Source organism: Enhydra lutris, unplaced genomic scaffold (assembly GCF_002288905.1).
Source record: "Enhydra lutris kenyoni isolate GAN:26980312 unplaced genomic scaffold, ASM228890v2 scaffoldscaffold88, whole genome shotgun sequence".
NCBI lineage: Eukaryota > Metazoa > Chordata > Mammalia > Carnivora > Mustelidae > Enhydra > Enhydra lutris.
Genome location: NW_019154172.1, coordinates 2040830 through 2111935, shown reverse-complemented (window position 1 = coordinate 2111935; position 71106 = coordinate 2040830). Strand labels below are relative to the sequence as shown.

The window sequence follows — 71106 nt, the reverse complement described above, 5'->3', positions numbered from 1 at the left end:
AAGCAGAATTCATTCTGGTGACACGTAGGTGGACTGTCCCTTTTTTTTTCCTTTTTAAAAAATCATTTATGCTGTGGATTTGGAACCGACGGGTATTCAGCCCCTGGTATCTCCTGTGTTTTTCCCATTTCCCACTTCCCTAGCCTCTGCTGCGAGAAGTTCTGGAAAAGCAGCCAGTCCTGAGCCAGAGTGAGGCCCGAGAGCTAGTGGAACGCTGCATGCGAGTGCTGTATTATCGAGATGCCCGTTCTTATAACCGGGTGAGGAGGGATATGAGTAATAAAGATAAGGGGACTCTAACTGGTGGGCCCTTGATAGTTGCAGTACCTGGATCTTTGCTTTTGAAGAACTGATTGCCAAATTTCAGATTAGGGGAAGATCCCCTACTTGATCTTTGAGCAGCCCTCAGGGACTTCTTCATGGGGGTGGGGGTGGGCATTTTCATTGGGAGCTCTTTCTTTCAGTTTCAAATTGCCACTGTCACCGAAAAAGGTGTTGAAATCGAGGGACCACTGTCTGCAGAGACTAACTGGGAAATTGCTCACATGATCAGGTGATTGAAATTAAAATTACAGAATTAAAAATAAGTGGTAGAACAGTTGGGAGGCCCCTTGGCTGGCACTAAGCTGGGTTTTTCTGGAGCTCTCAACCAAAAGAATTCTTTGGGTGGAGAGGATTTTGGTAGGAGGGTAGAATTGCTTATAGGAATTAATTCCTCCCCGATGGCTTCACAATTTTATTATGCTCTCTTCCTTTTTAGTGGTTTTGAATGAAATACAGATGCATTATCCAGAATTGCAGTTGTACTCTTCTTCTAACTTTGAACTTGGCTGGTTCAAAGATACACTTTTCTATTGTAAAATAAATAAATCCTTTGAAACGCTTGCTGAGTGGTTTTACTGTCTGACTAGGTCACACCTGGAGTGAAGGTGTGAAGTACTGCCACATGCCATCTTCCTCCCTGCTCAGAGAACCTTTGGCTCTTGCAGGATTTTCTGCATGGCAGTATAGGAGAACCACCACTCTAGAAAAGTTTTGTATAGAGCCCAGGCTTAATCTTTGTGGGATAACAAAGTGCTTAACATTTTTCTTATTAAACATTTCCATCCAAGTGCTAGATTCTTAAAGATTTTCTGGTTTAATGTTGGCTGCAAATGTGATTTTAGTTAAAACACCATTTCAGAGATAGAAATGTAGCATCTAATAAAGCTGCTGTGGGTAAGGTGATTCCTAAGCAGGACCTGACAGCTTCAATCTCTCACCCATGCCACCCTCTTCACCCTTAATAGATGGAATACTAAGTATCTTGAACATTTAACTTAAATGTTTACTGTTCAAATCTAGTACCATAAAGTCTTAAAATTATGTGTTCATTTAAAGTCCTAAGTTTAGCTGTGAGTCAAATCCTTTGGGGTGTTAGCCAAATTCTCCCCAGATGGTGTTAAACCTGAATTTTAAAAATGAACACTCTAGGTGAATCTGATACGTATCCTCTCTAAACTGCTTTGAGAAACTAGTATAGGCAGCAAACTGAAACTACTGCAGAAGTTCAGTGAGGTGAGCGAACAGATCAAAATATCCCTCCATTTTATCATCCATGTTACAACAAACTAGTAAGTGGAAAAGTAAAAAGAAATCATGAGTTTTCTATTTCAGTCTTCACATACTCAGTCTCAACACAGAAAGTAGTCAATAAATACTTGTTTATTGATTAAACTGAATTATAAAAAAAACAAAAAAAACTTCCTTCTACTACTAAGCCATGCGGGCGGAATCCACAAAGATAACTTCCTGGCCAAAACCCAGCTGATCCACCGTTGGTGTTATGGTCTTAAAAAAATTACCCATCAAGAAAGTCATACAGTATGCAGAGGACAGGAACCCAGCTCGGCTGAGGCTGGGGCTGCTGTGGAGACTACCAAAGAGGAGGATTAGGTCATTGTAGACAGTTGACCATAGTTCTTGAACTTTCAAAGGCAAAGGGTTGACTTCAAAGTCCATACTGTCAAAATGGCATCGGCAAAAAGCTGGGGAAGAGAAGCCCAAGAGAAGATGGATCCTCAGTTCACTTTTCAGATGCCATGGGTTCATGAAGTTGGCCAAGCTGTTTATGGGCAGGATCACTCCAGTTCACTATATTATAGTGTTCTGGGGGTTAAAAAACCAAAAAAATGGGAGGTGAGGAGAAACAGGTGGTAACAAATGTCACACCTGTACCACCAGGCCCATCACATCTTGAGCATGTCCCAGTCTGTGAAAAGCCTACTAAAATAGGGTTACCTAGAAAAAAAACACATTGTTTATAAATCCATTTCCCCTCATTTTATTAAATGTTCCATTTATGTACATTTTAAAGATGAACCATTTACAAGCCTATGCAGGCTGCCTCCTTGGCTCCCAGGAGGGACATGTTGCTGAAAGCCTTGGGATGGACAGGTGTAGCTGTGGGAAAGCTGGACTTGGGTTTTTGTTCCTTTTCTATGTATGATACAGTACATTTCAGTTTATAACCATGAGTACATACAGTTAAAAAAAATCCCTCATGCAAACTGTAGAAAAACTTTCTTTCCTTGAAGCTGGCAGTGAAAAATAAAGATTCATGTCTTTTTCTTTGTGCACACCCCTGTGTGTTTCTTCTTCAGGTCACAATCTTCTCTAAGCATTAAAAGAAATAAGGAAAGCCACAGGGTAAGCAGGATTTCAACAAGTGGTCTGTCTTGTTTTTAAAGTTCAACACTTAACTTCTTGCACAATTATCTCCTGGCTGTAGGACATGTGATCTCTTGAACAGGCATACTGTCCACTTAACATGATGAAGACCCATACACTGGGAATGGCTTCCACCCTAATGCTGTAATCACCTCAGTACCTCTTGCTTGCTAATGACACATGTATGATCCTTTGTCCAGAGTGATGGTGTGAGCATGGGAAAAGGGGCTAAGATTCCAAGTGCAAAGAATATTGGTTTTGTCATGTTTTTGTTGGAGGGAGGGTGGTGAGGAAAAACAAATCTAATTCATCATCTGGATGAGAGGTGGTTTCATGCATTTTTAAAGCCAAAATTTAATATCTCAGAGTTGCTGTAGAAACCAACATCTCTGGAGAGGGAAGGAAACAAAGGAAAAGGAAGAGAGAGTTCGGTGGGATTTTTTTTTTTTCCATTTTCATTTTTATATAAAAGTGTTAAGACCACAATGAAAAAAGTTTTTTTTTTATCCATATATATAATAAACCAGTTTGTGAGCTACATATTTTCGTCTTTCCCATCTTCAGAAATGTTCTCACATTGACAATGGTTGGATAGCATCATGCCCAAAGACATTGCCACACAGTAAAACGAACAAAAAAACCAAATGTACTATGATACAGTTGAGGTAAAAGGGGAAACAAAAAATTTAACATTCGTCCACGAAGAATTTTTTTTCTTTTTCTTGATTTTGTCAGAAAAATACCAAACACAGTGATTTAAATTTAAAAAAAAAAAAAAAGAAAAAGAAAAAGGTCACGAAAACCTGTTTTTAGCAGAAGTGAATGACCAGTGGGCCAGCTCCTTGGCTCAGACGGGATCACTACTGGTATTCCTAATAATCCACAAATCCACAGGGAAACAGAGTCAACATTGGGGGGAGTGGTGGCATAAAATTAAAAAATATAAACCAAATACCCAACCTGGCATATCCCCCTTTCCCTAAGTCCCTCTACCCCCGCTTCACACTTTCCCACCCCCACTCCACACCCGCTCATGATGCCAACACTCAAATCTCCATCAGATCTAGGTCAGCTTCTTCAAAGCCATAAAAGGACTCGGTCTCACTTTCACCCTCAAAGAGCTGGTGAAGGCTTTCAGGCTCAATTGTCTCTTCAGGAGATGACCTGGGTCGGGGAGTGGAAGCTGAGGGCTCCTCAGACTGTTCCCCACTCAGCTTCAGCTGCTCCTCGAGGGAGGCAATGAGCTCCTCCTGCATGTCAGCATTTCTCGTGGGTGAGTTAATGTTGCCATCAGGGCCAGGCAGAACACTAGCCACAAGGAAGGACCGTTGCACCAGCTCTGGACAGTCCCCAATGACACCCAGCACTTCAGCCAGCCAGACCAGCACCAGCTGAAGCAGGACGTCAGAATCACACGCAGTATCTGCCATTTCCCGAGCCTGCTCCTTCCACTTTTTGTGTAGGAAGTTCTTGACAGTTCGTTTGATGCATACATCTAACGGCTGGATTTTGGAGCTACAGCCCGCGGGGACCACTGCAGGCAAGGTGCTAGAGGCACTAAGCATAGCCAGCACCTCTTCTGACAAGTGAGTGCGATGACAGTCCATCACAAGCATGCCTTTGCTGCGCTGGCACGCGGTGTGCTTCTGCCACACTCGGGCGGACCACAGCTCCATGATCTCATCATCACTGTAGCCACTCTCCTTCGCCTCTAGCAAGATAGAGTCTGGCACGTTAGCAGGCTGATCCATTTGTCCTCGGTAGAAAACCAGGGTGGGGAGGACAGTGCCATCTGCCAGAATGGCCAGCACCACATCACACCACGGTTCCCCTGTGCCCACTGTCTGCAGGGCATTCTCCTTACGGTCATCACTGCTCAGCACCTCTGTATCTAGAAACAAGGAGATCTCATCAATCGCCACAATCATGGACAAGGGTAAGTCCTGGTTGTGAATCTGTCGCTGTACGAATTCAATGAAGAGTCCTGCATTCTCCGCCACATCCTTAGGTAGGGTGTGGGCCACGGCGCGCCGGGCATGGGGAGTCAGGTGGTGCCGGAGCATGAAACGCACAGCCCACTCGTAAGAGATCTTAAACCCCCCCTCCAAAGAACGTCCTATTTTGGTGGCCTTCTGGAACAAGGTCTCCTCATTCACAGGTAGCTGTTGCTCTCTCTGGGTTAGCACCCACTCAGCCAGCTTCTCTTCTGCCTCTAAGCTCAGATATTTGCCCTCCAGATTCTCCCCCTGGGAGGCCTGGAAGCGCCGAAGCCAACGCCGGATCCGTCGCTGGGGATTTCGGAAGTGTTCAGCAGCCTGTTCCGTATTGCAGCACAGGGCAAACAGTACCACTCGAAGCTTCTTCACAGACAGCTGCTCCTTCTTACCAACCCCACTGCCACTACTGCCCCCTATTGCCTGCTCAGGCTCCTGCATAACTGGGCTCCCTTCATCCTGGTCATCGACATTCAGACATTCGGCCCCCTCTGCGGCCAAGGGCAGAAGGGCTAAAGGCTGGGGGTGAGTTGGGGTTGGTGGTGGGGTTGCGGTTGAGGCTGGTGATGGGAGTGCTTGGGCCATAGGAGTTGCAAGCTCTTCAGGCTCAGCTAGGGTGGCCCCCGCAGATTTCACAGTGGCAGTTTTATTAGAGGGGAAGGTAGGAGGAGTATATATATTCTTCAAGCTCCGGTCATGCACTCGGTCACGAATGTGGCCATGTCTAAAGGGTTGAAAAGAAAGCTCAGTTAAACCAGGAAAATGAAATACTAATAATAGCAGTGATAATAATAAAAAAAAGATCAAACACACTGAAAATAGAAATTAAACCATGAAGTGAGTTTCTGTTACCTTGAGTGAGACATCCAAGTGAGTCCTATAGAAAATGAGACAATAAAATGTTAACTCAGAGAAGAAATAAACCCTCCAGTCTTATATAAATGTCAGGCTGGAATGCTTCCAATTTGGTGATGTCTATCTGAACACCAGATAAGCTAGCCTAGGTAGAGAGGCTCCTGACTCATATGGTAGAACTTATATCCTTATTTTCTTTTTCTGTTGTCCCACTAACTCCCATCTCTACTACTTACCCCGTGGCAGGATGCTGCTGGATCTGTGAGAGGGGTTGAATACCAAATGCTTGGCCATGGCATCTCCCACAGAGGTAACAAAGGTACATGAAGTGCAAGCCAGCTTGATACCACTAAGAAAAAGAATCAAGAGTATATAAAACAAATATATCAATGACACTAGGGATAAAATCTGAGGCCTAATAAAGAAAAGAGAATATCCTTTCTCCTCTTTCTCAAATTAATTCACGTACCTCCCCCAAGTTAATTAAAAGGATTTAATGTAAGAATGTGAAAAATTAAGAGACCATCACTAAGCTTTTCCTTACCTCACAGAATTTTTAAACAAAGCCAAATACTTGGGGCTCTTGCGTGGAACATGATTGCTGAGAAAGACAAAGAAAAAACAGCATGAGTTAGGGGGTTCTGATCATTAAACAAGAGATCACCAGTTTCTGACAATGCCCCAACAAAAGAGATGCCACTTTAATCCATCCTCACCTCAACCTAAGCCAGTTTTCCTACCATATTAGTATTCCCTATTAATATGCATATGAATCACCAGAAGAGCTATTAAAACACACATTCTGACTCAATAGCCTGGGGTTGGGGAGGAGGGGCTGAATTTCCAACAAGCTCCCATCCATTGCTGCTGGTGTTTGGGCCACACTCTGAGTAACAAAATCCTACAGAATCAGAGCACAGACCATCAAAGTCAAATGAACATGGGTTTGACTCATCCTGCTAGGAGAGATGGACAGACAGCTCTAAGAGCTGAAGGAGGGAATGAAATGAGTTCTGGAGACTTTGGAGATAAGATCACTGGTTTAACCCAGACTTACTTGATCATATGGTTGGCATAGGCTCGAGAGCAGCAGGTGCTATAGCGACACAGAGAGCAGTGAACGTAAGTAGGGAAATGATTAGGGAAATCCGGAATCTCAAAGCTGCACTCCAGGCATGTCTGCCGACCCATAACACTCCTGTCGAGAAACAAAGAAAATTCCTGTTATCGCCCCAGGAGTCCTCAAATTGTGGGGGCTTCAGACAACAGATCCTGCTAAAAAGGCTAGTAGATTACACTGGCTATAGGAATAGTCGTGCCCACCCGGCCCCCAGCCTCCAGAAGGTACTGACATTTTCCTAACAGCTCTCTTCTGGATATTGCGCCGGACAGGGGGATAAAGGAAGACAGGCAGAGGGTCCGTTGAGGAGGTCAGGGGTGTTGCCTCCTGCAAGGTGCTGGGAGGTGCATCATTGGAGGAAACAGGAACAGTGCGTGGCTGCCCTCGGGAAGCCCGGATTGTCACCTGCGAGCCAAGGGAGGGAAAAATTAGACACCAGCCATGCTAAATCTCGAATACTGATAATCTCTATTCCCCTCCTCTTGGATCTATAAAAGATACAGTGACAAGCCTTTTACCTTTGTGCCTGGTTTCAAACCTTCAAGCTGCTTGGGTTTACGGAAAGTTTTATGGTGCTGAAGCTTGTGTTCAATTTTGTCCTTGGCAAAGAGAAACTGCAGCCGGCATTTGTTGCAGTGATAAACATTCCTCTTCTGAAGGGGGAGAAAGAAAGAAAATCCCTTAAAGATTCCCAATAAATTTTATTCCCTGATGAGAAGGCAGATTCATGCTAACAATCATTCCTTCCCCCTTTCTGTGGATAATTGAAAGAGGAAGAAATACACAACACCAAACCTACCATTGAGAATCATCACGTCCCATGGTCCCAAAGAAAGGCAGACTCACAGCCAGGATAACTAGGTCCTCCAACCATCTCTTCCTGACTTGGTTTAACAATGTGGATTAGTGGCTTAAGCTTTAACTTGCCCCTACTTTGTCTTTATAATGCAGACAGTGCTACCTACTTCTGGACATTCTTCTTTCTTTTTTTAAACACAGTAAAATGTACATGATGGAAAAAAAAATCCTCACTTTTCATTCCATATGCCTTCACATTTTAAGTTGGCCTTCAATTCCAACCCTCCACCTCTTTGCACAGAAACAATTTGCTACTAGTTTTCTGGGTATTCTTTCAGACAGTCTATGCACATAGCCACATAACACACACACATCTCCAATCATGACCTCCCTGTTTGTCCTTTTTCTTTCTTAACATGAATAACAGTATTCTTCTATACCTTTTCTATACCTTTCTATTCCTTGCTATCTTTCCTCTTAACACTTCAATATATATACATGCACCTGTTCCTGTGAGACCAGTTTAAGGATTCAGACTGCCTAGTATTGAAGTCCTTCAGAAACAGGACTCAGGTCTATGGTTTTCTTCCCAGGATAACAAGGCTCCATTACCTGAGTACAAGGGACAATTTCCAAACTGCTCTTTGCAATACACATGTTGGGGATTATAGGCAGTCACCCCTATGCAAATTAAGTGTGTGAGCCCAAGACGGAGCTCACACACGAGAGTTCAGGCACGTGTGTGCAGACCTAGGCAAGTGTTCAGCACAGGTGCAACCATGTCCTTCTCCATTTTGTGCCTTCTCTATGTACCTTCACTCTCCTCTTCTAAGTGGCTCCTTTGTTGCAGCATTTAAAACAAGGCCCTATTTATTCCATCTTTAAAACAAAACACAAAAGCAACAAATTCTCTTCTGCTACCTCTTTCCCTGGATGTGCCAGCCCTCAATCTTCCCCTTCTGAAACTTTTAAAAAATAAGTTGTCTCCATTTCCTCACCTCTTTTTCATTCATCCTGCTGAAATCTGACTTCCACTCTCCTAACCAACCACATGGCTCCTATCAACGTTGCTGAATTAAAGGCTGGCCTCTAAATTTCTATGGTGCTTGTCATCTTGGTGTCTATGGCTTGACATCTATGGTGCTGCAACATTCAGATCATACCTCTGACTTCAAAACACTTTCCTCCCTTCAGCTTCCTTGACATCAAGTCTCTTCTGGATTTCCTCCTAGGACTATGGTACTGTATTTGTAGACAGAGTCTTCAGAGGTGCTAAGCCTTCATCTTATTTTTTTTATTTATTTTTTTTTTTATTTAGCCTTCATCTTATTCTTAATTGGGGGTGAAGGAACATGGCAACTTCTATGTTTAAAATCACTTGATTTATATAATTATAATTCCTAAGTATGTTTTCCACAACCCAGGCTTTTCTCCCAGGTTTCAGACCTAGATAATCTGTTTAACAGACAACTATAGCTACTGTCCACAGACACTGCTAACTCAGAATACCCAAACATGTAATCCCCACTTCTGCCGCAAACCTTTCTTTCTACCGTGTTTCTATCTCAACACATAGTTTCACCATTCATCCATTTTTCCCGAGCCAGAATTTTAGGCACTATTCCTAACTCCTTCCTCACTACCTTTACCAAATCCATCTCTAAATCATAAATACCACTTACCTTCTCAGTTATCTCTCAACACTATCCTTTCTTCATTTCAAAGCCAAAAGCCACTACTGTCTCTCATCTAAACCAAAAGAGCCTTTGGTGTGTCCCCCTAACTCTGGTCTTGATCTCTTTCAATTCATTCTCCTATTGCAGCCAGTATAATCATAACTTAAAACAAATTTGAACTTACCACTCAAGGACTTAAAAAATCCCTTTAATGCCTCCCCAGTGACTTATAAAGTTGAAACTCCTTTTCATGGCTTACAGGATTCTCCATCACCTGTTTCCTAATTTCCAACCTTCCCCTTGTAGCCCACATTCAAACCATACTGAACTTCCTTTAATTCTTTGAACCTCCATACTGTCACTCTGTGCTTTGGAGAACACTCTTCTTTCATCCCACTTCACTTGGCTCACCCTTCCTCATACTTCAGGTCTTGAATACTTTTCTTCCAAGGAAGCTTTAGCAGGCTCCCAAAATAGGTATATGCTTTTCTTTATCTTATACTTCCCCAACACAATATTCTCCATGCTCTACTACTGGTCTTGTATATCACTAAATCCCCGGCACCTAGCTCAGTGCATGGCATATAACTGCAATTTGGCAAATTTTTGCAAACATATATACAGTATCTTCTCTACCAAAATTATCTGCCTAGCTCAGCCCTGGCCCCAGCATCCATAAGACTTTAAAAATGAGAATATGGGAACTGCTTGGTGCCTGGTACCTGGTGCCTCATGTAATGCTGTTGGAATGCATTGCCATTTTTGAAGACCTTCAGGCAATAAGGGCAGAGCAGATGCCGAGTATCCTCATGGATCATCCGAAAATGGACATCTACCTCAGAGTAGAGGGAGGAGCGATATTGACACACCTGAGTCACATAAGAGGGAAAATAAGCTAAGAGTGAACAACTGAGGCCTTAAAAAAGAGGTAGCAACAAAAAGGTCAAAATAAGTTTTCCTGAATGTACAGAAATCAAATTATTATTCTGACTCTGTAATGCAGGGCTGTTTGTGATAGATTCAGCTGTGGATTAAGATAAAAATAGGGGATGGACAAGAAAGTCTAAGAATACGTTTTGTGACTAAGAGGAATAAAGTCTTCTTTGTCCATCTCTACGGAGCCACTTCTGGAGACACATTCCTGCAGTACATGTGTTTGTTCTCTGACTGGGTTCCCTGGCTGGGTACATGCACATGTTCCTTTAATGTTTTTCTCTAGTATGGAAAATCCTGAAAACAGACCCTAGATTTATCATTTCTTCTGGATCTCCCCAGAGTTCCTAAATCTGAGTGTATGCAGTAGGTATGCAGCAATGTTCATTTATGGATTCTTGGTATTCAGCCTGAGAGCAAAATGGCAAAATGGCTAAAGCTCCCTAGAGAAAAAGGCAATACCTGGCAGACATAAGGCATCTCTCCAGGCTTATGAGTATCCTTCATATGCTGGAGAAATAGTGGCTCACTCTCAAACGCCCACTCACAGATCTTGCACTTGGCTGTAAGAAGAAAAATAATCAATAAATCCACCTGAAAGTAAGACCAAAGTCCTGCTAACTCATAATCTTTATTCTCTCTGACTTCTCTATCTTCACTTTCAATAGTCAGTAAATCATTAACTCTCTTCCTTCTTTAAAATGGTTCTGTCTTAACATCTGTGTTGCTGATAACAACCAACCTTATGCCTCTAGCTCAGACTTACTATAAAGCTCCATTCTAGGTTATGAACTATCTACAAGACATTTTAATTGGATATTCTACCACCAACTCTAATTCAACCTCCTCCTGATTCCTGGTTGTTTCCCTTCTCACTTCCCCACCTCCTCCTACAGTTAGGCACTATCTCTGAGTATACACCCCTAGGTTCTGTCACCATTATTTCAGAATGTATCTAGGAATGGTCATTTTTCCATTCTCAGAGACAAAAACTTGGTAGAATCCCACATGATTGCCTACTACTAATCAGGTGGCTTCCAATACCTCTCATCTCTCCAATAAATACAGTGTCTATGCTTTACATACTATTGCCAAGTGAGTTATTTTATTTTTTATTTTTTATTTTTTTAAAGATTTTTATTTATTTATTCGACAGAGAGAGATCACAAGTAGACAGAGAGGCAGGCAGAGAGAGAGAACGAGAGAGAGAGAGGGAAGCAGGCTCCCTGCTGAGCAGAGAGCCCGATGTGGGACTCGATCCCAGGACCCTGAGATCATGACCTGAGCCGAAGGCTATGATCTCAAAAGTATGGGCAAGAAAAGATGAAATTGATAAATAGGACTAAATCAAAATTAAAACTTCTGTGCATTGGGGCACCTAGGTGGCTTATTGGGTTAAGTGTCTGCCTTCAGCTCAGGTCATGATCTCGGGGTCTGGGATCAAGCCCCACATCGGGCTCCCTGCTCAGTGGGGTGCCTGCATCTCCCTCTCCCTTTGCCTGCTGCTCCCCCTGCTTGTGCTCTCTCTGACAAATAAATAAAAGTAAAATAAAATAAAATAAAATAAAATAAAATAAAATAAAATAATTAAAACTGTAAACTCTTAGAAGAAAACCAGGTGAAAGCTTCATAACATTGTATTTGGGAATAATTTCCTGTCTATGATCTCAAAAGTATGGGCAAGAAAAGATGAAATTGATAAATAGGCTAAATCAAAATTTAAAACTTCTGTGCATGGGGGCGCCTGGGTGGTTCAGTGGGTTGAGCCTCTGCCTTCGACTCAGGTTGTGATCTCAGGGTCCTGGGATCGAGCCCTTCATTGGGCTCTGCTCAGCAGGGAGCCTGCTTCTCCCTCCCTCTCTGCCTGACTCTGCCTACTAGTGATCTCTGTCTGTCAAATAAATAAATATCTTTAAAAAAAAAAAAAAACCAAAAAACTTCTGTGCATCAGTGGACACTGTTGAAAGACAATCTCAGTTACCACCTTCGTGAGACTTTTAGTTTGGTGGAAAGACAGTCTTTGGACAGTGCCACACATGGCTGTAAGAGAGATACTGTAGAAATGAATTCTAGAAGACAAAATATTGCAAAAGTCCTCAGGGAAGACTCATAGAGGAGTGTAGCCACGGACAAGCTGAAAGCTCTTTCTTTCTCATCTTTCTGTTATACGCCCTGGGGCTAGGCCCTGAAAAGGTCAGGAAATGATTCTTAACTCTTTTGAAGGTTCAAATTCCATTTCTCCTAAAAAGAATAGTGAAAATATTTCTGAAATGATTGTCATGATGGTTATTATTTTCCAATTTAGTATAGTTTTATTTATTTTCTGAGACTTTCAGGACATCCCCTATACCCAAGGATATCCTGACAAGTTTCAGAACCAGTCTGGGGATTGCTGACTTAAAAGCTTTAACTTTAGGGCACGTGGGTGGCTCAGCCCACTAAGCATCTGCTTCGGCTCAGGTCATGATCTCCAGGTCCTGGATTCGAGCCCCATGTTGGGCTGCCAGCTAAGTGGGGAGTCTGCTTCTCCCTCTCCCTCTGCTCCTCCCCCTGCTTGTGCTTGCTCTCTGTATCTCTCTCAAATGAATAAATAAAATTTTAAAAACAACAACAACAACAACAAACCTTTAACTTTGGTGGGAGCTAGACATTAATTAAACTTAAAGTAACAGCCAACCATAGCAAATGAGGCACACTTTACAAAAGACTTTCCAGAGGGGAACCTGGGTGGTTTAGTTGGTTGAGCATCTGACTCTTGATTTTGGCTTGGGTCATGATCTCCATGTAGTGAGATCAAGTCCCATGTCTCACTCCATCCTGGGCATGAAACCTGCTTAAGATTCTCCCTCTCTCCGTCTCCCACTCCTCCCTCTCTTAAAAAAATTTTTTCCCCTGGATAATACCAGACTGCTTTAAAAAGAGAAGAAAGAAACTTCCTGATTCCCCATGTTTCAGTTTAATTTACATATTGTTTTCACCTCATAAGAAAAGACATGCTAGTCACCTTCTTTTGAATATTGCATCATCAAATGTTGGTGGTTTGAGAGCCATTCCACTCACAGGCTGGATGATTCTAGACCCTTTCACTTTTCTTCATTTAGACCTAGCTAATCTCTGGAACTGGTACTGACCATATAAGAGCCTTATTCTGTGACCTAAAAAGGAGTGAGACCAAAAACCAGCAAGCCAGGAAGTTGCTTCTACACAGGGACATAGCCAGTTAATTGCTGATTGACTGATTTAAAGTTCAGACGATGAAGGCTCTGGCAGCTACAAATAAGAAGGTATTCTTGTAGTTTCTGAGGAATCCCAGTAAGCCACTGTTGGGTCCCCCAATAATGGGTCCATGGTCAAAGGAGCAAGACAGATACAAAGCAAAGGTCAAGCAAAGCTTTATTTCGTGCCAAGTATCAAGAATCAAACCGACTGGCAAAAGGACTGGTCGGGGCCGCCAATTACAGAGAGGGCGAGCCCTCCCTGCCTCACAGACTAACTTTTATAGAGCAAAGTCCATGTGGTTGAGCCTGGCCACACACAGGTGGCCAGTGAGATTGCAACACACAGAGGAAGCTGCACAGCCATGCTGGAAAGGGAACACCTAGAATTTAGTTTCACACCCATAGTCAATGGAATTTTTCTGCTGCTTAAAGGGGTGGGGGGCGGCAAGAGCATTTGACAATAAGGAAGCCTTCAGACATCTGTCCAGGGTCCCATAGAGTGAGTGATTCATCTGTGATATCATATACCCCAGGGCATGCACATCTATATGACTTTTTCTTTCTTTCTTTCTTTCTTTTTTTTTTTTTTTAAGATTTTTGTTTATCAGAGAGAGAACAAGCACGAGGAGCAGCAGGCACATGGGTAAGCAGGCTCCCTGCTGAGCAAGAAGCCCAATGCAGGACTTGATCCCAGGACCTCATGATCTGCGCTGAAGGTAGATGCTTAAGGGACTGTCCCTATATGATTCCTTTTTAAATCTGAGCTTGAAGACTCAGATCTAACTTCACTTGCTCTGTGGCCAGGTAAATACGCCACAAGCTTTATTTATAAAATGGGTCCACACAAAGCTCCTCTGATATAAGAGGTCCTCATTCACTGTTGACTTTATGTGGGGCTTTTTAATAAAGATCCAAAAAAGGACACGAGAATTTCTGCCCCCTCAAGTGTCTTGAAGCAGCTCCCCATACCTACCTCCCAACCAACCTCCCCTTCCTCGAATTTGTGCGTCAGAACACTCTGATGTAGCCCAGACTCTACTGCTGCGATGCGGCGAAGCGCTGCGACGTCAGACAATTCCAGCTCTCTGGGTGTTTGCCACCAACCAGGAGGATGCTTACGGACAGCAGTGACTTCATCAACATGGCTGCTGGAAGCCGCTGGCAGGAAGAAGGTGTGGCCACCGAAGGGTCACTTCCGCTTCCGTTGGCCCAGGCGCTAGCATTTCTTCTGCCACCGTGACTAAGATGGAAGCGTTTTTGGAGTCGCGGTCAAGACTTTGGGCCGGGGGTCCGGCCCCGGGGCAGTTTTACCACATCCCGCCTACTCCTGGTGCCTCCATGGAGCCGGCGTCCTCGCCCTACGGGGGTTCGATTACGCGCACGCAGTAAGTGTTCGGGGTCTTAGCCTGTACAGGGGGCGGGACGGTGAGGCCTGGTCTGGCCGGCCGGTTCTGAGGAAACCCGGGAAGGCGAGACGGGGACGCCAGGGCCGAGAGCCCCGGAGAATGAAAGGACACATAGAAAATCAGAAACGGAACTCACTGCGTGGAAGGGAGCTGAGGCTCTTCCCTCTACCTCGTGCTTCTACCCTTGCCAGAACTCCCTCTCTCTGTCTAGGAACCCCATGGTGACCGGGACCTCGGTCTTGGGCGTTAAGTTTGAGGGTGGAGTGGTGATTGCCGCAGACATGCTGGGCTCCTACGGCTCCTTGGCTCGTTTCCGCAACATCTCTCGCATTATGAGAGTCAACGACAGCACCATGCTGGGTGCTTCCGGAGACTATGCAGATTTCCAGTATTTGAAGCAAGTTCTCGGCCAGATGGTGTAAGTTATCTGGAGAATAGGGAATAGATTCCAGATGGGGAGACGAATTCACTGTTTGGGTTTGTTGTTGTTGTTGTTGTTGTTGTTGTTTTTAAATCCCCTTAGAAGTTCTAGAGTGGGGACGCCTGGGTGGCTCAGTTGGTTGGGCAGCTGCCTTCGGCTCAGGTCATGATCCCAGAGTTCTGGGATCGAGTCCCACATCGGGCTCCTTGCTCGGCGGGGAGCCTGCTTCTCCCTCTGCCTCTGCCTGCCATTCTGTCTGCCTGTGCTCGCTCTCTCTCCCTCTCTCTCTGACAAATAAATGAATAAAATCTTAAAAAAAAAAAAGTTCTAGAGTGGAGGAGTTTGAGGCTGCATTAGAGGACAGGAAAATTGTTGGGGGTGGAAGAAGAGAGTTTGCAATACATAGTTTTCGGCATTAGGGGGTGTAAAATGGGGAAGATTGTGGTAACTTCTTTTGGTGTGGAGGGGGGTGGATGGAATTCCTGACTTACATTCTTTCCCTTTTCTCATAACCAATTCCTTTTAAGGATTGATGAGGAGCTGTTGGGAGATGGACACAGCTATAGTCCTAGAGCTATTCATTCATGGCTGACCAGGGCCATGTACAGCCGCCGCTCCAAGATGAACCCGCTGTGGAACACCATGGTCATTGGAGGCTATGCTGATGGAGAGAGGTTGACTTGAAATAACTTAATTTCCCTGACTACCCAACCTCTAGTGTCCATGTAATATTCTATCTCTTCCTTCTGAGTGAATGCCACTTCTTAGACCCCGTGGCCCATCTTTCAGCTAAGATACCTAAGAAAACCTAAGATGAAATGAATTCTTTGACCTCTTGTGTCCTGTTAGCTTCCTCGGCTATGTGGACATGCTTGGTGTAGCTTATGAAGCCCCTTCACTGGCCACTGGTTATGGTGCATACTTGGCTCAGGTAGGTGTGTGAGAGGGGAGGGACGACAAGGCACTGGGGACTAGTTGTTGTCTGCTTGTTCTTCCCTTGAAATTCCAACATGAGGACCAGGCTAGGATCCCTGCTGCTGGGCAGATGGCTTTCTTTGTAGTCTGGAGGCTGTATGTATTGGCACTTACATTCCAGAGACAAAATGGTATGTCAGATATTTAGTAGACTTGTGTAAAGAGGGATGCCCTAGAATTTACCCTTTAAATCGGTGTTAGCACAGGTAAGCAGAATTCATTCTGGTGACACGTAGGTGGACTGTCCCTTTTTTTTTCCTTTTTAAAAAATCATTTATGCTGTGGATTTGGAACCGACGGGTATTCAGCCCCTGGTATCTCCTGTGTTTTTCCCATTTCCCACTTCCCTAGCCTCTGCTGCGAGAAGTTCTGGAAAAGCAGCCAGTCCTGAGCCAGAGTGAGGCCCGAGAGCTAGTGGAACGCTGCATGCGAGTGCTGTATTATCGAGATGCCCGTTCTTATAACCGGGTGAGGAGGGATATGAGTAATAAAGATAAGGGGACTCTAACTGGTGGGCCCTTGATAGTTGCAGTACCTGGATCTTTGCTTTTGAAGAACTGATTGCCAAATTTCAGATTAGGGGAAGATCCCCTACTTGATCTTTGAGCAGCCCTCAGGGACTTCTTCATGGGGGTGGGGGTGGGCATTTTCATTGGGAGCTCTTTCTTTCAGTTTCAAATTGCCACTGTCACCGAAAAAGGTGTTGAAATCGAGGGACCACTGTCTGCAGAGACTAACTGGGAAATTGCTCACATGATCAGGTGATTGAAATTAAAATTACAGAATTAAAAATAAGTGGTAGAACAGTTGGGAGGCCCCTTGGCTGGCACTAAGCTGGGTTTTTCTGGAGCTCTCAACCAAAAGAATTCTTTGGGTGGAGAGGATTTTGGTAGGAGGGTAGAATTGCTTATAGGAATTAATTCCTCCCCGATGGCTTCACAATTTTATTATGCTCTCTTCCTTTTTAGTGGTTTTGAATGAAATACAGATGCATTATCCAGAATTGCAGTTGTACTCTTCTTCTAACTTTGAACTTGGCTGGTTCAAAGATACACTTTTCTATTGTAAAATAAATAAATCCTTTGAAACGCTTGCTGAGTGGTTTTACTGTCTGACTAGGTCACACCTGGAGTGAAGGTGTGAAGTACTGCCACATGCCATCTTCCTCCCTGCTCAGAGAACCTTTGGCTCTTGCAGGATTTTCTGCATGGCAGTATAGGAGAACCACCACTCTAGAAAAGTTTTGTATAGAGCCCAGGCTTAATCTTTGTGGGATAACAAAGTGCTTAACATTTTTCTTATTAAACATTTCCATCCAAGTGCTAGATTCTTAAAGATTTTCTGGTTTAATGTTGGCTGCAAATGTGATTTTAGTTAAAACACCATTTCAGAGATAGAAATGTAGCATCTAATAAAGCTGCTGTGGGTAAGGTGATTCCTAAGCAGGACCTGACAGCTTCAATCTCTCACCCATGCCACCCTCTTCACCCTTAATAGATGGAATACTAAGTATCTTGAACATTTAACTTAAATGTTTACTGTTCAAATCTAGTACCATAAAGTCTTAAAATTATGTGTTCATTTAAAGTCCTAAGTTTAGCTGTGAGTCAAATCCTTTGGGGTGTTAGCCAAATTCTCCCCAGATGGTGTTAAACCTGAATTTTAAAAATGAACACTCTAGGTGAATCTGATACGTATCCTCTCTAAACTGCTTTGAGAAACTAGTATAGGCAGCAAACTGAAACTACTGCAGAAGTTCAGTGAGGTGAGCGAACAGATCAAAATATCCCTCCATTTTATCATCCATGTTACAACAAACTAGTAAGTGGAAAAGTAAAAAGAAATCATGAGTTTTCTATTTCAGTCTTCACATACTCAGTCTCAACACAGAAAGTAGTCAATAAATACTTGTTTATTGATTAAACTGAATTATAAAAAAAACAAAAAAAACTTCCTTCTACTACTAAGCCATGCGGGCGGAATCCACAAAGATAACTTCCTGGCCAAAACCCAGCTGATCCACCGTTGGTGTTATGGTCTTAAAAAAATTACCCATCAAGAAAGTCATACAGTATGCAGAGGACAGGAACCCAGCTCGGCTGAGGCTGGGGCTGCTGTGGAGACTACCAAAGAGGAGGATTAGGTCATTGTAGACAGTTGACCATAGTTCTTGAACTTTCAAAGGCAAAGGGTTGACTTCAAAGTCCATACTGTCAAAATGGCATCGGCAAAAAGCTGGGGAAGAGAAGCCCAAGAGAAGATGGATCCTCAGTTCACTTTTCAGATGCCATGGGTTCATGAAGTTGGCCAAGCTGTTTATGGGCAGGATCACTCCAGTTCACTATATTATAGTGTTCTGGGGGTTAAAAAACCAAAAAAATGGGAGGTGAGGAGAAACAGGTGGTAACAAATGTCACACCTGTACCACCAGGCCCATCACATCTTGAGCATGTCCCAGTCTGTGAAAAGCCTACTAAAATAGGGTTACCTAGAAAAAAAACACATTGTTTATAAATCCATTTCCCCTCATTTTATTAAATGTTCCATTTATGTACATTTTAAAGATGAACCATTTACAAGCCTATGCAGGCTGCCTCCTTGGCTCCCAGGAGGGACATGTTGCTGAAAGCCTTGGGATGGACAGGTGTAGCTGTGGGAAAGCTGGACTTGGGTTTTTGTTCCTTTTCTATGTATGATACAGTACATTTCAGTTTATAACCATGAGTACATACAGTTAAAAAAAATCCCTCATGCAAACTGTAGAAAAACTTTCTTTCCTTGAAGCTGGCAGTGAAAAATAAAGATTCATGTCTTTTTCTTTGTGCACACCCCTGTGTGTTTCTTCTTCAGGTCACAATCTTCTCTAAGCATTAAAAGAAATAAGGAAAGCCACAGGGTAAGCAGGATTTCAACAAGTGGTCTGTCTTGTTTTTAAAGTTCAACACTTAACTTCTTGCACAATTATCTCCTGGCTGTAGGACATGTGATCTCTTGAACAGGCATACTGTCCACTTAACATGATGAAGACCCATACACTGGGAATGGCTTCCACCCTAATGCTGTAATCACCTCAGTACCTCTTGCTTGCTAATGACACATGTATGATCCTTTGTCCAGAGTGATGGTGTGAGCATGGGAAAAGGGGCTAAGATTCCAAGTGCAAAGAATATTGGTTTTGTCATGTTTTTGTTGGAGGGAGGGTGGTGAGGAAAAACAAATCTAATTCATCATCTGGATGAGAGGTGGTTTCATGCATTTTTAAAGCCAAAATTTAATATCTCAGAGTTGCTGTAGAAACCAACATCTCTGGAGAGGGAAGGAAACAAAGGAAAAGGAAGAGAGAGTTCGGTGGGATTTTTTTTTTTTCCATTTTCATTTTTATATAAAAGTGTTAAGACCACAATGAAAAAAGTTTTTTTTTTATCCATATATATAATAAACCAGTTTGTGAGCTACATATTTTCGTCTTTCCCATCTTCAGAAATGTTCTCACATTGACAATGGTTGGATAGCATCATGCCCAAAGACATTGCCACACAGTAAAACGAACAAAAAAACCAAATGTACTATGATACAGTTGAGGTAAAAGGGGAAACAAAAAATTTAACATTCGTCCACGAAGAATTTTTTTTCTTTTTCTTGATTTTGTCAGAAAAATACCAAACACAGTGATTTAAATTTAAAAAAAAAAAAAAAGAAAAAGAAAAAGGTCACGAAAACCTGTTTTTAGCAGAAGTGAATGACCAGTGGGCCAGCTCCTTGGCTCAGACGGGATCACTACTGGTATTCCTAATAATCCACAAATCCACAGGGAAACAGAGTCAACATTGGGGGGAGTGGTGGCATAAAATTAAAAAATATAAACCAAATACCCAACCTGGCATATCCCCCTTTCCCTAAGTCCCTCTACCCCCGCTTCACACTTTCCCACCCCCACTCCACACCCGCTCATGATGCCAACACTCAAATCTCCATCAGATCTAGGTCAGCTTCTTCAAAGCCATAAAAGGACTCGGTCTCACTTTCACCCTCAAAGAGCTGGTGAAGGCTTTCAGGCTCAATTGTCTCTTCAGGAGATGACCTGGGTCGGGGAGTGGAAGCTGAGGGCTCCTCAGACTGTTCCCCACTCAGCTTCAGCTGCTCCTCGAGGGAGGCAATGAGCTCCTCCTGCATGTCAGCATTTCTCGTGGGTGAGTTAATGTTGCCATCAGGGCCAGGCAGAACACTAGCCACAAGGAAGGACCGTTGCACCAGCTCTGGACAGTCCCCAATGACACCCAGCACTTCAGCCAGCCAGACCAGCACCAGCTGAAGCAGGACGTCAGAATCACACGCAGTATCTGCCATTTCCCGAGCCTGCTCCTTCCACTTTTTGTGTAGGAAGTTCTTGACAGTTCGTTTGATGCATACATCTAACGGCTGGATTTTGGAGCTACAGCCCGCGGGGACCACTGCAGGCAAGGTGCTAGAGGCACTAAGCATAGCCAGCACCTCTTCTGACAAGTGAGTGCGATGACAGTCCATCACAAGCATGCCTTTGCTGCGCTGGCACGCGGTGTGCTTCTGCCACACTCGGGCGGACCACAGCTCCATGATCTCATCATCACTGTAGCCACTCTCCTTCGCCTCTAGCAAGATAGAGTCTGGCACGTTAGCAGGCTGATCCATTTGTCCTCGGTAGAAAACCAGGGTGGGGAGGACAGTGCCATCTGCCAGAATGGCCAGCACCACATCACACCACGGTTCCCCTGTGCCCACTGTCTGCAGGGCATTCTCCTTACGGTCATCACTGCTCAGCACCTCTGTATCTAGAAACAAGGAGATCTCATCAATCGCCACAATCATGGACAAGGGTAAGTCCTGGTTGTGAATCTGTCGCTGTACGAATTCAATGAAGAGTCCTGCATTCTCCGCCACATCCTTAGGTAGGGTGTGGGCCACGGCGCGCCGGGCATGGGGAGTCAGGTGGTGCCGGAGCATGAAACGCACAGCCCACTCGTAAGAGATCTTAAACCCCCCCTCCAAAGAACGTCCTATTTTGGTGGCCTTCTGGAACAAGGTCTCCTCATTCACAGGTAGCTGTTGCTCTCTCTGGGTTAGCACCCACTCAGCCAGCTTCTCTTCTGCCTCTAAGCTCAGATATTTGCCCTCCAGATTCTCCCCCTGGGAGGCCTGGAAGCGCCGAAGCCAACGCCGGATCCGTCGCTGGGGATTTCGGAAGTGTTCAGCAGCCTGTTCCGTATTGCAGCACAGGGCAAACAGTACCACTCGAAGCTTCTTCACAGACAGCTGCTCCTTCTTACCAACCCCACTGCCACTACTGCCCCCTATTGCCTGCTCAGGCTCCTGCATAACTGGGCTCCCTTCATCCTGGTCATCGACATTCAGACATTCGGCCCCCTCTGCGGCCAAGGGCAGAAGGGCTAAAGGCTGGGGGTGAGTTGGGGTTGGTGGTGGGGTTGCGGTTGAGGCTGGTGATGGGAGTGCTTGGGCCATAGGAGTTGCAAGCTCTTCAGGCTCAGCTAGGGTGGCCCCCGCAGATTTCACAGTGGCAGTTTTATTAGAGGGGAAGGTAGGAGGAGTATATATATTCTTCAAGCTCCGGTCATGCACTCGGTCACGAATGTGGCCATGTCTAAAGGGTTGAAAAGAAAGCTCAGTTAAACCAGGAAAATGAAATACTAATAATAGCAGTGATAATAATAAAAAAAAGATCAAACACACTGAAAATAGAAATTAAACCATGAAGTGAGTTTCTGTTACCTTGAGTGAGACATCCAAGTGAGTCCTATAGAAAATGAGACAATAAAATGTTAACTCAGAGAAGAAATAAACCCTCCAGTCTTATATAAATGTCAGGCTGGAATGCTTCCAATTTGGTGATGTCTATCTGAACACCAGATAAGCTAGCCTAGGTAGAGAGGCTCCTGACTCATATGGTAGAACTTATATCCTTATTTTCTTTTTCTGTTGTCCCACTAACTCCCATCTCTACTACTTACCCCGTGGCAGGATGCTGCTGGATCTGTGAGAGGGGTTGAATACCAAATGCTTGGCCATGGCATCTCCCACAGAGGTAACAAAGGTACATGAAGTGCAAGCCAGCTTGATACCACTAAGAAAAAGAATCAAGAGTATATAAAACAAATATATCAATGACACTAGGGATAAAATCTGAGGCCTAATAAAGAAAAGAGAATATCCTTTCTCCTCTTTCTCAAATTAATTCACGTACCTCCCCCAAGTTAATTAAAAGGATTTAATGTAAGAATGTGAAAAATTAAGAGACCATCACTAAGCTTTTCCTTACCTCACAGAATTTTTAAACAAAGCCAAATACTTGGGGCTCTTGCGTGGAACATGATTGCTGAGAAAGACAAAGAAAAAACAGCATGAGTTAGGGGGTTCTGATCATTAAACAAGAGATCACCAGTTTCTGACAATGCCCCAACAAAAGAGATGCCACTTTAATCCATCCTCACCTCAACCTAAGCCAGTTTTCCTACCATATTAGTATTCCCTATTAATATGCATATGAATCACCAGAAGAGCTATTAAAACACACATTCTGACTCAATAGCCTGGGGTTGGGGAGGAGGGGCTGAATTTCCAACAAGCTCCCATCCATTGCTGCTGGTGTTTGGGCCACACTCTGAGTAACAAAATCCTACAGAATCAGAGCACAGACCATCAAAGTCAAATGAACATGGGTTTGACTCATCCTGCTAGGAGAGATGGACAGACAGCTCTAAGAGCTGAAGGAGGGAATGAAATGAGTTCTGGAGACTTTGGAGATAAGATCACTGGTTTAACCCAGACTTACTTGATCATATGGTTGGCATAGGCTCGAGAGCAGCAGGTGCTATAGCGACACAGAGAGCAGTGAACGTAAGTAGGGAAATGATTAGGGAAATCCGGAATCTCAAAGCTGCACTCCAGGCATGTCTGCCGACCCATAACACTCCTGTCGAGAAACAAAGAAAATTCCTGTTATCGCCCCAGGAGTCCTCAAATTGTGGGGGCTTCAGACAACAGATCCTGCTAAAAAGGCTAGTAGATTACACTGGCTATAGGAATAGTCGTGCCCACCCGGCCCCCAGCCTCCAGAAGGTACTGACATTTTCCTAACAGCTCTCTTCTGGATATTGCGCCGGACAGGGGGATAAAGGAAGACAGGCAGAGGGTCCGTTGAGGAGGTCAGGGGTGTTGCCTCCTGCAAGGTGCTGGGAGGTGCATCATTGGAGGAAACAGGAACAGTGCGTGGCTGCCCTCGGGAAGCCCGGATTGTCACCTGCGAGCCAAGGGAGGGAAAAATTAGACACCAGCCATGCTAAATCTCGAATACTGATAATCTCTATTCCCCTCCTCTTGGATCTATAAAAGATACAGTGACAAGCCTTTTACCTTTGTGCCTGGTTTCAAACCTTCAAGCTGCTTGGGTTTACGGAAAGTTTTATGGTGCTGAAGCTTGTGTTCAATTTTGTCCTTGGCAAAGAGAAACTGCAGCCGGCATTTGTTGCAGTGATAAACATTCCTCTTCTGAAGGGGGAGAAAGAAAGAAAATCCCTTAAAGATTCCCAATAAATTTTATTCCCTGATGAGAAGGCAGATTCATGCTAACAATCATTCCTTCCCCCTTTCTGTGGATAATTGAAAGAGGAAGAAATACACAACACCAAACCTACCATTGAGAATCATCACGTCCCATGGTCCCAAAGAAAGGCAGACTCACAGCCAGGATAACTAGGTCCTCCAACCATCTCTTCCTGACTTGGTTTAACAATGTGGATTAGTGGCTTAAGCTTTAACTTGCCCCTACTTTGTCTTTATAATGCAGACAGTGCTACCTACTTCTGGACATTCTTCTTTCTTTTTTTAAACACAGTAAAATGTACATGATGGAAAAAAAAATCCTCACTTTTCATTCCATATGCCTTCACATTTTAAGTTGGCCTTCAATTCCAACCCTCCACCTCTTTGCACAGAAACAATTTGCTACTAGTTTTCTGGGTATTCTTTCAGACAGTCTATGCACATAGCCACATAACACACACACATCTCCAATCATGACCTCCCTGTTTGTCCTTTTTCTTTCTTAACATGAATAACAGTATTCTTCTATACCTTTTCTATACCTTTCTATTCCTTGCTATCTTTCCTCTTAACACTTCAATATATATACATGCACCTGTTCCTGTGAGACCAGTTTAAGGATTCAGACTGCCTAGTATTGAAGTCCTTCAGAAACAGGACTCAGGTCTATGGTTTTCTTCCCAGGATAACAAGGCTCCATTACCTGAGTACAAGGGACAATTTCCAAACTGCTCTTTGCAATACACATGTTGGGGATTATAGGCAGTCACCCCTATGCAAATTAAGTGTGTGAGCCCAAGACGGAGCTCACACACGAGAGTTCAGGCACGTGTGTGCAGACCTAGGCAAGTGTTCAGCACAGGTGCAACCATGTCCTTCTCCATTTTGTGCCTTCTCTATGTACCTTCACTCTCCTCTTCTAAGTGGCTCCTTTGTTGCAGCATTTAAAACAAGGCCCTATTTATTCCATCTTTAAAACAAAACACAAAAGCAACAAATTCTCTTCTGCTACCTCTTTCCCTGGATGTGCCAGCCCTCAATCTTCCCCTTCTGAAACTTTTAAAAAATAAGTTGTCTCCATTTCCTCACCTCTTTTTCATTCATCCTGCTGAAATCTGACTTCCACTCTCCTAACCAACCACATGGCTCCTATCAACGTTGCTGAATTAAAGGCTGGCCTCTAAATTTCTATGGTGCTTGTCATCTTGGTGTCTATGGCTTGACATCTATGGTGCTGCAACATTCAGATCATACCTCTGACTTCAAAACACTTTCCTCCCTTCAGCTTCCTTGACATCAAGTCTCTTCTGGATTTCCTCCTAGGACTATGGTACTGTATTTGTAGACAGAGTCTTCAGAGGTGCTAAGCCTTCATCTTATTTTTTTTATTTATTTTTTTTTTTATTTAGCCTTCATCTTATTCTTAATTGGGGGTGAAGGAACATGGCAACTTCTATGTTTAAAATCACTTGATTTATATAATTATAATTCCTAAGTATGTTTTCCACAACCCAGGCTTTTCTCCCAGGTTTCAGACCTAGATAATCTGTTTAACAGACAACTATAGCTACTGTCCACAGACACTGCTAACTCAGAATACCCAAACATGTAATCCCCACTTCTGCCGCAAACCTTTCTTTCTACCGTGTTTCTATCTCAACACATAGTTTCACCATTCATCCATTTTTCCCGAGCCAGAATTTTAGGCACTATTCCTAACTCCTTCCTCACTACCTTTACCAAATCCATCTCTAAATCATAAATACCACTTACCTTCTCAGTTATCTCTCAACACTATCCTTTCTTCATTTCAAAGCCAAAAGCCACTACTGTCTCTCATCTAAACCAAAAGAGCCTTTGGTGTGTCCCCCTAACTCTGGTCTTGATCTCTTTCAATTCATTCTCCTATTGCAGCCAGTATAATCATAACTTAAAACAAATTTGAACTTACCACTCAAGGACTTAAAAAATCCCTTTAATGCCTCCCCAGTGACTTATAAAGTTGAAACTCCTTTTCATGGCTTACAGGATTCTCCATCACCTGTTTCCTAATTTCCAACCTTCCCCTTGTAGCCCACATTCAAACCATACTGAACTTCCTTTAATTCTTTGAACCTCCATACTGTCACTCTGTGCTTTGGAGAACACTCTTCTTTCATCCCACTTCACTTGGCTCACCCTTCCTCATACTTCAGGTCTTGAATACTTTTCTTCCAAGGAAGCTTTAGCAGGCTCCCAAAATAGGTATATGCTTTTCTTTATCTTATACTTCCCCAACACAATATTCTCCATGCTCTACTACTGGTCTTGTATATCACTAAATCCCCGGCACCTAGCTCAGTGCATGGCATATAACTGCAATTTGGCAAATTTTTGCAAACATATATACAGTATCTTCTCTACCAAAATTATCTGCCTAGCTCAGCCCTGGCCCCAGCATCCATAAGACTTTAAAAATGAGAATATGGGAACTGCTTGGTGCCTGGTACCTGGTGCCTCATGTAATGCTGTTGGAATGCATTGCCATTTTTGAAGACCTTCAGGCAATAAGGGCAGAGCAGATGCCGAGTATCCTCATGGATCATCCGAAAATGGACATCTACCTCAGAGTAGAGGGAGGAGCGATATTGACACACCTGAGTCACATAAGAGGGAAAATAAGCTAAGAGTGAACAACTGAGGCCTTAAAAAAGAGGTAGCAACAAAAAGGTCAAAATAAGTTTTCCTGAATGTACAGAAATCAAATTATTATTCTGACTCTGTAATGCAGGGCTGTTTGTGATAGATTCAGCTGTGGATTAAGATAAAAATAGGGGATGGACAAGAAAGTCTAAGAATACGTTTTGTGACTAAGAGGAATAAAGTCTTCTTTGTCCATCTCTACGGAGCCACTTCTGGAGACACATTCCTGCAGTACATGTGTTTGTTCTCTGACTGGGTTCCCTGGCTGGGTACATGCACATGTTCCTTTAATGTTTTTCTCTAGTATGGAAAATCCTGAAAACAGACCCTAGATTTATCATTTCTTCTGGATCTCCCCAGAGTTCCTAAATCTGAGTGTATGCAGTAGGTATGCAGCAATGTTCATTTATGGATTCTTGGTATTCAGCCTGAGAGCAAAATGGCAAAATGGCTAAAGCTCCCTAGAGAAAAAGGCAATACCTGGCAGACATAAGGCATCTCTCCAGGCTTATGAGTATCCTTCATATGCTGGAGAAATAGTGGCTCACTCTCAAACGCCCACTCACAGATCTTGCACTTGGCTGTAAGAAGAAAAATAATCAATAAATCCACCTGAAAGTAAGACCAAAGTCCTGCTAACTCATAATCTTTATTCTCTCTGACTTCTCTATCTTCACTTTCAATAGTCAGTAAATCATTAACTCTCTTCCTTCTTTAAAATGGTTCTGTCTTAACATCTGTGTTGCTGATAACAACCAACCTTATGCCTCTAGCTCAGACTTACTATAAAGCTCCATTCTAGGTTATGAACTATCTACAAGACATTTTAATTGGATATTCTACCACCAACTCTAATTCAACCTCCTCCTGATTCCTGGTTGTTTCCCTTCTCACTTCCCCACCTCCTCCTACAGTTAGGCACTATCTCTGAGTATACACCCCTAGGTTCTGTCACCATTATTTCAGAATGTATCTAGGAATGGTCATTTTTCCATTCTCAGAGACAAAAACTTGGTAGAATCCCACATGATTGCCTACTACTAATCAGGTGGCTTCCAATACCTCTCATCTCTCCAATAAATACAGTGTCTATGCTTTACATACTATTGCCAAGTGAGTTATTTTATTTTTTATTTTTTATTTTTTTAAAGATTTTTATTTATTTATTCGACAGAGAGAGATCACAAGTAGACAGAGAGGCAGGCAGAGAGAGAGAACGAGAGAGAGAGAGGGAAGCAGGCTCCCTGCTGAGCAGAGAGCCCGATGTGGGACTCGATCCCAGGACCCTGAGATCATGACCTGAGCCGAAGGCAGCGGCCCAATCCACTGAGCCACCCAGGCGCCCCTCCAAGTGAGTTATTTTAAATTACTACACTATTTGATCCCTAAGATCAAAGACAGACAATGATCGTCTCCTATGAATAATTCCAAACATTTACCAAATATCTCCTAAATAAGAATTTGTCCTCAAAAGACTGACAATCATGAATAGAAGTTCTTGCCTTGTTATGAGTTGTTGAGATGATTAAACTCTGAAACTGGCATTCTGTCAAGTTTATAAGGCTGCAATTCTGAATTTTTGGTAGTAATTTGAATTGCTACATATTTTGAAATAAAGAGACAAAATAATTTTCTTATAGTCAATGGAATTATTTTCAAGTTTTTCCAGATGCAGAAATTGTAAATTTGAAGCTTTAAGAATTTGCTGGAAAATATCCAACCCCTGTTCCCCAAAAGAGTGAAGCTGAAATAATTCTTTAAAGTAAACAAACAAAAACCAGGGATTCTTAATCTGGGGTCCATGGATGATGCCTTAGGGAACCTTGGTATCCCCTGAAATTATTTGCAGAAGAGTAAAATGTTTACTTTCTGGGAAGAGGGTTCAGAAGTTTGTGTTTATCTCAAAGGGGTATGGCAACCCATTTAGAAGCACTGCCTAGAGGGCGGCTGGGTCGCTCAGTTGTTAAGCATCTGCTTTTAGCTCAGGTCAAGATCCCAGGGTCCTGGGATTCTTGCACTGGGTTCCCTGCTCAGTGGGAGGCCTGCTTCTCCCTCTCCCACTCCCCCGTTTATGTTCCCTCTCTCACTGTGTCTCTCTCTTTCAAATAAGTAAGTAAAAGCTAAAAAAAAAAAAAGAAGCACTGCCTAGAGATTTGTTAGGTCTTACAAAGACACAAATAAATAAAAAAATTCCATCTAGAAGAATTAAGAGAAGCTCTAAGATACATAAGCTGAACATTGAAAGAACAGGGGTTTGCCAGACAGAGCAACCAAGAGAAGAAGAGAACAAAGGCAAGGAGATATGGAAGTGCACGGCATGTTTGGGAAACAGTAACTAGTGTCAATTAAAAATGACAATATTTTGGGAGCACCTGGGTGGCTCAGTCAGTTAAGTGTCTGCCTTCAGCTCAGGTCATGACCCTGGGGTCCTGGGATTGAATCCCACGTGCAGGGAGCCCTCTCCCTGTGCCTGCTGCTCTGTCTGCTTGTGTGCACACACACTCTCTCTCTCAAATAAAGAAAATCTTTAAAAAAAAAAAAAAGACAATATTTTCTCCTTTCCCCCCCCTTTGCCTTTTAATTCAATTTGTCATTAATTGCTTTTCTTTTTTTTTCTAGAACACCTTTAAATATTGGTGCTATCCAACCTTCTGCCTTAACCTTTCTTATTCTGTGTTCTCCTTGAGCAATTTCATTCAACCTTGAAGCTCTTCCTACAACCAATATATCGGCTCTCTTGGTACAGCTGTTATACAACATCAATAATAACAACAACACTAATTAAAGCTCCTAACACATAAACACCATGCTAACATTTTTATGTATTATCTCATACCAAGAAAACCAGTGAGATAGAAACCTAAGTCATCAGTGGATTTAAGACATCTCTATTAACCATCCGCATCTGTTCTAGTTCCACAGCAGAGCTGGTATGGAAAGATTCAGGAGACAGAATTAACTAATTTTGCAAAGTAGCCATCCTAACACAGTCCCTCCGAGCACCATGACCCTCATGTCCTTGACACCTAACACAGTCTGTTTGAGAAAACAGGAGTGAACTACTACAGCTTCTGCTGTAGTAGTCTGTAGTAGTCTGCTTTCTGTTTTCCAAATTATGAAAGAAAGGATAGGGGCGCGCCTGACTGGCTCAGTTGGTTAAGCATCCAACTCTTGATTTCATCTCAGGTGCTAGAATCGAGCTCTGGATCAGGCACATCCTGCTCAGTGGGGAGTCTGCTTGTCTCCCTCTCCCAGTGGCCCTCCCCCTGCTCACGTGGGTGTGCTCTTTCTCTAAAAAAAATCAATCTTAAAAAAAAAAAAAAAAAAAAAAAAAAGGAAAGAAAGGATAGATATCTTATACCTTCCTAAGGTTCAGCCAACCTCATTATTCCCTATTATCCCAAGACTTTATCAAGCAATTAGTTCCCTCTTTGTTCAATCATTTTCCACACAGGATCCTCCCCAGCATTTGACCATGGTTAAGCCTGAAGCATCCTTCCCTCAGCTCTACCTCTTCTTCAGTCTACTGCCCTTAAACAAGTGTGAAGAAAAACATAATGCTATTAAGATTATACTATTACGATAATTTAAGTGTCATGATCCACTGATGTTTGGGACAATACAGGCAATTTGAAAATGGACTAGGTATAGATGATATTAAGGATTTATGATTGCTTCTGTTAGGTTTTGACAATGGTATTATGGCTGTATATAGAGAAAGGTCTTTATTTTTTAGAGATACATACTTAAGTATTTGGGGTGACATGTCATTATGTATGTAATTTCATTTAAAAACACTTCAGGGGCTCCTGGGTGGCTTAGTTGGCTGGGCAACTGCCTTCAGCTCAGGTCATGATTCTGGAGTCCTGAGGATCGAGTCCCACATCGGGCTCCCTGCTCAGCAGGGAGCCCACACCCCCGCTCCCCCCACCACCCTGCTCTGCCTGCCTCTCTGTCTGCTTGGGATCTCTGTCAAATAAATGAATAAAATCTTTAAAAAAAAAAAAAGGTTAAAAAAAAAAAAAACTTCAGAAAAGGAAAATTTTTTTCAAAATTAAAAAGAAAGCAATGGGTCCAAAAATACTAATATTAAAAAATAAGCTACTTTTATCAGGATCTGCCATATGTATGGGAAAGAGGACTTACACAAGAATCCAAGAATAAAACTGATACATACTGAAGTATAAAAAAGGTAATTTACCTCTTTGGGTTAACAATTTCTCAGCTTTTTGATCAATATAAATTTTAAGTCACATGATACTCAAAAATTAAAAGTCAGACATAACAAGAGTGAAAAGCGAAGAGAAAAGGATTGATGAGGTTCTGAGAATTTCTTTCCCCATAAGGAAAAACTTATCTTTCCACACATAAATGGAATTAACAAAAGCCCATCCACCAGATTCTGTATAAAAATAAGATGCATTCACTAGGAAGTGTAGATGAGTTATTCAGATTTTCCGTCACTGACAGTGAAGACTTTGGGGCTCTATAACAAGACCAAGTTGGCTACTCTGCCACTAAATGCATAGTGGTTGATTCCAATATCTAGTCTATTCCCGAATTATCAGTACAAAGTTCTACCATCTCATTAATTTTTAAATCCTGATTACATGCTGACGTGATATTTTGGATATACTGAGTTAAATAAATTATACTATTAAAATTAATTTCAGAGGTGCCTAGCTGGCTCAGTCGGTAAAGCATGCAACTCTTGATCTCAGGATTTTAAGTTCAAGCATGTGGAGTGTAGAGCTTACTTAACAACAAAACAAAGAAACAATAAACAGTTATAAAAAAAAAAAAAGAAGTTGTAAAAAAAACTTTTAAAATTACCTTTTTTTTACTTTTTAAAAATGGCTACTAAAAAAATTAAAATTGCATATGTAGCTCACATTATATTTCTATAGACCAACACTAGCCTAAGCCATGAATGGCAATCCCGTTACCCTTGCCAAAGCCAAAGAATTACAAAGGGAAAGCAGTGCTTTCCTGAAACAGATTCTGGAAAGACATGGGAAGATACGCTCTATTCCTTGTCTGCACTATTTTGTGCCTGAATGTAATGCCTGAGATTAATACAGCCACCCTGCTACAAGCCAGAGACAAGAGAACTATAGCAGAACACTCAAGTTCTGGGCTACAAGTTTACTCTACCTCAAGTCCTCTCAGTTAAACAATATAATGGATATCCTTATTGTTTAACTCATTTTTAGTTAAGGTTCTTAATCTGCAGCAAAAGCATAGAGATGACATGCATATTTCTTCATGTGTTTGCTCATACAGTTTCCCATCACCTAAAAGGTTTTCTTATTACTTTCATCTGTCTAAATCTTTCTTGTGTTTATTTATTTATTTTCTTTCTTGTATTTAAAGACCTTAAAAGTTAGGGGCGCCTGGGTGGCTCAGTCGTTAAGCATCTGCCTTCTGCTCAGGTCATGATCTCAGGGTCCTGGGATAGAGCCCCACATTAGGCTCCCTGCTCAGCGGGAAGTCCGCTTCTCCCTCTCCCATTCCCCTTGCTTGTGTTCCCTCTCTCGCTGTGTCTCTCTCTGTCAAATAAATAAATAAAATCTTAAAAAAAAAAAAAAAAAGTAAATAAAAATCCTAAAAAGTTTAAGTATGACTTTCTGGGAAATCTAGCCTCAATGACCTTTTCTGTAAACTATTTCACCTATCACTGGTATTATACAATGCATAGGTTTATAAATAAATATACTGTCTTTTCCTCATTTTCCTTTATATAATTTTTGTCTTAGTACAACAAAACTGGAAATCCCCTGAAGGACACAGGAGATATTCCAGGAAGACTGGGCTCAAATCCTCACAATGGCACCTTACTAGAGATGTACGCTCTCAAGTAAATGACATAATTTTTGTGAGTCTGTGTTCATTCTGTATTTCCTCATCTGTTAGATGTACAGTGAAGGTGACATTCCACACCTCATCATACATTTCACTGAAAGCACTGTCTTAATGGTATTTTATGTTTATAATGCTATCTTTTGTCTTATGTAAAACCTACCAGGGTACTAACTAAAGTGGAGGTCCAAATATAGATATTTCGGTAAGGCACCCACTGCATTACATTGTATACATTACAACACGTTACAGTGGTCCTGAACCAAAGCCCCTAACAATTCTAGCACTGAATTCAATTCAGGCTTAAAGAGAAGTCTAAGTTCTAAGAATAAAGGGTGAGTGAAGTAAGGAATTGATTAGAAATGTGCAAAGGGCTTCCTCTAAACTGATATTCATACAGAATGATGGGCTCTTCCCAGTGCCTTCAGTGAAGAACAAAGCATACCCCTACAGTTTAAGAATTTCCAAACTTACTAGTCGATTCATAAGGACTATGAACATTTTCCAAGTGGCACTGGAGCTGGAAGGGCGTGGAAAACTGGCGGTAACAGTGTTGGCAGATAGTATGACCATCTACCTCACCGTTCTGCTGATCGAGTTCTACATGATGTTTCATATGGTTCATGAATCTGTGGCAGAGCACAAGAAGTAGAGAAAACAAAAAAATCAGCAGCCTGGGAATCCCAGAACACATATTATGTACCACCCCCTGCCTTGTTTGGGACAGTCCTTTTCTGAGCCCAGAAAAGGGTTCTTGAAACTAAGAGTTCTGTGGAAAGATGTACTGGTTTCCCTTACCCCACCCAAAGTTATCTCTTATTATTCCCACAATACCTCCTCCTTCTGTAGTACCACTTATTGATTTAATGATAATCCTTAGATTGGATAACAGGACTACTGCCCAAAGAGAAAAGACAAATTTCTCATCCAGGGTAACTGCTGAGGCTCTTCAACACTTACCGAATATTGTTTTTTAGCCTTTTGGTACAATGTGGGCATCGGAAAGATGTGGCAACCTTAGGGAAGTTTGTGAGCTGGGCCACTTTGCCACCATCCCGTCCGTAGTAGAAGTCGTCTACTAGCATGATGAGTTTGGTCTGGACAGCATCACCCACATTCTCATTTGGCTCTGGTACTTTGGTAGGCGGTGACAGAGCAGGAATAGGTGTAGAAGAGGGTGTGGAAGCAATAGGAGCTGTTTTCTCAGGGGATGGGGGCTTTGCAGCTGATGGGACACTGGGTTCTGAATCCACAGACTTCCCTTTCTTCTGGTATTCCACCATTTCTGGACAACAGTACTATAAAGGAAAATCACTGTAGTTATCTTGGTGGCTGGGATATGCCAACTCCCCAACCTCATGAACATCTCTTGAGAATGGTTTGGTTCCAGGTATTCTCACCCAGGTTTCACCTTTCAGTGTTCTATAGTGTTTCTAGGATTATGGCTTTTTCTAATGGATATTTATTTATAGCCACATGCCTCTCCTAACCCAGTATCTTGTATTTCTCCTTCCTGCCTTGGATACTTCAACCACTTACTAGTGTAACTTGCCTCTGAATTCCCCAGCAAGAAGAAATTCCAATCTTTGTGTCTGAACTAACACCAAAAAAATGAAAAGGCTAGAAATGAGAACTGGTTAATGACTCCTGGTTCATCCAAAGACAATAAACAGAATATAAACTGAGGGGTACCTAGGTGGCTCAGTCGGTTAAGCATCTGACTTCAGCTCAGGTCATGATCTTGGGGTCCTGGGACTGAGCCCTGCATTGGGCTCCCCACTCAGCAGGGAGTCTGCCTGTCCTTCTCCCTGCTCATGGTCTCTCTCAGTCCCTCAAATAAAATCTTACAAAAGAAAAAAATACAGGTGTCTGTGTGGCGCAGTTGGTTAAGTGTCTGCCTTTCACTCAGGTCATGATCCCAGGGTCCTGGGATGAAGACCCATGTAGGGCTCCCTGCTCAGCGGGGAGCCTGCTTCTCCTTCCTCTGCCATTCTCCCTGCTTGTGGTCTCTGGCTGTCTCTCTCTCTCTCTCTCTCTGTCAAATAAAATAAATAAATAAAGCAAGCAAGCTTTAAAAAAAAAGGAAGAAGAAAATAAACCAAGGTCAACTTGGTTTGAGTTGATTATCTAACAAACCTGTCCTCCTGTGCTCCTGTGTAGTTTCAAAATCAACCACAACCAAGGAATTAAGGTTGCATATGTTCCAATCTACTTGAGAGTCTTTAAAATATCCTTCTACATTCCAAAGTATGAAACTCTTCTAAAATAGGCCAGAAAGGAGCATAACCCTTTAAGAAACTTCTAAGTCATTTCAGAGTCCCTGCTTCACATGCTCCTAATCCTAGAGGATGTATGCAGTGGTAGCCACTGAAGCCAGATCCCCATCAAAACTATCACTTACACACATGTGACCTCTCAAAGCTTCAGTAACACGGAATTGAGCATTACACCGTGGACATATTTTCCGTCCACCATCCTGGAGGTCGAACACTGGGATGGAAGAAGAGGTCACTGGAAGAAGTAAGAAGCATTGATAAGATTAACGAGATGATACTAGAAACAGATTACTGGCCCTTTGAAGAAATGTTAAACAGCCCGTGAAGGGGCATATTAAGGTTGATAGGCAAGCATGAATGATCACTTTGAGGACCATTCTTTTAACTCTAGGCCAGGGGTCAGCAAATCACAGCTTCTAGACAAAATCCAGCCAAATTTCTATTTGGCCCCTGAGCTACGAATGGATTTTACTTTTTTTGGTGGTTATACAACTTTTTCTTTAGTTGAGGTAAGACATACATAAAACTTACCTCTTAACCATTTTCAAGGGTATAGTTAAGTACATTCGCATTGTTGTACAAGCAGAACTCTTTTCATCTTGTAAATCTGAAACTCTATCCATTTAACAATTCCCCTTCCTCCTTCCTCTCAGTCCCTAGCAACCTCCGATCTACTTTCCATCTCTAATTTTGACTCCTCTAGGTACTTCATATTAAGTGTAATTATACAGTATTTGTCCTCTTGCGACCAACTTAGTTCAGTACTTAGCAGAATGTCCTCAAAATTTATGAATGTTACAGCATTTGTAAGAATTTCCTTCCTTGAACAATATGCTACTTTATGTATATACCATATTTTGTTTATTTATTCATTTGATGCTCACTTGGACTGCCTCCACTTTTTGGCTATGGTGAATAATGCTGCTATAAACATGGGTGTACAAGTATCTGCCCGAGGACCTGCTTTCAATTCTTTTGGGTCATAACCCAAAAGCAGAATTGCTGAGTCAGATGGTAATTTTATACTTCACTTTTCGAGAGACCATCATACTAATTTACATTTTCACCAGCAATGCACAAGGGTTCCAATATCTACACATCCTCACCAACACTTGTTATTTTGTTTTTTTGGATAAGAGCCATCCTGATGGGTGTGAAGTGGTATCTCGACATGGTTTTGATTTGCAATTCTCTAATCATCAGTGATGGTGAGCATCTTTTCATGTGCTTAACAGCCATTTATTTATCTTGTTTTGAGAAAGGTCTATTCAACTCCTTTGCCCAGTTTTTAATTGGGCTGTTTTTTTATTGTTGAGTTATGCTTTATATATTCTAGATGTTAACCCTTTATCAGATATATGACTTGCAAATATTTTTTCCCATTCACTGGGCTGCTTTTTCACTCTGTTCGCAGTGTCCTTTGATACCCTAAGAGTTTAAAATTTGATGTAGTCTTGTTTTATCTATTATTCCTATATCTACTGTTATATTTTTCTTTTGGTGTCATATGCAAGAAATCATTGCCAAATCCAATGCCATGAAGCTTTCCCGTTTTCTTCTCTTACAGTTTTAGCTCTTATGTTTAGGTCTTTGGTTTGCAGAGTTAATTTTTACATATGGTGTTTAGGTCCAACTTCACTGGATGTGGATGACTGATGCCATTTCTTAAATGTTTTTACATTTTTAAATGGTTGAAATGAAAGCTAAAGAAGGTATTTTGACACATGAAAATTACATATAATTCAGCGGTGCCTGGGTGGCTCAGTGGGTTAAGCCTCTGCCTTCGACTCAGGTCGTGATCTCAGGATCCTGGGATCGAGCCCCGCATCGGGCTCTCTGCTCGGTGGGAAGCCTGCTTCCCCCTCTCTCTCTGCCTGCCTCTCTGCCTACTTGTGATCTCTGTCAAATAAATAAATATAATCTTTTAAAAAATTACATACAATTCAGAGACCATAAACAGTTTTAGTGGAACACAGTCATGCTCATTTGATTGTGTACTGCCTGTGGCTGCTTTTGTACCACAAGGGCAGAGACCATATTTAGTGCACAAAGCCTAAAATATTATCTGGTCCTCTAGAGAAAGTTTGCCGACCTCTGCTCTAGACCATCGAAAATCCTTAAGCTCATATCTTGTCTACACCTGAAAACCTCTCTAGTACATCCCAACTTTAAAACCTTATGCAGAAATCTACCTCCTCTGTGAAGCTTCTTTTTATTATTATCCCACCCATCTCTGATCAACTGGTCCATTTCACTCATCTCCACAGCACAAGAAACACAGAATTATCTCCTTACAGCTGATTTAGTTACACTTTTCACAGCGGCTATCCCCTTTCCTACACTAGAGTTTTTGGTAGAACAAACTGTGGCAACTACGTTTTATGTCTCTATTTCAAAGCATAAAGTGCTAAAGTAACAAATACTCTATTAATGTTTCTGAATGACTGGATACTCCATCTTTCAGAGTACTGTACCTTTCATTGAAGATTCAGGTCCGCTGGTTCTCTGGGAGCCATGGGCAGAGCTGTTGTTGGATACCACCACTGGCCCAGGACTCTGGCCCAGGGAAGGGATGGTGTTAAGGGTATTCACCAGTTTGGCTACTTCATTGCTATTTTCACCTGTAACCCCAGGTCGCTTCACAGTGACAAAGCTGGCAATGCTCACTGCAGGTGGAGAGGGGAAGGAGGGAGCTATGTTGGCCAAGTGAAAATCATCTGTTCTCCACCCACTGCCCCGCCCAGCACTGCCATCTCCACTTCCCAGGGCTCACCTAGCTTGGGATTGGGGGTCTGGCTGGATTGGCCTGGAGGCTGAGCAGCTAGCTGCCCCAGTGAGGTCGGCTGTGTGGCAGTGGGAGTGGTGGAGGTGCTGGGTGTGGACTTGGTCTGCTGGGACTGGGACTGCGGGACGGTGCTCCGAATGGTCAGAGTAGCTGGGATGACAGTGGTGAAGGTGTTGGTGGTGGGCCGCACAGGCATTGTGGAGCCTGGCCTCACTGGGGTCATCTGAGAGAACACCTGTGGGACTCCAACTGTTGGCTTAACAAACTGGGTACCTGGGGCTTCAAAAAAAGAGACAAAGAAAAGTACCAAAGCTTGGTCAATAAGCTCACCTCTCATACATTCTACCTGTCTTTACTGAAAATACTGGAATAAGAAAAGGTTACTGCCCCAAAGTGTTTGGTGGCCATCAAAGGTTAACAAGAGTAGCACACACTCTAATGTCTAAGACAATACATATCCAAGATGATAAAAGATCTTATACTAAGGAATCAGCCCTATTAAATTGAAGAAAGAAGATTCCTATCAATTCCTCCCACAACACCTTACCACACTGCCTTTTTTATCCCAAGAATTTAATCAGGAGTAGCTGGACCTCAATACTGGAAGAGGAAGGATAAGTAGAGATAGGAGGCAGTGTGCATATATATAAGGCCAAAGGGCAGATGTAGTTCTAAAAAAAAGCCAACTTTCTCTCTCAGGATACTAAAGGAGTCTTCCAGTCTTTCATATGAAGTCAAACAGAAAACTGACTATGTCATTCTACTAGCATCCCAGAGGTGAATCTCCTGGCTCAGCTGTAAACAATTCCATTGACAAATATGTAAGAAATATCAGAACTAGGTAAGTTAAATTTATTAGACTTAAGGCCAAAAGCACTGTGTGGGCTCTGAGAACAACAACAAAAACTTAGGAAGACCAGCTTATGGAAGCACCCAAAGAACAATTTAATTAAGATGTTTTTTGGCCTGAATTGCAGTAAACTTACAGGAACTAAATAAAGAACTGTGGAGGAAAATCACAAGATTTTAAAAAAGTATTTTAATTTAGTTTCTTTAAAAAAAACCTACTAATTAGTCATTGGCAAATTTATCATCAAATGATAGGTCATTTGTTTTATATCCAAAAATCTATGCTATAAAATTAAAGCAAAATAAAGTTTATAGTCCCACCATGTAAGTGAGTAGACTTATTAAGAAATGTGCCATTTGGGAGTTTTTATTAATAATATTCCTTCAGGATAATAAACTTAATAGCTGACTAAAACACCAGAAGCAGAAAAAGGACTATATAAACCCTGTTTGAAGGGTGGTAAAAAGTTAAAAAGAAGAATAAAACCACCAACCTGGTCAAAGGTTAGAAAGTTTTTAAAAAATTGAGCTTAAAAAATGGAGCTTAAATCAGTATGATCTTTGTATTTTTAGACTTTCCTTAAACACACTTTTTAAATGACCAAGAAGGATATTTTGAAACAAGAAAAACAAATCTTCCGGATGCCAGTTTATTCTGAATGGGTAGACATTTTTCCTTACCTGGGACTAGTGTTATTGGTCTAACCGTTTGGCCTTGCTGTACGTTCAGCACAATCCCAACCTGATTCATTGCATTTTGTACAGGCCGGACATTTCTTACAGGAAATCCCTGCATTAAAAAGCAAAATGATCTTTAACATGGAGATCAGCTAACACTAGCAGAGATTGCAATAAGACTACATCTTAAAAAATTCAGTCTTACCTAGTGGTTCTTTTTCTAGAGGTGTAACTTTTAAATGACTGAGATGGAGAAATCTAGGAATTTTGGCAAACTTTTGAGTGACAAAATATCAAAATTGAAGAATAAGCTTTAGTACATATGAGCAAAAAGGAAAACATACTTCCTCTTAAAAGAACCTCAGCTTAAAAAATACCTCATCCACAAACTGGCCCCTAAAGAGATAAAGGCACAGAAGAAGGGGGAAAAAAAAAAAAAAAAAAAAAAAAAAAGGCACCAGGAATATTCACTGGAGTGATTCAACACAAAACAATTGTTTTTTTTGTTGTTGTTGTTTTTTTAAAGATTTTATTTATTTATTTGACAGAGAGAGACCGCAAGTAGGCAGAGAGACAGGCAGAGGGGGAGGAGCAAGCAGGCTCCCCGCTGAGCAGAGAGCCCAATGTGGGCCTCCATTCCAGGACCCTGAGATCATAACCCAAGCTGAAGGCAGAGGCTTAACCCTCTGAGCCACCCAGGTGCCCAGCACAAAACAATTGTTAAGAAATTGTTCCCAAAGTCCACTTCAAAGGCCGTAAACCTCTGGCAAACTTTTAAGAAAAGAGTTTCTAACTCAGGAAGCCACAGGCAGGGAGAAACACTTGCCTTTATGTTCCACATTCAGCATTAGGCTTTCAACTTCGACTCACATTATATGTCACATAACTCACGTTCTATGTCAAATAAGTCATCTTCCTCCTTCTCTTCCAAAGATCTCCCTGCACTTTACCAATTTCACACACAGATTTCAAGAGTCAGCTAACTCAACCCATTTTAAGAAAAACAGCCCAAGCAAAGGGCAGGAAGTGTTAAGGACCAAGTGTTAAGGCTTCCTAACGGAAGCTTTCCTACTAATTTCTGCCCAGATCTCAATCAAATCACTTAAAAGCCCACTAAAGGACAGGAAGAGGAAATTAACCAGGAGCGTTACATTTGGCTTTCTTTAAAAATCAGTATCAAATTAAAGAACAGCAAATGAGAAAGCCAGGTCAAAAGATAGGACTTAGAGTTCTAAGTTAGAGCCTCTAATGGTTCAGTATTTTTCTCTCTTTCCCTACCCAGCACCAGAACTGCGTCCAACTCACCTGTGTAGTGATGAATATTGGTTGTGAGGCCACAGGAGAACTGGTCACATGATTGGCATTCTGCATGACCTGGACAGGCCTCAACACTGGTTGAGTAACCATTGTGCCAAGACCTGGAGCTGGATTCTGGGTTAGGATGAGTGGCTGTCCACCTTGTTGGACCAAAGAATTGCCAGCTGAAGGGTAAAAGGAAGAAAGAAAAAAAAATGTAAGAAAAAATAAACCCACACTTTATAAGTAACAGTACAGTCTCAGATAAGAAATGGTATCCCAGATAACAAAATATCCAAGACTGCCACACTCACCTTAGGTTTAACATCACCAAATGCACCAAAAATGTAAGCTTTACCCAAATCTACAACTAACAGAAAAACTGCAGATAGGGTTCATGTCATGAACCTAGAAGTGAGATTTCTACAAGGCTACCATTTTGACTCTGACAATATTGATATATGATTTAACGTAATCTCTCGACACCAAATTAACAAAACAAAGTAACATATAATTTCTTTTTCCATATTTTAACTAGGTAAAACTTATTTTGTCAGAATACAATTTGTTGTTAGCTAATTCACTTTTAATCTTTTTAAAAGTGGCATATTTATCAACAAACATTAATTCAGCAAGCACACAGAATCTAAAGAATGGCACCTCTTTCTATTGAGTCAAAGCTCAGAAATCTAACAGATTCTCTAAACAACCACTGTCTTTTACGGGTATGGGAACACAGAGATTGGCAGGTTAACTCCTCTTTCTCTTTTTTGACATCAGAACCGATAAAGAAAAGACTTGGTCAAAAACTAACCAACATTCAGTAAAAAAGGTATGACTTCAGAAGATAATAGTTCCTTCAAAAATAAATATCAATAAATTGACTACTATTGAACCACTTTAGGTTCTTAATGTTTTATTTTTTTTCCAAAGATTTTATTTATTTGACAGAGAGAGAGAGAGAGAGATCACAAGTAGGCAGAGCAGCAGGCAGAGAGAGAGGGAGAAGCAGGCTCCCCATTGAGCAGAGAGCCCGACATGGGGCTCGATCCCAGGATCCCGAGATCCTGACCTGAGCCGAAGGCAGGGGCTTAACTGACTGAGCCACCCAGGTGCCCCTAAATGTTTTAAAGTCTATTTACTACATTTGGCAAAAAAGTCATTAATACTAAGTTTCTCGATTTACAGAGAATACTCCAAAACCACACGGAAAATTTGAGCATCAATATACCTAAATCAGAGATTCAAGCAAGATACTGCCTCAACTTTTTACCTTAAATAACCAGAATGGGATGGGTTCCTATGAACTGTATGTCCTACTTTGACAGATGGAGTCACTGCAGTTAGCTACAAAGCTAGACCACTGGAGTGAGTAATATAGGTGGCTATTAATGGGCCAACAATGGTTTGTCCCACTTTTTTTAAAGATTTTATTTATTTATTTGACAGAGAGAGATCACAAGTAGGCAGAGAGGCAGGCAGAGAGAGGAAGGGAAGCAGGCTCCCCACTGAGCAGAGAGCCCATATGGGGCTCGATCTCAGGACCCTGGGATCATGACCTGAGCCGAAGGCAGAGGCTTAACCCCCTGAGCCACCCAGGCACCCCGGTTTGTCCCACTTTTATCCAGAAAATGAGTGCCCATCAGGAACTAGACCTCATAGTTACTAGGCCAGCTGACTAGTGATTATAAGGCTGACACAGATAAAAAATTACAAGTGCCATCTCTGCTAATTATACTGGCAATTTACCATTTTAATTTAAATGTTTTATTATGCAGAAGTTAAAATACATATAAAAATACCATACCATAATGAACCCCCAGGTACCCATCACTCAGCTTCAACAATTATTAACTGTGGCCAATTTTGTTTTTTCTATACCTCCCATCCACTTTCTATGAATCTTTCTAATAACTCCAATGAATTCTAATTCTAATAAATTATTTTAAGTGATTTCCACATTCTTTTTTTTTAATATTTCATCCATTTACTTGAAGGAGAGAGACAGCACCAGTAAGCACAAGCAGGGGGGGGGAGCCGCAGAGGGAGAGAGAAAAGCAGACACCCTGGGCAACAGGGAGCCCAACCTGGGGCTCGAACCCAGGACCCTGGTACCATGACATGAGCCGAAGACAGACCCCCAACGACCTGAGCCACCCAGGTACTCCTGATCTCTACATTCTTTTTTTTTTTTTTTTTTAAAGATTTTATTTATTTATTTGACAGAGAGAGATCACAAGTAGACGGAGAGGCAGGCAGAGAGAGAGAGAGAGGGAAGCAGGCTCCCTGCTGAGCAGAGAGCCCGATGCGGGACTCGATCCCAGGACTCTGAGATCATGACCTGAGCCGAAGGCAGCGGCTTAACCCACTGAGCCACCCAGGCGCCCTGATCTCTACATTCTTATTAAATCTTTTCTTAGAGAAATTCTGACCATTCATGGGTTTTACAAAGTTCTGCTTTCAGGGGATGAAAAGGCAATCAGAATCCTTAGGCTTAATAAGCCTATAAAAGAATTAACCAAGTAGTTCCCTGCCTCAAAGTCTGCTCTCAAATAAACTAGGTACCATAGCCATAAACTGATTAAATAAAGGGAAGAGATTCAGCAGCTTCTCTCACAATAAGTTCTGTTTAACAAATCTGAAGGTCTTGATGTATCCCTTTATTCTTTTATGTTTACTTACATTGCCTTAAAATCCAGAGATAAGAGGAATAAATGGAGTTAAAATGAGCTAAACAGGAGTTGAAAAACATACAATTTATAGAGTAAGAAACCTCTATCATTAAATTCACATCATTCACAGCTCAGAAGTAAGCAGCAATTTATTTTCCTATATAATATTTCTTTCCAAAGCAAATTGTATGATCAGTCAGAACGATATAAGTAATTTCTAAATGCTGAGTGATAGATTCTGAAGAACAAAAGGAATTGTAAAAACAATCCAGAATTTTATTACTGACACCTTTTTTATTTTTAAGATTTTACTATTTATTTGACACAGAGAGAGATCACAAGTAGGCAAAGAGGCGGGCAGAGAGAGAGAGAGAGAGAGAGAAGCAGGCTTCCCACTGAGCAGAGAGCTCCATGCGGGGCTCGAACCCAGGACCCTGAGACCATGACCTGAGCTGAAGGCAGAGGCTCAACCCTCTGAGCCATCCAGGTGCCCCTCCCTGACACCTTCTTTAAAAAAAAAAAAAAAAAAAAAAAGGGCGCCTGGGTGGCTCAGTGGGTTAAGCTGCTGCCTTCAGCTCAGGTCATGATCTCAGGGTCCTGGGATCGAGTCCCGCGTCAGGCTCTCTGCTCAGCAGGGAGCCTGCTTCCCTCTCTCTCTCTCTGCCTGCCTCTCTGTCTACTTGTGATCTCTCTCTGTCGAATAAACAAATAAAATCTTTAAAAAAAAAAAAGGCTTTACTGAGATATCCACATAACATACACATTACTCATATAAAGTATACACTTCAGAAGTTTTTAGTATATTTGCACGGTTTGTGCAACTATCACTTCTATTTAATTCCAGAACATGTTCTTCATCCCAAGAAGAAATCTTTTTTTTTTTTTTTAAGATTTTATTTATATGAGAGAGAGAGAGAGAGACACAGCGAGGGAGGGAACACAAGCATCAGGAGAGGGAGAAGCAGGCTTCCTGCTGAGCAGGGAGCCCAATGCAGGGCTCAATCCCAGGACCCCAGGATCATGACCTGGGCCGAAGTCAGATGCGTAACCATCTGAGCCACCCAGGTGCCCATGCAAGAAGAAATCTTATACCCATTAGTAGTTACTCCCCATTCTCTTCTCCCCCAGCCTTGGTAACCACAGATCTATTTTCTGTCACTAGAGAATTGCCAATTTTGGAATTTCATATAAATGGAGTCATATAATATGTTGCCTTTTGCATCTGACTTCTTTCATTTAGCACTACATTTTCAAGGTTATTCATATTAAAGTATTTCATTCCCCCCCTTTTTTATTTTTTAATATATATATATTTTTAAATATTGTATTTATTGATTTGACAGAGAGACACAGCGAGAGAGGGAACACAAGCAGGGGGAGTGAGAGAGGGAGAAGCAGGCTTCCCACCAAGCTGGGAGCCTGATGCGGGGCTCGATCCCAGAACCCTGGGATCATGACCTGAGCTGAAGGCAGACGCTTAACGACTGAGCCACCCAGGCCCCCCCCCCTTTTTTAAAGGGAAACAAGGTTTTCTTTTTTTTTTTTAAAGATTTTATTTATTTATTTGGCAGGCAGAGATCACAAGTAGGAAGAGAGGCAGGCAGAGAACAACTAGGAAGCAGGCTCCCCGCTGAGCAGGGAGCCCAATCCCAGGACCCTGGGATCATGACCTGAGCTGAAGGCAGAGGCTTTAACCCACTGAGCCTCCCAGGCACCCCTCGTTCCCTTTAATGGCTCAGTAATATTCCACTGTGCAGCTGTGTCTATCACCTTTTGTTTATCCATTCAACAGCTTAGGTTATTTCCATTTGGGACCTATAATGAATAATGCTGCATTTGAGCAGGGTATTTTGTGTGAACTGTTTTCATGTTCTGGGTATATAGTTAGAAGAACTGCTGAATCATATAACTACATTTAACTTTTTGAGAAACTGCCAACTATTTTCCAAAGTGGCCACACCATTTTTACATTCTCACCAATACTTGTTATTTGTCCATCTTTTTGACTACAGCCATCCTAGTGGGTATGAACTGGTATCTCACTGTGGCTATGATGAACACTTCCTTTAAATGTATTTTTTTTAAAAACAGTTTATTTATTTGACACACAGAGATCCAAAGTAGGCAGAGAGGCAGGCAGAGAGCGAGGAGGAAGCAGGATCCCTGCTGAGCAGAGAGCCTGATGCAGGGCTCGATCCCAGATCCCTGGGATCATGAGATCATGACTGAGCCAAAGGCAGAGGCTTTGACGCACAGAATCACCCAGGTGCCCCTGATGTGCACTTCCTTAATGACTACTAATGTTGAGTATCTATTCATGTGCTTATAGGCCATTTATGTATATTCTGTTTGGAGAAATGTCTACTCAGATCCTTTGCCCATTTAAGAAACTGGATTGTCTTTTTTTTTTTTTTTAAGATTTTATTTATTTATCTGACAGACAGAGATTACAAGTAGGCAGAGAGGCAGGCAAAGAGAGAGGGGGAAGCAGGCTCCCGGCTGAGCAGAGAGGCCAATGCAGGGCTCTATCCCAGGACCCTGGGATCATGACCTGAGCCGAAGGCAGAGGCTTTAACCCACTGAGCCGCCCCAGGCACCCCTGGATTGTCTTTTTGTTATTTTTTTTTTTAAGGATTTATTTATTTAGGGGTGCCCGGGTGGTTCTGTTGGTTAAGGGTCTGCCTTTGGCTTGAGTCATGATCCCAGGGTACTGGGATCAAGCCCCCCTTAGGGATCCCTGGTGGGTGGGGAGTCTGCTTCTTCCTCTCCCTCTGCCCCTCCCCCTGCTTGTGCTCACTCTCTCTCAAATAAATAAATAAGATCTTTTTTTTTTTTTTTAAAGACTCTATTTATTCATTTGACAGACAGAGATCACAAGTAGGCTGAGAGGCAGGCAGAGAGAGGTGGAAGCAGGCTCCCCGCTGAGCAGAGAGCCCAATGCGAGGCTCGATCCCAGGACCCTGGGATCATGACCTGAGCCGAAGGCAGAGGCTTTAACCCACTGAGCCACCCAGGCGCCCCAATAAGATCTTTTTAAAAAATGTACTTATTGGGGCGCCTGGGTGGCTCAGTGGGTTAAGCCGCTGCCTTCGGCTCAGGTCATGATCTCAGAGTCCTGGGATCGAGCCCCGCATCGGGTTCTCTGCTCTCTAGGGGAGCCTGCTTCCTCCTCTCTCTCTGCCTGCCTCTCTGCCTGCTTGTGATCTCTCTGTCAAATAAATAAATAAAATCTTTAAAAAAAAAAAATGTACTTATTGGGGCGCCTGGGTGGGTCAGTGGGTTTAAAGCCTCTGCCTTCAGCTCAGGTCATGATCCCAGAGTCCTGGGAATCGAGCCCCATATCGGGCTATCTGCTCAGCGAGGAGCCTGCTTCCTCCTCTCTCTCTCTCTCTCTGTCTGCCTGCCTCTCTGCCTAACTGTGATCTCTGTCAAATAAATAAATAAAATCTTTAAAAAAAAATGTACTTATTTATTTGAAAGAGAGGGGGTGGGGCGGGGAGAGACTCCTGAAGCAGTCTCCCTGCTGAGCATGGAGCCTAATGTATGGTTTGATACCAGGATTGAGATTGTGACCTGAGCCCAAATCAAGAGTCAGCAGCTTAACCTACTGAGCCATCCAGGCACCCCATATTGTCTTTTTATTATTGAATTATAGTGATTCTTTATATAATCTAGATATCATGTCCATTATCAGATATATTATTTGCAAAATTCTTCTCCCATTCTATGGGTTATAGTGTATTTCTTGATTATGCACTTTGAAGCACAAAAGGTTTTATAAAGACCAATTTATCTATTTTTTTCTATGGTTACATATGGTTTTGCTAGCCTAAGAAACCACTACCTAGGAGCCTGCTTCCCCGTTTCTCTCTACTTGTGAATTCTTTGTCAAATAAATAAATAAAATCTTAAAAAAAAAAAAAAAAAATCAAGACTCAGGGTGCCTGAGCAGCTCAGTCGTTAAGCGTCTGCCTTAAGCTCAGGTCATAATCCTGGGGTCCGGGGATCGAGCCCCACAATGGGCTCCCTGCTCCATGGGAAGCCTGTTTCTCCCTCTCCCTCTGCTTATGTTCCCTCTCTCCTTATGTCTTTGTCAAATAAATTAAAAAATCTTAAAAAAAAGAAAACCACAAAAAACAAGAGTCAAGGAAATGGTTTCCATGTAGAGAGGGCAAGGGAAACAAGAGAAACCAGGTAAATTATAAAAGCGAAATCCATACCCTCCCCCAAAACAGTTTTTTACAATATTATTATTGGAGGAGGTGGCTTTTGGTAACCAGGAGCCAGATAAGTTTTAAAATTGGTTTAAAAGGAAGCAGCAGGAAAAGACAACTTTTTAACTATCTCAAGTATAAAGTACACTAAGTGAAAGAATACTGAATTGGTTAAAAGTTCTCTCTTGCTATGTTATTAATGTATTAAGTAGATAATACACCAATACAACTAAATAGAAGACAGAGGAAAATTGGGTTGAAAGAACTTTTTTAAAAAAAAGATTTTATTTATTTATTTGACAGAGAGACACAGTGAGAGAGGGAACACAAGCAGGGGGAGTATGAGAGGGAGAAGCAGGCTTCCTGAGCTGCAGAGAGTCCAATTTGGGACTCGATTCCAGGATCCTAGGATCATGACCTGAGTTGAAGGCAGAAGCTTAACTACTGAGCCACCAGGCGTCCCTGGAACATTTTTTTTTTAAAAGACTGACTGACTGACTGATTTATCTGAGAGAAAGAGAGAGAGAGAAAGCATGTGTGCAGGGGAGGGACAGTCTCCAGTAGACTCTGTGCTGAGTGCGGAGCTCAACATGGGGCTCAATCCCACAACCTCGAGATCACAACCTGAGCCAAAACCAAGAATCCAACACTTAACTGCGCCACCCATGCATCCCAAAAATGGAACTTTTTTTTTTTTAAAGATTTTTATTTATTTATTTGACAGACGGAGATCACAAGTAGGCAAAGAGGAAGGCTGAGAGAGAGGCAGAAGCAAGCTCCCTGCTGAGCAGAGAGCCCAATGCAGGGCTTGATCCCAGGACCCTGGGATCATGACCTGAGCTGAAGGCAGAGGCTTTAACCCACTGAGCCACACAGGCGCCCCAAAATGGAACATTTTGGGGCGCCTGTGTGGCTGGTGCCTGGTTACCAATAGCCACCTCCTCCTTCCAATAATAATGGAACATTTTTAATTCACTCTATTCTGAAGTCCCATCCCTAAACCTAGATTAGCATTTCAAGAATATAAGATAAGGGGCAATGTAATTATATCAATAACGTAAGATAAGGAGAGAGAGTGAGCACAAGCAGGGGGAGAGGCAGAGGGAGAGGACAAAGTAGACTCCCCACCCACCAGGGATCCCTAAGATTGGGTGGCTCAGTGGGTTAAAGCTTCTGCCTTAGGTTCAGGTTATGATCCCAGGGTCCTGGGTTCGAGCCTCGCATCGGGCTCTCTGCTCAGCAGGGAGCCTGCTGCTGCTTCTCTCTCACTGCCTCCCTCTCTGCCTACTTGTAATCTCTGTCTGTCAAATAAATAAATAAATAAATATTAAAAGAAAAAAAATGTAAGATAAAAAAAGTTACAGAGTTGTCTACATTATGCAAAAAGGAGATGGCTAGGCAAACTGGATCTATTAATGCATGCTTATCTAGGCAAGAAAAATTTTTGGAAGAATACGCATGACACATGTAACTATGGTTACCAGTCTATACCCAATTTTTTTTCCATTAGTATGGGTTAACATTTTAATTTGAATATTAAAAGTATCTCAGGGTGCTGGGATCAAGTCCCATGTCAGGGGCCCCTACTCAGCAGGGAGTCTGCTTGTCCCTCTCCCTTTGCCCCTCCCTCTACTCATGCTCTCTCTCTCAAATTTAAAAAAAAAGGAGAAATACAGGAGAGTTGACTGGGTGGCTCAGTTTGCTAAGCCACTGCCTTCGGCTCAGGTCATGATCCCAGAGTCCTGGGATCAAGGCCCACGTCAGGCTCCCTGCTCAATGGGGAGCCTGCTTCTCCCTCTCCAGCTCCCCTGTGCTTATCATATAAATGTCATATAAATATATAAAATCTTAAAAAAAGAATTTAAAGATTTTATTTATTTATTTGAGAGAGAGAGAAGGCACAAGAAGGGGGAGGGTCAGAGAGAGAAGCAGACTCCCTTTTGAGCAGGGAGCTCAATGTGGGACTTGATCTCGGGACTCCGGGATCAGGACCAGAGCTGAAGGCAGTCGCTTAACCAACAGAGGCACCCAGGCACCCCACTATATGCACCTCTTTTTTTTTTTTAAGATTTTATTTATTTATTTGACAGACAGAGATCACAAGTAGGCAGAGAGGCAGGCAGAGAGAGAGAGAGAAGCAGGCTCCCCGCTGAGCAGAGAGCCCAAGGGGGGCTCGATCCCAGGACCCGGGGATCATGACCTGAGCCAAAGGTAGAGGCTTTAACCCACTGAGCCACCCAGGTGCCCCTCACTATATGCACTTCTAATGGTAATCTAAACTGATATAACATTTCTAGATGGCCAGTTCAGGAAAATTACCAAAATCCTAAAAACTGTGACGACCTTTGATTCAACAATCTGAAATTTATAAATACATTCTCAGAACTAAGGATGTGAGAAAAGATAGACATGCTCACCACAGCTCTTTAAAGCAGCAGTACAGGCCTTCACTACTATTACTGTTTATAACAGTTAACCAAATGACAGGAAATACAGCTGACCCTTGAACAACTCAGGTTTGAACTGCACGGGTCCACTTGTACGTGGATTTTTTTTTTTCAATACATACAGTACTGTACTGTGTTGGTTCTCTTTTTCATGATTTTTTGAATAACATTTTCTTTTCCCTAGCTTACTTTATTGTAAGAATACAGTATAATACACATTACATCCAAAATATGTGTTAATTAACTGTTATTAACAGAAGGCTATCTTTAAGTAAGCTTTTGGGGAGTCAAAAGTTATATGCAGTTTTTTTTTTTTTTTTTTTTTTTTTTTTTTTTTTTTTTTTTTATGAGAGAGAGAGCAAGCAAGAGAGCGAGTGACCAAGAAAGGGGAGAAGGCCAGAGGGAGAAGCAGACTCTCTGCTGAGCAGGGAGCCCAATGTGGGACTTGGTCCTGGGACTCCAGGATCATGACCTGAGCTGAAGGTAGTTGCTTAACCAACTGAGCCACCCAGGCGCCCAATATAGACAGATTTTCAACTGTGCAGCCAGCTGGCACCAGACCCCAAGGCTGTTCAAGGGTCAACTGCAGAGTTATTCATCAACAATGTTACAGACACACATTTGTTAAAATGAGAACATATTCATTACATAAAAAGGGGAAAAGGGAGGCAAAGAGCAGAGTCTGTATGATCCATTTTTGAAAAAAGTAAATCATTACATATAGCATATGAAGTATATAAAAGTACATACATGTACATGTACAAAATAAAAGTTACAACTAGTTATCTCCAGTTCGTGAAATTACAGTTAAAATTATTTTTTTATTTTTTCACTGTACTTTTTCTTCAATACACGTAATATTCTTTTATTAATAAAGCTATTTTTATATAATAAAGCAACACAATTGATTCTACAAAGTGCTTATTCTACTTACGAATCTTAAGACATAACTTTCCAATAATTCATCTTTAGAGTGTAAAAACAGTCATCAGAAATGAAATAGAAACGAGTACTATGCAGCTTCTCTAGTCAATAAATACACTAAAAACACTACTCTTTCACCATTTCCTTCAAGTAGACAACAACCCTATCCTATTTTTCATACCCAGGAACCAGTAACCAAATGAATCTGCCAGAAAAAAATCCAGAACAAAGCTGCCCTGGGAGAATTCTTAACAAACTAGTAGGGCTTTTCTACTTAAAAAATAAATAAATAAATAAATAATTAATAATAATAATAACAAAAACAAACAAAAAACCCAGATCTCTTTAATAGTTAGGAATTTGGGGTTTACATTTTCTCTCCTAGAAATTATCAGCAGCAAGAATCAGGTGCCCTCAGACTTGAAACACCAGCATCCAATTCAGCACTAACTCAGAAGGAACAGCACCACTCCTAAATCACTTCTATATCACAGAATCATTACTAAATTCACTCCAACTAGTAGAACCACATCAATACCTAAAACTAAATGGGTACAGCTGTTCCTAAAACCTCTTTAATTCTCTTACCCTCTGGCCCAGGAAGAATTTCCAGATAATCCCACTTACCATTGTTGTTGGCAATTAGTGTGACAAGAGTCTTCTTTGTACTTTCGCTGTTCTGTGCCCCGCTGCTACTAACGGTGGTGGATGTAGAGAGGTGCCCAGCAACAGAAGCATGGGCAGCGATGGGCACTGGAGCCGAGACTGGCTGCTGGCTCACAGAAACTGTGGGGAAGGGGAGGCACAGTCACTTGGAGACAGGGACAGATGACACTGAAGGATACTGTTCTAATCCCTTTTCATCTTGTTGTGGGTCTCTAGAAGTTTACTGCTTTCTTTGCAAATCCAACTGTGCATCTGATTTCTCCTTCTACCCATCCCTTACTCTACCAATTAGACACAAAGCCTTCTTCATCTCATACTGCCTGGTTAATTTAGATCACGAGCTCACTGAAACAGTATTTTAAGGTTTTGCTTATATAGTACAAGCAAACCTCTAGGACTCAAAGGTTTATTATCACCACTATTGGTATTCATAACCATGCATGCACAGTAAGACATCCACAAGATCCCAAACTGTGTCCTGTTTCAGCCTAAACCAATGCCGTCTTCAGGTCTCAAGGCAGGGAAGATAAAAATAAAGAGAACAACAAATACAATTTATAGGGGGAAAAGAACTATCACCCACTTTCTGAATTCAGGGCAATCTAGAATTTGACCCTGCAGCATCACCTTTTTCAAAGAGCAGCTAACAAGCCTAAGTTTGTAAACTTTCCATGAAGGCAGACACACAGAAAATTCTGCTCAGCTCACAAAGGAAACCAAGATCAAGTTTAAAAAAAAAAAGAAGAAAAAGAAGAAGAAGAAGAAGAAGAAGAAGAAGAAGAAGAAGAAGAAAATGACTATGGGATCCTGTTTTTGACTAGGTATATAAATGAACACTGACACACACCACTACTTTGCATTCTCGTTCATTCATTATTTGTAAGAGAATTGATAAATATTTGATAAGCATTAGTTAATTCAACTGTCAGTGTTTTAAATGAATTAAGTATAGTGTTTCTAGCTTTATGTATGAAGAAACTGAGGCTAGAGTTTACAGACTAGAGCATAGGAAAAAAGCACCAGTGCCACACTGAGGATTCTTAAAGTCCTCTTCCGCCTCACACTTTCTTAACAAAAATGCAATCCAATTGAATCAATTTAAATAATTTAAGATCATGAGCTTTCGTTACCTGTAGGAGTTTTATCCACCGAATTATAATCTTCAACAACAGAATCCTCAATGACATCACTGATTTTCTGCCATGGCTCCAGCTCCTCCTCCTCACATTCCATAAAGAGGTCGGTGTCCGCCATGCTACAAGAAAAAAAGACAAAATAAGATACTGACCTCAGAATGAGAGAAATAGTTTTATACAAAATATGGAATCAGATTCTTGAATCTATCAGTAACCCACCCCCGTGCTCCCTCTATTTCCCCTAACCTCCCCCCTCCCACATTTAGAAGGATCCAAAATTATAACTTTTATCCTTGAAAAAAAAAATTCATTATGAAAAAGACCATAGAAAACTGTTCAATAATTAAGAGTATAAAAGTTTAATTTATAATACCTAGGGTTTGGCTGTGATTAGGGTGAGGCAAATCATGCAAGTACAGCGTCTTTAATTTAAATGTATATTCTGGAGGGCGCCTGGGTGGCTCAGTGGGTTAAGCCTCTGCCTTCGGCTCAGGTCATGATCCTAGGGTCATGGGATCGAGCGTTGCATCGGGCTCTCTGCTCAGCGGGAGTCTGCTTCTCCTCTCTCTCTCTGCCTGCCTCTCTGCCTACTTGTGATCTCTCTATCCGTCAAATAAATAAATAAAGTCTTTAAAAAAATTAAAATAAAGAACCTGAGTCTAGTCCCAGTTTATAAACGTAGGCTTGTTAGTTGTTCTTTCAAAACAATGATGTTGCAGGGTCAAATTCTGGATTGCTCTGAATTCAGAAAGTGGGTAAGAGTCCCCCCCAAATTGTATCCTTGTAATTCACCATGATTTTGGAGTTAGCCTTTACTTTGAAAACACTTGCTTAAGTTACATGCTTCTTATAAACATAAAGCTTACACCTTTGCAATGCAGACAAAGAGATATTGCCTGCTATTCTGCCCCCCCCCCATACTAGTTGACTAAAGGTCAATCTGCCTTGGAATTGTGGAAGCATTATGCTCAATGTTCAAACAAAGCCTTTAATGCAAAGGTTCTCACAGTGCCCTTAGTATTCCAGAAACTTTTTTTTACCAAACCCCTAAGCCAAAACAAAACTACCAACCTAAAACTAAATAAATAGTCTAAGTAGCTGGATCCAACTTGATGGATTCGTTTTGAAGATGCCCAAGAGATGGTGTTATTCCCTTGAAATGTCCCAGGTGAGTTAGCTGTAGCCAACTGCCCACAGTTTCAATGGGTAAAGTGCCTAGCTTGATTCTAACTGGTCTCTAATATTCTAATTATTTGTCTTCCCAGACCAAAATCACAGAGGGGAGAAGATACGTACAAGGAAAAAAAAAAAAAAAAAAAAAACCATATATATAAGGTACCAACTTAAATTTTCTTAGTTTCACATTGAACTTATCTATATAAAAGACGATGCTAGCCAGAAACCGAATTAAAAAGAAGCCAAATCCGTATCATGGGCATTCCTTGAGCAAAGACTGCACAACACAAACTTCTGTATTGTCCAGTCCAGTTTCACTGAAAAAGAAAACATTCTAAACAACTTTGCTTTTTATTTTTATTTTTTAAAGATTTTATTTATTGAGAAAGCAAAGCAAGTGAGCCAGGGAGAGAGCACGCGCACACGAGGTAGGGGGGTTCGAGGCAGAGAGAGAGGGAGAAGCAGGCTCCCCAATGAGCAGGGAGCCCACCCCCGCCACAGGGCTCAATCCCAGGACCCTGGGATTATGACCTTTGCCGCAGGCAGACACTTAACCAACTGAGCCACCCAGGTGCCCCAACAAGTTTCTTTTGTAACTATTTAATTTTATACCAGTTCTCTTTGCTGTTTAACTTTCTCAGGCTCATAGCCAACAGACAAATAATGCATAAATATCAAACAACCAGCAGAAGGCATATAAACTGTGGATGATAACCTCTATAGATGGTTCTCAAGCACCTTCTTTCAACCCCGACAAGGTGCAAGCAAAGCAAACTCCCCATACACATGCTGAGCAATCAATAAGAAACTTTCCTTCTGAGTAAGCAGAGTTATCTGAATGCAAATTGTGGTTTTCAACGTCATGCATATGGATATTTTAATAGCATATCCAAAAGTCTGGTCTTTTACCTCAACTATTTACAATATTTTAAGAAACTTGAGTACATGTTTTATTTTGTAATGCAATGAGTTATAATAAGAATAATCAAAAGTTTCTTCCACGTGATCACAAAATCATACTATGTTAAGTCCTCCCATGAAAAAGATACTCTAAGAAACAGCGGGAAGAGTAAATCTGAAAAGAGGGCTAAGTGTCTGTCACCTAACCAGTTTCTACCAAGTGAGTGAGAAAAAGAACTTCCCAGATATATGCTCTGCCAAGACAACCAATAAACATTAAAAGATTCAAGACAGGTAAAAAATTCAACTCAGAAAATAGTTTCTAAGTTCTTTACAATAAACAAGATGGAATTAACCAATAAGGCTCGTCAACCCAGAAAAAAAAAAAACAACACATCTGTTAACTGAGCACATTTCACAAACTTGTATCTAACACCTCTGAAAGACACTGAAACCAAGTTTTTTTTTTTTTTAAGATTTTATTTATTTATTTGACAGACAGAGATCACAGGCAGGCAGAGAGGCAGGCAGAGAGAGGAAGTGAAGCAGGCTCCCTGTTGAGCAGAGAGCCCGATGTGGGGCTCGATCCCAGGACTCTGGGATCATGACCTGAGCTGAAGGCAGAGGCTCCAACCCACTGAGCCACCCAGGCTTCCCATGAAACCAAGTTTTTTTTTTCAAACAGTCCTCAATTATGGCCTACACTCTTATCTCTGACCATGATCACTCTTTTAGCACCTGTAGTTCAGGGTCAAAAAACAACTCTTTTGAAAAGATGGGCCACACCACAATAGAGATAACAACTTAAATATTTCACAAACTTGAACAATGAAAATGCGAATTTAGCACCTTTCTTGTAGTTTTCCAGTTATCAAAAAGAAACTTTCATTAATATGATGAAATGCTGTTATTTCATATCTCTACCAAGATGCTCATGACAGAAACACCATCATTCTCTGTGGTCTTTCAAATGATGCATGGCATATAGTCACCTTTCAACTATTTTTGATCGAAGGAGGCAGGAATTACTAAATACGCAGTACTACAATATATGGATCTTCCCAAACTATCACTCTACTCACATTTAACACCTCTTTCCACACCAAACCTTTAACTTAATTTCTCACAAGGAAAACAAAACAAAACAAAAACCTGGATTTCCCCCCCACCCTTCTCTATTATTTTGCTGTTAAGTGTATTCAGACTTAGTACTTCTCACATTAACAAAGAAGCTGAAATTCAATTCTTACTCAATTTAGGGGTATTTTCATTTCTTCTGAATAACTGCCAAGTAAAAAAATGGATTTCAGAAAATAAAGGCTAGCACACAGGTAATGCAGGGCCACATCAAGAAGAAAACTTGGGATGGGCAGCAAATTTGAGAATCATACTATAACCAAGTGAAAGTGGCAAACTTTCATCACATTCCAATTATGAGTCTCTGAATCAAGAATGCTGTGATTCTTTTCTGCTATTTTATTTTATTTTTAAAGATTTTATTTATTTATTTGACAGAGAGAGATCACAAGCAGACAGAGAGGCAGGCAGAGAGAGAGAGAGAGAGAGAGAGAGAGAAGCAGGCTCCCTGCCGAGCAGAGAGCCCGATGCAGGACTCGATCCCAGGACCCTGAGATCATGACCCGAGCCGAAGGCAGCGGCTCAACCCACTGAGCCACCCAGGCGCCCCCTTTTCTGCTATTTTAAAATTGAGATATAGGAGTGCGTAGGTGGCTCAGTCTGTTAAGCAGCTGCCTTAAGCTCAGGTCATGATCCTGGGGTCCTGGGGACCTAACCCTAACCCTTGCTCAGCAGGGAGTCTGCTTTTCCTTTTCGCCCTCTGCATATGCCTGAGCGCACTAGCTCGCTCGCTCTCTCAAATAAAATCTTTATTTTAAAAAAATGATAAAAATTCTAATTAAATACAAAGTAGATATGTATCCATAACCCAGCTTCAAAAATTATCAACCCAAAGTTGTCCTTGTTTTATCTATGCCCTCCCTCCTTCATATTTCTTTGAAGCTAATCCCTATCATATTCGTATATACTTTGGTATGCAGCGCTAAAAGATAAAGACTTAAAAGATCATATAACAAAAACGTATCATTAAATGCCTAAAAACTGACAGTCCCCTAATATCAACTTTCAGGGGCGCCTGGGTGGCTCAGTGGGTTAAAGCCTCTGCCTTCGGCTCAGGTCATAATCCCAGGGTCCTGGGATCGAGCCCCGCATCGGGCTCTCTGCTCGGCAGGGAGCCTGCTTCCTCCTCTTTCTCTGCCTGCCTGCCTACTTGTAATCTCTGTCTGTCAAATAAATAAATAAACAAAATCTTTATTTAAAAAAAAATATCAACTTTCAATTCAAATTCTCTCAAATACCATACTTCTTAAAGTTTGTTTGAATTAGGATCCAAAAAAGGTCCATATATATCATGATTATTTGGGAAGTTTCCTGTATCTTTTAATTTCTAGGTCGTCCTTCATGTTTTTTCCCCCTCCCTTGCAATTTACTTGTTGAAGAACCAGTTTACCTCTTATAATTTCTACAACCAGGATATTGCTGATCCCATACCCAATGCATTTACATGCCTCTGTGCCCTGAATATCTTGAAACTGACAGGTGGACCTAGTGGCAGGATTAGATACAGGCTGAATGTTTTTACCCTAAGACTACTCGTAAGGATGAGGTTTTCCTCCATCAGTAGGCATGCTCAATGCTGGATCTAATCATTCTGTATCATTCCTTCTTCATTTATTAATTGGGACAAAAAACAGGGGCACCTGGGTAGCTCAGTTGGTTAAGTGTCTGACTCTTGATTTCAGCTCTGGTCATGATCACAGGGTTATGAGATCCAGCCCCATGTTGACTCTGCACTCAGGGGGGTCTGCTTGAAAGTCTCTTTCAATTTCCCTCTGTCACCCTCTACCCCACACTCTCTCTCTCAAAATAAAATAAATAAATCTTAAACCCAAACAAAACAAAACAAAAGACAAAAAGCAGGGGTACCTGGCTGGCTCAGTCATTGGAGTATGCCCCATGATGGATGCAGAAATTATTTAAAAAAAATAATTAAAAAACAAAAAGGTAAAATATATCTATTTGGTTACCCAGTGGTGGGTATTCCTTCTACCCTGCTTGCTTCTTTCCCTTTACCAGTTTTCAAGATAATTCAATAGCATTTCACCAAAGTGACCAATAAACTTGTTGTTAAACTATCATTATATCATAATTTATTTTTTTTAGGATTTTATTTATTTATTTGACAGAGAGAAAGACAGCAAGAGAGGGAACACAAGCAGGGGAGTGGGAGAGGGAAAAGCAGGGTTCCCCGCTGAGCAGGGAGCCCGATGCACGGCTTGAGCCCAGGACTCTGGGATCATGACAGGAGCCGAAGGCAGACGCTTAACGATCAAGCCACCCAGGCACCCTCATATTATATCATATCTTATCACTTTACTTTAAGAAAGGGAGTGCCAGGGACAGAGAGAGAGGGAGAGAGAGAATTTTAAGGTTTCAATCTCACAACCCTGAGATCACAACCTGAGCCAAAATCAAGAGTCCAATACTTGGGGTGCCTGGGTGGCTCAGTGGGTTAAGCCTCTGCCTTTGGCTCAGGTCATGATCTTAGGGTCCTGGGATTGAGCCCCATATTGGGCTCTCTGTACAGCGGGGAGTCTGCTTCCTCCTCTCTCTCTGACTGCCTCTCTGCCTACTTGTGATCTCTCTGTGTCAAATGAATAAATAAAATCTTAAAAAAAAAAAACAAAACAAAAACGAGTCCAACACTTAACCAACTGAGCCACGCAGGCGCCCTTATATTTTAAACATAATTTTTTTTTAAAGATTTTATTTATTTATTTGTCAGAGAGAGAGAGAGAGAGAGAGAGAGGGAGAGAGAGCGAGCACACGCAGACAGAACGGCAGGCAGAGGCAGAGGGAGAAGCAGGCTCCCTGCTGAGCAAGGAGCCCGATGCGGGACTCGATCCCAGGACGCTGGGATCATGACCTGAGCCGAAGGCAGCTGCTTAACCAACTGAGCCACCCAGGCGTCCCTATTTTAAACATAATTTATGTGTTTGATCCAATGCAGTATTTTACTGAAACTCAAAAACGTCCTATTTTGGCCATTGGAACTTCTTCAGTTGGCTCCTAAGTCCTTCTGACACAACACTCAGTAGTGTCTGATAAAATCCTTGCTGTGATAGACAACATCTTTAATAAAAAAAATCTTTAATAAAAAAATTATTTTTTAAAAATTTAAGGACAAAAGTTAACAAAGATGATGCATTTAGTTTAATCAAGCTCTTTAGCAAGTCACTATGTTTTGAAAGACAGTCTTTTCTTGAAGACCAAGATAAAGATATCAAACAAATATCAATCTCAACTATTCCTAACAAAAACGATCTATAGCATATAAGCATATATAGCTAATAAAGTTCCTTTCCAAGGAAACTGGGTTGGAAGGGTGTTAGATAAAGCAAAAAGCCTATACCTTTGATTTCTAAATGAAGAGCTCATTTCTCCCTTCAATAAAATTTCCAGTAGACTTAAAAAAAATTCCATCATATCCCACTGTTCTCCAACACATACCAGGCACAGACCAAGCTGTGCAGCCTATCTGCAGAAGAAATTTGGGTTCAAGAGCTGTGTATGGATTACATAAAGGGAAAGCATATCATAGAGGATATTACTAAGAAATCTTCACCCATGCCAGTGGATTTTATCTAACTCAATGATACTCAAAAATGGGAATTTGCCCCTGAGAAGACATTCGGCAATGTCTGGAGAAATTTTTGGTAGTCATAACTATGGGTGGGATTGGGGAGTGGTGCTACTGGCATGGCCAGGGGTGCTATTAAACATCCTATGATGTATACATCATCCAGGGACTTATCTGCTCTAAAACGTCAATAGTGCCAAGACTGAGAAACCTCGATCAAACGGAATCCATGCTCTGAAGGGGAAAATTCTCATTCCACATCCTATGCATCAAAAACTACCATTTCTTTTTATTTATTTACTTATTTATTTAAGAAAGAGCAAGCACAGTGGGAGGAGCAGAGGGTGAGGAAGAAGCAGGCTCCCCTCTGAGCACGGAGCCCCACATGGGGCTTGATCCCAGGACTCTGACATCAGGACTTGAGCCAAAGGCACACACTTAATAGACTGAGCCACCCAGGCGCCCTTATCATTTCTTTTAACAATATCTTTGCAAAAACAGAAAATGAACAAGTTTCCAATGAACCATTCAGATGGTTATATCTCACAAAATAAAAACATTTAATTTTTATAAAGCTCCTATGCATTTGGTTTCACCTTATAATCATCTACCTGCGAAACTTGATTTTCTCTTTGTTTTTACCTGACAACTTCTGTGCCATTCTTTTTTTTTTGCCCAAGTACCTAATTTCTCCTCATAAAACAGAAGCATCATGATGTTGATCTTTTAAGATTATGGTTATTATCAGTATTGCTTGTAACTGTTGGTACGTTAGTACTGACTAGTGAATAATTTTTGTGAAAATAATTTCCCAAAGTCTTTTAATTTAATCTCCATTTCTTAAATTTCTGGGTTTTTACTTTAAAAGTTTATTTATTTATTTGGGGGTGGCGGAGAGAATCTCTCAAGCAGACTCCTCGCTTAGCATGGAGCCCCAAGCAGGACTGGATCCCAGGACCCTGAGATCATGACCTGAGCCAAAACCAGGAGTCGGACGCTCAACTAACTGAGACACACAGGCACCCTAAACTTTCTGGTTGACCCCTTTACAGGAATTCCTCTATAGGCTGCATCTGCTAAATATATCAACCCTTCTTGCCTGTCCAACTTCCAAATCATTTTCTCAGAGGGCAGTGAACAAAATGACATGAAGCAAATCTATTTCTGTGTTTTCTCAAAGTCGTATTGTTATGTTCGAACTTTAAGTTACAGAGATAGCTCTGTATCTCCAAAACCAAAGGTTTTGACAGTATTTAAATTTAAACAGAAAAAGTCAGCCAATAATCCAAACTCCGCCTGTCACCAACCATGTATGGCTTGTTCTTCTGTAAACAACAAGCCACCGACAATAATGATTAACCTTAATTAAATGAAGCATTTAAATTTAACTTGCATTTTGTAGGAAACAAAACAAAATAGGAATGAAAAGCACCATAAGGAAATAAAGAGGTAAATCCAGAAGGTGGGACACGCTATAAAGAAATAATCAGACAAAGGCACAATATAGAGCATTCTATAAAACTAGTAACATGTTCTCTTTAAAAATGTGACACACACACCAAACTGAATTAAAAAAAAAACAAAAAACAAAACTAAAGAGCCATAACAAATGCAACATGTGAACCTTTATTGGATTTTGGTTCATATAAAAACTATAAATGACATTCTGGGAACAAATGGAACATTTGAATATACAGATTAGATACTAGATGATACTTGGGAATTACTTTTTATTATTTTAATTTTTAAATTTTTTCTTTCTTAAATCTCAAGTCCACTATAGTTAACATACCCTGTTAGTTTCAAGTGTTCAACATAAGTGATTCAACAATCCTACTTATTACCCAGTGCTCATCAAGATAAGTGTACTCTTAATCCCTTTATTTCACCTATTTTCCCCCACCACCTAGGAATAACTTTTAAATTTCCTTAGAACAGTTACATCAGAGTTATGCAGGAGGATATATTTATTCTTAGCAAATGCATGAAATATTTACTGGAAGTGTCATGACTCACTTTCAAGTGTTTCAGCAAACATGCACATTTTGGTACTTTCTTTATAGACATTAGTACTTTTAAAAAAAAAGTCATGTCTGGGTAATGGGTTCACTGCCCGTACTTGTACTGTATTCTTTCACTTTTACATGCATGAGGTTTTGTTTTGCTGTTGTTGGTTTTTTTGTTTGTTTGTTTTTACAGATTTTACTTATTTATTTCAGAAAGAGAGCACAAGCGGGGTAAGGAGGGGGGGCAGAGAGGGAAAGGGAGAAGCAGGCTCTCCGCTGAGCAGGGAGTCCAATGCAGGACTTGATTCCAGGACCCTGGGATTATGACCTGAGCTGAAGGCAGATGCTTAACCAACTGTACCACCCTCGTGCCCCCTAAGGATGAAATTTTCTTAATAAAAAGTTGGGAGATCAGATGAGTAAGATCTGAGGATCTAATGCAAAACATGGTGACTATAACTAGTAACACAGTGTCATGTAATTGAAATTTGCTGAAAGTAGAACTTAAATTTCTCACACAAAAAATAAATGTGAGATAATGAATGTGTTCATTAACTAGATGGAGAGAATCTTCTCACAATGTACATGAAATCACCATAATGTACACTTTAAATCTCTAACATTTTATTTGTCAATTATACCTCAATAAAGCTGAAATTTTAAAAAAGAAAAAAGCTGGGGGTAAAAACTACCTATTCATATTTTGGTTGTGATATTTTTGTGCTACCCTATTCTGCCACTATCTTTTTGCCATTTACTAAAACTGGTAGCCTTGTTGACTCAATTTTCTGTTAACATGTTCTTATTTCTAGGAGCAATTTTCATATAGATTGTATATACACACTTCTTAAAATGTCTATGATAATTAAGTAATGTTAGAAAAAAGACATGAATCTAAGGTGGATTATGTAGGCTACCAAGGAGATACTCTAAGAGGAGATGAACTTTGCCATCTTCCATAATTTCCAACCCATTATCTGACATCTTGGTAACCTATCTAATTTCTGTATTTTATAACAGTAATTACATTGACAACATAATTTTTGTGTACTCAGTAGGCTTTACTCAACACTGAAGCTCACACAGGACTATCAGCAATTCCCATAGCCTTTTAAATCTCTGGCATTCATCTTTCCATCCACAATATGGGTATACCAGATACATCTTTCTAGAGAGAAATTAATTAATTATATCTTAAGTGCTGGCAAATATGGTAGTCTATACTCAACCCCTAATTAGTAAAAGTCTACATAATCGAAAAACAAGATACAAAGAATCTTTACAAACAACCTGTTATTTAAAAACAACAGAAAGAATCCAGCAGATACACCTGTCAGTCTACTTTTGAGGTACTTAATGGGCAGCAAATGTTTATCTACCCTCATCTCAAATAATATTAGGAAAACATGTTTTCTACCAAAACTCTCCAGACAGATTTGGCTTTGAAGCTTTCAACTCCTTTCATTTGTCTGATTCTTTCATAGATGTAAATACCAGGAATGAAGAATTCAGAATTTAACATTTTCAATTCACTACTGGTACATACCCGCCCATAAACCAAGATAAAAAGAACATTTGGAACAGGAAAAATGTTTTAAAAAACAAACAAAACATTTAAGAATACACTGTCTTTCTCTTTTTTTAAGATTTTATTTATTTGACAGAGATCACAAGTAGGCAGAGGCAGGCAGAAAGGGGGGGGGGGAAGCAGGCTCCCTGCTGAGCAGAGAGCCCGATGCAGGGCTCGATCCCAGGACCCTGGGATCATGACCTGAGCTGAAGGCAGAGGCTTTAACCCACTGGGCCACCCAGGCACCCCAAATACACTTTCTCTTATACCAAGTGAGAAAAAAAACAATCCTCAAAACAACTGGCATTTGTTTTCAAGTTAACTCAGTTTTTGGCTTTGAAAAAGATTACTTTTAGAAAACCTATAGGACTGACTACTTAATACTTAACGTGGCTATAAAACTAATTATTATATCTGTAAGAAGCTTTTATTTATCCAGTCTTTTGCATGACCTATTTTGTCTCTTACAGAATCTAACAGTTGTAGAATCTCACATATAATATTCACAACGTATTAATAATCTAATACTCCCAAACAAAGAATATTCTCAATTTAGCAGACAGCAAATCTACCAAGAAGCACCTGGATATAAGTTATGTGCTCTTTAGTAAAACAACAATTAAAGCAGTAAGTTCCCTATTTTTAAAGGGCTAAATATTCAGAAGTCCCATTCCCAAAAAAAGCTCTTCCTCACTGACAGTTGTTATGATACCTAAATCTTGTTTCTACTCCCTCAATTTCATTTAACTTTGTTAAATACCAGTAATACGTTAGTAAGACTTACCTTTTCTTCCCCCCCCAATTACATGTAAAAACTTTTTTGTGGATATGGCTTTAATATCACAAACCAGAAATGCCAAAGAATCTATAAAATTTTAAACAGATTTGACAAAGGCACCAACCAGCTCTAGGTTTGTAATTTAAATCAGAAATCTCCACCCTCAACAAAAAAACACAAATGTAGAACAAAGATGGAAACATTACCTGGAATGTATTTTATTTTACGGTGATACGCCCAGACATTATTATGTAATTTATACTCATCATCCCAGTGAATTCTTACAATTGTAGAACTAAGTACTTCATTTTACAGATGAGATTTAAAAGGAGGTTTAGAGAGATTAAGTAACTTGCCCAAGGTTATGGTTAGTAGATAACTATAATGCAGGCCAGGATTCAAATCAACCTTTTCCTCTAGAATTCTTCCCCAAGCCACTGCTTCTTCTTTTATTAACTCCAACGAACATTTGTAAATTCTCCAGTTCCTAAATGGAGGCAGATCTGGATGATCTCAAAAGCAGAAGCATAAGACACATCGGATCACTCTCAAATTTTTTTTGGTCTTGAGACCCCTTTACAGTCTTAAAATTATTGAGGACCGTAAAGGAGTTTTTATTTATGTGGATTACACCTTTTGATATTTACCATGAGGCATTACAACAAAATAATTAAGTACTTAACAATGCAATTAACAACAAACCATCAGTTAACTAAGTAACATTTTCAAATAAAAGCTATTTTCCCCCAAATTATTAGAGAGTAACATTGTTTTACATTTTCCCAATCTTTAAGGTCTAGCTTAATAGAAGACAGTGTGGTTCTCATAGCTGCTTAATGCATTCTGTCTGTTGCTCTATATTGCTTTGGTTAAGTATATGGACCATGTGGCCTCACAGATAGCAGGAAAAGAGAAATGTATAAAAACCTTTTCAGGTAGTTGCCTATATTGACACAATACTAGAACTCAACAAATGGTAGTTTCTTTAAGAATAGTTGCATCTCGGGGCACCTGGGTGGCTCAGTTGGTTAAGCAACTGCCTTTGGCTCAGGTCATGATCCTGGAATCCCAGGATCGAGTCCCACATCGGTCTGCCTGCTAGGCAGGGAGTCTGCTTCTCCCTCTGACCCTTCCCCTTCTCATGCTCTCTCTCTCATTCTCTCTCTCAAATAAATAAAATCTTAAAAAAAAAAAAAAATAGTTGCATCTTGGAATCTAAATCCCTATCAGTCAACTTTTCCTACTTTGTCACATATTAAAATCCACTGGTGCAGGAATGCCTAGGTGGCTCAGTCAGTTAAGCGTCTGCCTTCAGGTTAGACCTGATCCCAGAGTCTTGGGATGGAGTCCTGCAGGGAGCCTGCTTGGGCTAGTGCTCTCCCCCCTCTCTGACAAATAAATAAAATCTTAAAAAATAATAATAATAAAGTAAAATAAAATACACTGGTATACCTTGCATCCTGAAAGGATCATTGACTCATGATGATTTTGAAACATCAGATATTGATCACTTAGGAAATAAAGATTTACTGACATGCTCATCCTTCAAATGCTGACATATTTCACTATAAATATAATATAAAAAGATTTAAAAATCACAGTCATTAACACTGATGTTTTAAGAAAAGGCTTAAAAGGACTGGGAAAGCCGTCAAAACTGAGATGTCCACTTTTAACAAATTCTAATTTTCACTCTCAAATTTTTATCTTTAACAACAAATACTGTCATTTACTTTCCTCAAAACGACAGGCTCACCTCACTATCAAGAAAGTATGTGCCAGGGGTGCCTGGGTGGCTCAGTGGGTTAAGCCGCTGCCTTCGGCTCAGGTCATGATCCCAGGGTCCTGGGATCGGTCCTGCATCTGGCTCTCTGCTCAGCAGGGAGCCTGCTTCCCTTCCTCTCTCTCTCTGCCTGCCTCTCTGCCTACTTGTGATCTCTGTCTGTCAGATAAATAAATAAAATCTCAAAAAAAAAAGTATGTGCCAAACATTAAAGTGAGAAAAACTGTAGTTTGTCATTCATTCTTCCAAGTAAAAATGCTGTTCCATGAAATAAGCAGCTCATAACTCAATCTCACAAGTGAGAAGGATCATACCTTCTTACGCAGCATAAGTGCTTTATGCAACCTTCCCATTCAGATTCTTAAAAATTGAAAAGAAAAAAAAAAACCTACTGAAGAGTTGAGCTTTAGTAAAAATCATTTTTACTGCTTCATCAAGGGCATTCTCACATGGTGTGCTAAGGCGCCACCAGTACTTTTACCCAGCTTTGCTTTTGGGCCATCAGTGCAAATGTCACTGGAATAAAGATAAATAGCATCTTAGCATTTTCTATTTTGAAAATAGTTATGACCTCTCAGCTCCCCTGAAAGAGTATGAAGAATCCCCAGAGATCAGCGGGTCACACTTTAAGAACTGCTTTCGCAGGGGGCCTGGGTGGCTCAGTTGGTTAAGCACCTGCCTTCAGCTCAGGTTATGATCTCAGGGCCCTGCAACCCAGACCAACACCGGGCTCCCTGCACAGGGCAGAATCTTGCTTCTCTCTCCCCCTCTGCCCCTCCACCCCCTAATTGTGCTCTCTCTTGTTTTCTCAAATAAATCTAAAACAAACAAACAAAACAAAAAAAAACCCTGCTTTGCTAGATTATACCACCAAAATCTAGGTGGGGGTGGAAACAAACAAAATCCTGTTCATCCCAAGAATCCCCATTCTGTTCTTTTAGTTTGAGATACACCATCATGATTGTTATAACGGTACTTTAAGGGGAAGGAAATCAAGGACGTAAATTGCCATTTAACTGTTTTAATATTATATATTGAGCACTTTTACACTAAACCAATAATTCTCAATGGGGTGGTTACCTCAGCCAAAGGGCTGCAAGTTAAAAATGTCGAAAAGATGGCACTCCCTATTCCACCCAAAGAGACTTGGGGATGAGGGCCCCCCAAGCAGCTCTTTCAGCAATCTCCAAGGAACTTTTTAAGTATCCCAAAGTTAAAGATTGTGCAAACTAGTTCGAATTCAGAGTCCAACTCCCAGTCCCAAGAGCAGCTCAGGGTCTGGAAATTCAACGTCGTTCATCAGGAAGCAGCCCTCTCTGCCCCTGCCATTTCCCCTCCCTCTAGAAGGAAAAATCCTTTGAAAGTAAAACCATTTCTCTGGGGTTTTGAGCTGCGGTGGGAGGTGTCTAAAAGAGCGTAGCAGACTAGTCTACAATCTGCAACAAGAAGGCAGTTGTTCTGAGATGGTAGAACTCCTTCCCAATTTCCATTTCGAAAACGAGACTGGGTTAATTGACTTCCAAGACTCTTCTCAGCTCTACCTTTTTCTGAGCTGAGAACGTCCAAGAAAAGTGAGCAGAGATACGTCCAGTTATGTCCTGTTAATAACTCCGCGTCTGATGGGAGAGGAAATCAGGGCAACTCGCAGAAAGGAAGGAAAGCAGGTGGATCAACGACACCACTCCTTTCCAGTAGGTGCTGAGAATCTAGAAAAAATAGTCCCTGGGATAAACATGGCGCCCACCGCGGCAGGATATAATCATCAGAAAATAAAAGATTTTCCGCCTCATCCCATCTTATAAATCACGGCGCCAACCCAGAGAAATTTTAGAGCCAAGGGAGATTTGTAAACTAACCGCAGTGCACTAAGGCTTAGGATGTACTACTGGACCTAGCTGAGATTACATAACACAAGGGAGCGGCACAGCGATCACTCATTTTTCTCCTCGCGCTCAAAAAGGCCGCCCCACTCCTTCGCCGGCGGGGGCGCGGCGGGAGAACCGAGCACTACCCCCCACCCCGGGACGTCACCTCGCCGCGGCCTCGCCCCCTCGCCTGCCCCTCCCGTCGCGCCCAGTCGTTTCACAGCCACCCGCGCCCCCGCCCCCTTCCTCGCGGGCCGCCGCCCGCGCCCGCGCCCGCCCACTCCTTCGAGACGCCTCGCGCGGGGCGTGCGTGTGGACGTCGGGTGTGTGCGGGGCCGTGGGGCGCGAGTGCGCGCGCGCGCCGCGGCGGACGCCGGGGGGCGGGGGCGGCCGGCAGGCAAGTAGGGGCCGCCCGGCCCGACCCGCCGCGCGGCTCCCGCGACTCACGCACTCACACTCGCGCTCGCGCGCCGCTCCCCACGCCCGCCGCCACCGCGAGCCGCACCGCCACTTGCGGGGGGCGGGGGCGCGCGCTACCGGGCCCCCGCCCCCACCCCTCGCGCACCCGCCCCATCCCCCTCTCATTGTCTCGCCTCGGAGCGCCTCGCCTAGCGAAAAGATAACGGAACCCCCGGGAGAAGGGGGTGGGGAAAGAGAAAGCTCGCCCGCTCGCTCACTCACCTCCCGTGGTCGTCGCCGCCGGTAGTCTGACCCGAGGAAGGCGCCGTCGCCTTAAAGGGACCTTGCACCCGGCGCCGGGAGAAGGGGGTGGGAGCAGGGGAGGGGACGGGGGCTTGGGGGAGACGGCTGAGAGGAACCGTTGAGAGCTCGTCTCCCCGAGGGTGAAAGAAACCTCCCTCGGGTTCGAGTGATTTGGGGTGGATTTTTTTTCCCGAGGGGGGCGGGGGGGCCCCGAGGGAGGGGGTGGGGGGGCCAAGGAATGCGGCTCCGTGTACGGGAGCTGGCGCGGGGGAGAGAAACGCCGACTCCCCCCACCGACCCTCTCGCCCCGCGGAGGGATACGTCTCGTCACTTCCGCCCTCCCCCTCTCGTGGCCTTTCAATTGGTTGGAGCATGTGGCACGTCATGGGCTCATCCTAACTCCTGCCTGGGCTTCTTTTCTAGTCAAGTTTGTCTGAGCCTGCAAATAAATAAATAAATAAAAACATTTTTTTTTTTTTTTTAAATGAAATAAAGAATAATTAGCTTCAGAAGCAACATATAAATTTTGGTGAGAAAAATGGCATTTCCAAAGAAAAGATTGCCCAAATCACTTGCCTGGACTTCCCAAGTAAATTTTGGGAATCTCCTCACTTTACAGCCAAGGCTTGAACCTAACCAAGAGGGGAACCTCATACCTCAGGCCAGATGGTGAGGCCCAATGGCACCAACAACTGTCATTAGAACAAAGGCAGCAAAATGGCACACACTCTTCCTCAGGAGGCATTCAGCCAAGTAGCCTTATGGCATTAGCCTTAAGTGAAGAACTTTTAAAATCCATTTTTATTCTGAGGGCTTCTGGATTCTGGAAAAAGATCGCATATATTGTTTATCAAAGTGATTCATGTATGGAAACTACTTTGAAGCCATTTTCAATAGACTCAGCAGAGATCCTCCATTCTAAGAAAACGTAGATTCCACATCTGTGCTTTTTGGTCCAATCGAGGCTGAGATGGATGGGCCTAAAGAAACCAATGGGTCCGGGGTGCCTGGGTGGCTCAGTGGGTTAAGCCTCTGCCTTCAGCTCAGGTCATGATCTCAGGGTTCTGGGATCGGGTCCTGCATCAGGCTCTCTGTTCCTCAGGGAGCCTGCTTCCTCTTCTCTCTCTCTCTCTCTCTGCTTGCCTCTCTGCCTACTTGTGATCTCTCTCTGTCAAATAAATAAAATCTTAAAAAAAAAAAAAAAAGAAGAAACCAATGGGTCCAGTCAAGATCATCCTCCTGCAATTCTTCCCCAAACAAAAAGTAACTTCCAGGTAGCTAAGAAATTTTGTCCTTTTTTACTTCTAGAGTTGATAATATTGTATTATTTTCCTTGGATATGTGAGTATATTGTTGCTCTCCAAGCAATACACAAATACTTGCTCCAAACCAAATGTAAATTGAAGTACTTAATGCAAGTCTGGGGAGATTCGGAACCATATTTATTCATTTTTTATGTATGTACATTCCATTCAAACCACCAGACCAAAAATAGGCCATGGAAGTAGGCATTAGAAATTGTGCACCCATGCACGTGTGTGTACATGATGCCATCCATTTTCATTCCACTTCATCTCATTTCATACCAAGAACATGTGAATGATTTCAGCTTGTCATTTTTAGCAAGATCTTTATTATTTGGATTGGGAAAAAAAAAATCACTAATCCTTCTGAAAGTGCTTCTGAAGCCTTTCCAGACCTGATCTGGAAAAGCCCATGATGGGATTATGGAATCAATCACCGGAAGACAAATCTACATGAAGCTCAAATCCTATTTTATGCTTTCCTGCAGTAATTATAATTCATTATAATATTATTTGCCTCTGAAATATTCTTGTTGAAATGATTTGGCCATACTGAAAATTCTAGCTCATCCTCTCTGCCAATGAGGTCTAGTCCAGCAGACTGTATGGCATACTGTTGACCAATAACCATTAGTGTACCATGCTGAAAATGTGTCATGTATCCATTCACTTCTTCACCACATTTTTAATTGAGTACTTTGCTATATGCAAGCACTTGTCTAGGTGTTGGGAGTACAGCAACAAAGCAAGCAAACAAAGTTCCTGATTTCATGAAACTTGTACTCTAGTGGGGGGAGATATACAATATATACATAGACAAATTGTTCCACTATCTATCGTTGAATAAGAAATGGCCCCAAAACTTGGTGGCTTAGAACTACAACAATTTTGTTGTCTTTCATGGTTCTGGGAGGCAATTAAGCTAAGCCAAGCAGTTTTCACTCGGAGTCTCATACAGTAGCTGGGGCTGAAATCATCTCAAAAGCTTCCTCAAATATCTGGAAGTTGGTGATGGCTGTTGGCCAGAACAGCTGACTGTTGGCCTCTCCATGTGGCCTGGGCTTCCTCATATCATAGTGGCTGAATTCCAAGATTGAGTGCCTCAAGAGGACCAGGCAGAAATTGTATGGCTTTTTGTGACCTAGCCTCAGAGGTCACAAAGCATCATTTCCACCACATTTGCAGGCTGCCCTCGATTGAAGGCCAGTGGGAAACATCTCTTGAAGGAAGTAGCAGAAATACCACATGGTAAGAAGAGTCTGTGGCATAGGAAATCTTGTTGCCATCTTGGAAACTATAATCTACCACACATCATATCAGCAAATATATAGTAGGTGACAATAGGCTAGGTGCTATGGATGGGGAAAAGAGCAGGAGAGGGGGAATTTGGAGTGGTACAGAGGTGGGGATGGGAAAGTCGATATTTTATGTGGGGTGGTTGGAAAAGGATTCATGATTAAGGCGACATTTGAACGCAGACCTGAAGAAAGTGAAGCCAATTTCAGATTTTTCTCTTAGTGAAAGTGAATTCATTGGAGAATTGTGAGCCCAGGAGTGACATGACCTGACTAACATTTTTAAAGGAACACTCTGGCTGCTTTTGGAGAATAACCGGCAGGGGAAAGTATATTCAGGAAGATGACTTACGAGCCTTTTGCAATAATCCAAGTAAGGTAATGGTGGCCTGGACCAGGTAGGAACCGTGGAGCTGCTGCTTCAACTGAGTTCTGCAGTTTGTTGTTTAGTTCTCTGTGACCTATTTTTCTGTAATTTTGTGTCCTGGAAGACAGGTTTTTGTTTTGTTTAAGATTTATTTATTTCTTAGAAGGGGAAGGGGTGGGGAGAGAGAGAGAATCCTGCAGCAGGGACTCCCTGCTGAGCATGGAGCCCCACTCGATTCTACTCGGGCTCAATCTCAGGACCCAGAGATCATGACCAGAGCTGAAATCAAGAGTCAGTTGCACAATGGACTGATCCACCCAGGAATCCTGCTGGGAGACAGTTTTGACCCATAATGGCTAACAAAATGTGTGAGTCATGGTGCCCTGCCTGCCACAGAGAAATAAAGGAAGACCATCATGCTGAATGTTAAAATGGGAGTTTTTTGGTGTCCCTGAGGCATC

At 41.8% G+C, this 71106-nt stretch overlaps 3 protein-coding genes across 8 annotated transcripts in view; 2 read left to right on the top strand and 1 right to left on the bottom strand.

Annotated features, from left to right (window-relative positions):
- LOC111162024 (proteasome subunit beta type-4) overlaps positions 1–3145 on the top strand; it is a 4947-nt gene extending 1802 nt beyond the window's left edge. Inside the window, exons 5-7 of one of the 2 annotated variants that reach the window (XM_022526183.1) lie at positions 144–260; positions 465–553; positions 2643–3145. In XM_022526183.1, the coding sequence (XP_022381891.1) occupies positions 144–260; positions 465–553; positions 2643–2727 (291 nt within the window). In that variant the 3' untranslated portion in view covers positions 2728–3145. Of the gene's footprint in view, positions 1–143; positions 261–464; positions 554–760; positions 886–2642 lie in introns of those variants that run through there. The other variant, XM_022526184.1, reaches the window with a different exon arrangement.
- An 11366-nt stretch (positions 3146–14511) lies between these two features.
- LOC111161949 (proteasome subunit beta type-4) lies at positions 14512–19458 on the top strand. Of its 2 annotated transcripts, none has more exons than XM_022526028.1 (7): positions 14512–14688; positions 14921–15127; positions 15658–15804; positions 15980–16061; positions 16457–16573; positions 16778–16866; positions 18956–19458. In XM_022526028.1, the coding sequence occupies exons 1-7, from the start codon at positions 14549–14551 to the stop codon at positions 19038–19040; spliced, it is 867 nt and encodes a 288-aa protein (XP_022381736.1). In that variant the 5' UTR covers positions 14512–14548; the 3' UTR covers positions 19041–19458. The 2 variants fall into 2 exon arrangements, with proteins under 2 accessions (XP_022381736.1, XP_022381737.1); XM_022526029.1 differs by lacking the exon at positions 18956–19458 and adding an exon at positions 17074–17198.
- Positions 19459–19502: 44 nt separating this feature from the next.
- Positions 19503–67780, bottom strand: LOC111162011 (pogo transposable element derived with ZNF domain). Of its 4 annotated transcripts, none has more exons than XM_022526149.1 (19): positions 67659–67780; positions 52177–52301; positions 51008–51166; positions 40133–40308; positions 38831–38939; positions 37289–37579; positions 36990–37208; positions 34641–34750; positions 33200–33537; positions 32714–32868; positions 26861–26961; positions 26188–26334; positions 23510–23644; positions 23224–23396; positions 22929–23069; positions 22416–22472; positions 22108–22220; positions 21869–21893; positions 19503–21740 (listed from the first exon to the last, which is right to left on the bottom strand). In XM_022526149.1, the coding sequence occupies exons 2-19, from the start codon at positions 52298–52300 to the stop codon at positions 20069–20071; spliced, it is 4245 nt and encodes a 1414-aa protein (XP_022381857.1). In that variant the 5' UTR covers position 52301; positions 67659–67780; the 3' UTR covers positions 19503–20068. The 4 variants fall into 4 exon arrangements, with proteins under 4 accessions (XP_022381857.1, XP_022381859.1, XP_022381858.1 ...); XM_022526151.1 differs by having other exon boundaries at positions 36990–37181; XM_022526150.1 differs by lacking the exon at positions 67659–67780 and adding an exon at positions 66654–66784.
- Between the last annotated feature and the right edge of the window lie 3326 nt (positions 67781–71106).

Excerpts from the sequence above, each read along its gene's own strand:
- LOC111162011 (XM_022526149.1), bottom strand. The coding sequence starts at position 52,300 with ATGGCGGACACCGACCTCTTTATGGAATGTGAGGAGGAGGAGCTGGAG. Across the intron at positions 23,397-23,509 it reads GTTTGAAACCAGGCACAAAG|GTGACAATCCGGGCTTCCCG; the intron begins GTAAAAGGCTTG and ends CTTGGCTCGCAG. Across the intron at positions 22,473-22,928 it reads TATGCCAACCATATGATCAA|CAATCATGTTCCACGCAAGA; the intron begins GTAAGTCTGGGT and ends TGTCTTTCTCAG.
- LOC111161949 (XM_022526028.1), top strand. The coding sequence starts at position 14,549 with ATGGAAGCGTTTTTGGAGTCGCGGTCAAGACTTTGGGCCGGGGGTCCG. Across the intron at positions 16,062-16,456 it reads ATGGTGCATACTTGGCTCAG|CCTCTGCTGCGAGAAGTTCT; the intron begins GTAGGTGTGTGA and ends CCACTTCCCTAG. Across the intron at positions 16,574-16,777 it reads ATGCCCGTTCTTATAACCGG|TTTCAAATTGCCACTGTCAC; the intron begins GTGAGGAGGGAT and ends TCTTTCTTTCAG.